General features: G+C 37.4%; 3 protein-coding genes across 7 annotated transcripts in view; all 3 read right to left on the bottom strand.

Moving 5' to 3' along the window:
- Nucleotides 1-18159: 18159 nt before the first annotated feature.
- Nucleotides 18160-35323, bottom strand: gpr87.L (G protein-coupled receptor 87 L homeolog). Of its 2 annotated transcripts, none has more exons than XM_041563373.1 (3): nt 35052-35323; nt 29859-29965; nt 18160-19243 (listed from the first exon to the last, which is right to left on the bottom strand). In XM_041563373.1, exons 2-3 carry the CDS (start codon nt 29887-29889, stop codon nt 18216-18218), a joined length of 1059 nt encoding a protein of 352 aa, XP_041419307.1. In that variant the 5' UTR covers nt 29890-29965; nt 35052-35323; the 3' UTR covers nt 18160-18215. The 2 variants fall into 2 exon arrangements, with proteins under 2 accessions (XP_041419307.1, XP_018117945.2); XM_018262456.2 differs by lacking the exon at nt 35052-35323 and adding an exon at nt 32469-33037.
- A 1909-nt stretch (nt 35324-37232) lies between these two features.
- Nucleotides 37233-47219, bottom strand: p2ry13.L (purinergic receptor P2Y, G-protein coupled, 13 L homeolog). Of its 2 annotated transcripts, none has more exon segments than NM_001093509.1 (2): nt 37233-38653; nt 42592-42866. In NM_001093509.1, coding segments are annotated over 2 exon segments (1083 nt in total). In that variant the 5' UTR covers nt 42661-42866; the 3' UTR covers nt 37233-37639.
- Nucleotides 47220-55331: 8112 nt separating this feature from the next.
- The window catches only part of p2ry12.L (purinergic receptor P2Y, G-protein coupled, 12 L homeolog), a 47820-nt gene continuing 31062 nt past the window's right edge, over nt 55332-72089 (bottom strand). For 2 of the 3 annotated variants that reach the window (XM_041562266.1, XM_018262032.2), the window contains 2 exons: nt 60220-60342; nt 55655-56883 (listed from right to left, as the gene is read on the bottom strand). In XM_041562266.1, coding sequence (XP_041418200.1) covers nt 55844-56883; nt 60220-60232 — 1053 coding nt within the window. In that variant the 5' untranslated portion in view covers nt 60233-60342 and the 3' untranslated portion in view covers nt 55655-55843. 3 annotated transcript variants of the gene reach the window in all.

Here is a 72089-nt window from a genome sequence, read left to right as displayed (position 1 = left end):
TGTCTGCCATACTTTATGGAGATTCTTTCTTTTTTGCATATGCGTGGGAAAACATAGCTGCATAGGAAAGGTAATCCTGTTTAAAAAAGAGCCTGGATCCACCTTACCTATCTAAATTTGTATGATTGGCAGTTTCCATGATCTTCCTCATCACTGTAATCAAGTTAAACCTCATATATATTTATATATGTTATCCATGTTATACAGTACATACTACAGGGATCCCTTAACTAAAAACCCATTATTCAGAAAGCTCTGAATTACAGAAAGGCCATCTCCTATAAAGTCCATTTTAAGCAAATCATTCTTAAAATTTTAAAATTATTTCATATTTCTCTGTTATAATAAACCAGCAGTTTACTGGTAACTAAGCTGTATGAATCCATATTGGTGGCAAAATCCTATTGGCATTATGCCCAAATAATTTTTAGAAAAGTATGGCGATCCAAAGTTCAGAAAGATCTGTTTTCCAGATAACCCCAGGTCCCAAGCATTCCAGATACTAGATCCCAAATCTGTATTATAACTGTACTAAAGTATTCTAGTGGAGATACTGTAGAGACTATTTAGAAGGAAGGCATCATCAGGATTCTGATAATTATAAAACAGCACTCTGTTCAAAAAGAAATCCCTGATGTGTTAGCAGATAGAGAGTATGGCAATGAAAAATAAAATAAATTGCAATGCCCATTTATTACAAGTGGACTATTTCCATTATGCAGTATATTTGTGTGTATTTGCCCTAGGTTTGCACTAGGTTGTATGAATTTATATGTTATGTTTCTCTGGAAACCACTTCCTGCTTAAAAGATCATCCATAAAATGTTTGCAGTGCGGTTATATTCATATATTTACTTACTAATAAACACTGGCCCCTCAAAAGCCAGTTCCTGTTCAACATCTGTTTCATTCTTTCTGTACCACTTAGTTTTCTTTTACCATTTCATGTACAGTAACTGATCTACATTATATAATGTATAGTGCCGAAACTGTATATGCTTTCATTTTAATCATTATACAACAAAGTAGTTTAGCCTGTATATCTTTAATCATGTGCTTTGTATTCTCTCTACTGTGTTTCCGCCCTGTTAATCCTTCATGCAAAACCACTGCACCCTACACCCTACATAGAATATCAAGGTTCAAGGAAGGAAGGAAGGATAAAATGACATATGTGTTTGTCGTACTGTTTTGAAGATTTTCGCCGGGGCCAAAACCCGGAAGTTCACGGGCAATCTGTAAATGGCAACATTTTTCACTTATCGCTAGTGACTAGACCTGTATCAAACTTTGCGCCTTTCATTAGATAGCCCAGTAAGAGATTGGAGATGACATTTCTGAATGGTGGGAACACTGTGCATAGTACAAGCTTCTTCAGCCAGAAATGAGACTCAAAGACTTAAAAAACACCAGTAGGATAAATAGTGAAGGTCTGCAAGGTCTTGCTAATGAACTTAGCAACAGTATTCCAATTAGTTCACAGTCCCTCTTATATTAAGATATCAATAAAGAATAACACAGGGATCACTTATCTTCTCCTGCTGGTCATCTTCCTGATACTCTCTCTTAGAACAGGCGGCTCTCATGGATCTAGGTTTCCAACACATAAGGACTCACCTAGCCCTAATCCCTTAGCACTGTATCCCTGACTGGCAAGGTGCCACAGTGGTGGAGCCTCTGCTGCCTAGCCAGCTGGTCTATTTCTATCTCTTACAAATTATAAAGAGCTCTGGCCTACCAATATCCTATCCTATTTATATAGGACTAAGACCTGGCTTACTTAAATACTTCTCTTATCAGCCAAAAGGGATATGGCACACTATTTACTCCCTTAAATTGACTTACCATGGCAATCCCCCTCCCTCTTGATTGATACTGAGGTACACTTGCTTCCAGAATCTTCTAAAGGGGATTCCTTGCCTCACACCATCATCTTGCAATATCAATTAAACAAAATATCTTTATATTAACCCCTTACACAGAGATCTCCTCATTTTGTGAATCTTGCTGTAAAACAAACAGACAAGCTGAACCTCACAACCAATGGCAAATTCACATAACATCCGGGTGGTAATCTTGGGCCCATAATTTCAGGGTTACAGCTGGTGGTCAAAGGAATACTTACTCTGCCCCTGCCCACAAACCACCTCTACATGGGACACCATCAAAAAAAGCCTGCCCTAAAGATACCAGGTTTGGTAGAAACAAAGGCTTGGCTTGGAGCATTCCACTTCAGATTTAGGAAATCTGTGTTCTACACTGGGGCTCATTTATAAACACTGGGCATATTTGCACCTGAGCAGTAACCCATGGCAACCAAATAAATATTTGCTATCATCGTTCAACCTGCAGCTGGCAGAAAAAAAGGCATTCACTGATTGGTTGCTATGGTTTACTGAACGTGGGCAAATTTGCCAAGTATTTATAAATGAGCCCCACTTTTGTTCCCTGAAAATCCACAGGTTAATTTGAACAGGTGCATTATATGCATTAGGGGTCGGTCACTGGGCTTACAATGCAGTGCTATGTCAATCTCTGGCTCTGCTTCAGAATGAGAAAGAAAAAGCTTTTATCACATGGTACAAAACCAGTATTTTTTTTTATTTTGCAAAAAACACACACAAAACAGCTAGCCGTAAATGATATATCACTGAAAGATTAAAAGGAAAGATTTTAAGGGCTAAGACTACATATAATAAAAATAATAATAACTGGCAAGCATGACAGATATAGGGGCAGATTCATTAAGGGTCGAATTTCGAAGTTAAAAATACTTCGAAATTCGACCCTCGAATTGAAATCCTTCGACTTCGAATATCGAAGTCGAAGGATTTAGCGCTAATCCTGCGATCGATCGATCGAAGGATTTTTCGTTCGATCGAACGATTAAATCCTTCGAATCGAACGATTCGAAGGATTTTAATCCAACGATCGAAGGAAAATCCTTCGATCAAAAAATCACAGGCAAGCCTATGGGGACCTTCCCCATAGGCTAACATTGACTTCGGTAGGTTTTACCTGCCGAAGTAGAGGGTCGAAGTTTTTTTTAAAGGGGAAGTACTTCGACTATCGAATGGTCGAATAGTCGAACGATTTTTCGTTCGATTCGTTCGATTTCGTTCGAATTCGAACGAATTTAACCAATTCGATGGTCGAAGTACCAAAAAAATACTTCGAAATTCGAATTTTTTTCATTCGAATCCTTCACTCGAGCTTCATGAATCGGCCCCATAATGTGTATATTGTGTACCCTGTATGTGGAAGTGAAAATTAGTTGGACAGTACATCTGAGCCAGCTCTTTACACTTACAAATAATCACATGACAGGCATGATGACAGCTCATGATATGTATTTTCAAGTACATCAACTGGAGTTTCATCATAAAGTGTTGATACCTTCAACACACTCACATACAGTATGTTGATACATGCACCCTCCAAATACAATGGGCCAGATTGAATTCAGTGAGAAAAAGTTTTCACGTGAAAAGTCATGGACAAGATTCAGTTTGAGGAGAAAAAACTTCTCTCCAAATTCAGTTTCAGTTTTTTCCCATTGACTTTAATAGAGTTTTCATGTGATAAACAGTGAGAAAAGTTTTTCTGAAATGAATTGCATCTCAAATTGAATCTTGTCCATGGTTTTTCTCGTGATAAACCTTTTTTCTCGCTGAATTGAATCTGGCCCCATATCTAATAATGCAAAATAGTGATGGGTGAATTTGGGGCGTTTTGCATCGCCGAAAAATTTGTGAATATACTGCGAAATTCGCGAAACAGTGGAAAATTTGCGAAACGGCGCCGGCTTCTCGTTTTTGATGCCGTCCTTTTTTGATGCCGGCATCCGTTTTTTTTACACCGGCGGAAATTCGATGGCGACACTGCACCTGCGTCCAAAAAAATGGACACTGGCACGTTTCGTGAATTTATTCGCTGGCGGCGAATCGCGGGAATTCACCCATCACTAATGCTAAATAATTTATTGTAAAGTATATAGTAAATAATGTACTGTACCGCCTATTGTAAAATATAAGGATATTATAAGTCACCGAGGAGTTCCATGAACATATAAAAACACAAGGCCGAATTCTGAGTGCTTTTATACAAGTCATGGAACTCCGAGATTACTTCTAATATCCTTATATTTTCCAACAAGGGTACTTTATTTATTATAATACACAAGTTTTAGTGAGTCATGTGACAAAAATGACATCACTACTCACCGTTTATAACTGATGACATCACTAGTCACCCTTTATGAGGATATAATTTACAAGATATCCATGGCTTTTGTGTATTATATAGTAACTAATGTACTGTACTGCCTATTGTAAAATATAAGGATATTATCACTGATTTACATGCTGAAGGCCGAATATTTTCATACAGGTTCTGGAACTCTGAGGTGACTTCTAATATCCTCATATTTTGAAAACTCATGGACCAGATTTGAGATGCAATTCAATTTAGTCTCATTTTCGTGTTTTTAGTTGATTTTGAAACCAAGACTAATGTCACAAACTGTAGAACTACAAATGTCATTTTTTTATAAAATCTGAAGAACAGAAAATTATGCTCAACTCTAAAAAAAAAAATCTTAATACCTCGAAAAACAATAAAAATTCAAGCTTTTTGGACAACTCCTAGTGAAAGAAAAATACAAAAACCTCTAAAAGTGGCCCAAAAAGATCAGCGTAGCTCCCATTGATGTCTATAGGACCTCGACAACTTTTACTAGATGAAGTTTTGTATTAGTGGTTTTTGTGGTTTTCACACTTCATAAATTTTAGAGTTTTTTTTAAAATAATGAGAAAACCACACATTTTTTGCGGAACTTTGTGGAAAAATTGAAGTCCAATTGTTAGTAAATAACCCCCTAATTACTGATAATGCTCCTTGATAAGTTATTTAGTACCTTTTATAAGGTACATGGCTCTTGTGTATTATTAGCATATAAACAATGCCTAGTGATTTTATGAGTTATATTCTTATATTTTCATTATTACATCTCTCGCTGTTTTACTTTAGATAGATATATTTCTTAGTACATGTTAAAGGGATACTGTCATGGGAAAAAATTTTTTTTTCAAAATGAATCAGTTAATAGTGCTACTCCAGCAGAATTCTGCACTAAAATCCATTTCTCAAAAGAGCAAACAGATTTTTTTATATTCAATTTTGAAATCTGACATGGGGCTAGACATTTTGTAAATTTCCCAGCTGCCCCAGGTCATGTGACTTGTGCTCTGATAAACTTCACTCACTCTTTACTGCTGTACTGCAAGTTGGAGTGATATCACCCTCTCCCCTTTTCCCCCCAGCAGCCAAACAAAAGAACAATGGGAAGGTCTCACCCATGTCCCACTGAGACACATTGAGTAACATTGAGAAGGAAAAACAGCAGCCTGCCAGAAAGCATTTCTCTCCTAAAGTGCAGGCACAAGTCACATGACTGGAGGCAGCTGGGAAATTGACAATATGTCTAGCCCCATGTCAGATTTCAAAATTGAATATAAAAAAATCTGTTTGCTCTTTTGAGAAATGGATTTTAGTGCAGAATTCTGCTGGAGCAGCACTATTAACTGATTCATTTTGAAAAATTTTTTTTTTCCCATGACAGTATCCCTTTAAGTACATGGTGACTATGATTATAAAAAGGCAAGTAGAAATACATAGGGTAGATCTGTCCCAATACAGGCTGGTTGGCATTTCCCATGGCATAAACACAAGAATGCACCGGCCAGTGCTTACAGTATAGGGTGTCCTTGGAGAGCACAAGGGTTATGTAGTGTCCAGGTCACTTTGGTATATGAATTATATTAACATGGGCACTTGTTATGTACAACACATGGGGGCAGATTTATCAAGGGTGGAATTTCGAAGTTAAAAATACTTCGAAATTCGACCATCGAATTGAAATACTTCGACTTTGAATATCGAGAAGTTTTTTTCATCGAATTTGGGTATCCTGCGGTTGAAGTAAAATTGTTCGATCGAACGATTAAATCCTTCGAAACGAACGATTTGAAGGATTTCAGCGTTCGATCGAACAATTTTACTTCGACTTCCAAAAACGTAGAAAAATGCTCTAGAAGGTCCCCATAGGCTAACATAGCACTTTGGCAGGTTTAATTTGGCGAAGTATTGAAGTTGAAGTTTTTTAAAAGACACAGTACTTCGATTATCGAATGGTCGAATATTCAAACAATTTTACTTTGAAGTCGTAGTATCCTATTCGATGGTCAAAGTATCCAAAAAAATTACTTCGAATTTCGAATTTTTTTACTTCGAAAATTTCCTCGAATTCACTTTGACCCTTGATAAACCTGCCCCATGATGTAAAGGTATGGGATCTGTTATCTGTAAATCCATTTTCCAGAAAACTTCAATTTACGGGAGGATTGTGACTTCATTTTAAATAAATTCAAAATTTTAAAACATATTTACCTTTTCTCTGTATATTTCCTTTTGACTGTGTATTCATAAAGTGGGAGTTTTGCAGAATGTTGTGTATTTGTATTAGAAGACTATTTATAGAATTATTTAGCTGTGCTACACATATAACTTTAAGGTGTGGTTCACCTTTCAGTTAACTTGTAGGATGTTATAGTATGGTAAGTTCTAAGCAACTTTTCAATGGACATTCATTTTTTATTTTTAGAGTTTTTGAATTATTTGCCTTTTTCTTCTGACTCTTTCCAGCTTTCAAATAGGGGTCACTGACCCCATCTCCATCTCTGTAAGGCTACACATTTATTGTTATTGCTTCTTTTTAGTACTCACATTTCTATTTAGGTCTTCTCCTATTCATATTCCATTCTCTTATTCAAATCGATGCATGCTTCATAGGGTAATTTGGACCCTAGCAACCAGGTTTCTGAAACTGGTGAGCTGCTAAGTAAAAAGCTAAAAAACTCAAAAACCATTAATAATAAAAATAAAAATCAATGGCAAATTGTCTCAGAATATCATGTTCTACATCATACTAAAACTCAAAGGTGAACAACCTCTTTCAGAGTTTGCTCTAGAAAATGTGGACAGATAAAATAAAACATTCTGGTCATAACTACTGGCTATGTAATAATGTATACGTTCCATAAAAATAAGAAGAGGTACCTGGATGTATATTGATAGGTACACAACCACCATAATTATGAAGATACAGTTGGGATGGCTGTCAAAATCGAGTATAGGCCAATACATTTGATACTCTTCTATCTCTGTTATTCCCCTCAGTTTCTCTTCTCCTCTCAATGTGTTATTCTCCTGTTCTTCTCTATCTGCACTTAAAGCTCTTCTTCCCAATGTCTGTCCTTTCCAATTTGTCTTATTGTTTGTCATCTCTTCTTCTCTTTATCTGACCTTTCCCATTCTGTATCTCCCCTTAGTCCTGTTTCATTTTAGGCTCTTCAACTTACTATCCCCTTCTTCTTCTGTAATCCTTTCTGTACCTTAGTTCAGTTTTGTTTCACCAATTACTTTTTTTTAAAGTTCTCCACTTTTCTTCGCCTCACGATTTTCCTGCTCCCAGTCCTTCTCCCTGTCCCCAGCCAGTATTTTACCAGCTTGGCTTGTAAAAATGATACCTGATTGCAATGTTATTATTAGAGAAGGCAACAGTAAAAGCAAGTGAGGAATTTCTTGTTTCAGATAGTGGCAACGCTACCTCTTAACTCTTTCCTTGTATAAGATTTTCTTAACCATTTCCACAAATAAGTTAGAAGAATTAGGCTTGTGACCCAGAAATAGGTTTAGAACCAGTTTGAGACCTTATTATAATTATAAATTTTAGGGAGATTTTTTTCTGTATTTCTGTGGTTATTAACAGACATTAGGAAGACTCTATATAGCAAGGGGACTTTTTGGAAAATAAACCATAGAATGTTTGCATTACATACTACTCAACCTCTTTCAGTTTCTTTTCTCCAATTAATTCAGTACAAACTTACCACTTACATAACAATACTGCCACACAACAGAACAATAATTTATGTGGGCTGGTAAGCTGGCAACTGCTTGAACTTCCAGTTTTTTTAGTTCCTGTGTAGCTCTTGTTATTACCTGTCATGTAAGCGTGCATGTGGTCTGAATTTGCTCCATAGAACCTCCAGCAAAAAGGAAATGCTATATGTGACATGGACTTACAGGCTGGATATTGCTTGATGTCCACCAGTTTCACAGCCTACCTCTGGGTCATTATGTTGTGTATATCAAGTTCTTTTATGTAGGTTATATTTGTGTACATGCTGTGTATATGCAGTTACTTTCCCAATGTATCTCTTGCCATTTAACTAACGTGCAATGAGCATTGTTCAAATAATTTCCCTTCCTAAAATTTGTATTACCTTCTATTCACTTACCCGAAATTCCCCGAAATCCAAAAAATTTGTGATTTTTTTTGTGTTATAATAGGCTTTTAAAAAAAAATCACGAATTTTTTGGAATTTATTAAACCCAGAGGGCTAAAAAGCCAGAATATAAAAACACGGCATCTCAAAGGTTGAGATGGTTGCATAAAAGTCAATAGGAACAGTCCCATTCATTTTTGGTTGTGTCTGGGGTTTCGGGCAATTTCACAATGTGAAATTGCCCGAAATTGTGTCTGAGCTTTCGGGTGAAAACTCCGGAAAATTCACGAAAAAATCTTGAAAATGTGAGCTTTTCCCACAAAGGTGATTTTCGGGAAAATGTAATAATAAATAAGCGTTAAAAACCCGATCGGCGTAGATCGTAGTTTGTAGCAGCCAATACTGAGATAAATTCGGACCTTAATAAATAACCCCCTAAGTGTCATATTGTAAAGAATTGTTCCCTCTTTCAGCACTGGAGTTGTGGGTTTGTTTTCAACCATGGAGCTGTATGTTTGGAGTTTGCATGCTGCCCTCTATGTTTGTGTTGGTTTCATTTTAATGCTCTGGATTCCTCCCACAACCCAAAAACATACTGTAACTAGCTTCTGATACAAGAGTCCCTATTATAGAGCTGCACACGCAATGATAAAGCTGTATAAATAAAGTATTCAAATTAACTAGGCTGTTTAATGTAAAATGTACACCACAAATGCCAGTGATCCTGATACACTGATACAGGACATCTCAAGGGTCACATATCCAGAATATTCTCCCATTTAAGGCAAGTAGTTCAGTGTACTGATAAAGATTGGGTTGTGCAAGAATAGGATCTGTTATCCAGAATGCTTGGGACATGGAGTTTTATGCATAAGGGATCTTTCTGTAATTTGGATTACCATACACCAAGTTTTCTAAAAATCATTTAAATGTTAAATAAACCCAACAGGATTGTTTTGCCACCAAAATGGATTCATACAGGTTAGTTACCATCAAGTACAAGGGACTGTTTTACAATTACAGAGAAGAAGGACATTTTTATTTTTTTTAAAATTTGAATTATTTGTTAAAATACAATCTGTGGGAGATGTCCTTCCTGTAATTCAGTTTCTAGATAATGGGATTTCAAATATGATCCCATACCTGTACCAATAAAAATTACCAATGGCCATCTTAGTGTAATGTAAAAGTACATAGACTGGAGATGGGAACTTTTGCTGTGGCTTCCTGAGACAAAATTCTCCCCTGATGTCTATTACCTATACATGGCTACAGGGTTACTTTCTGGTGTAACATTTTCCCATAACTATATACACTACAATGATATACAGAAATCTCAGCTCAAAACTACCATAATGTACTTGTGTTCACTGCTTCCAAAAGCCTCTCCAAGTAAACTCCACTGCAGCAGAAAAGAATTGGAGGCAATTCCAAAAATGACAGTGGAACACAAATCCCTCTTTTGTTGGCTGAACAAATGTTTTGTTACAACATAGCTGAGTGCAAGGAAAACTATACATTCTTTCCTGGAAGGCCCCTTCATGCTGGATGGGGTCCTCCCCATACTCTCTATCAACTGTAATCCCATTCTTTATTCAGTGCATTTACAGTTATTTATTTCTAGGATCATTTGATTCAATTTATCTTTGTAATTCCCGCAATAAAGTAATAAATAGCAGAGAAATTAGGAGAGCATCACCACAAGGTGGCAATATGGAATTTGTTTTAAAAACAGTTTCTGCTTTGAGGTGGTTTTCAATTTTCAGTGTTCTAATGATATTAATGTTTCTATTGTAGGGGACACTTTTTTCATATTAAGAAAAATGAATGGCTTATTATATAAAATTACATTTCAAAACAATCAAATCCTTACCTGTTCCAGAGCAAAACTCCAGTGTGTGATCCTGAATATGGTCGGTTTTCAAAGTGTTTCCCAGTCATTTGAGCAAATTGATGTGTGTTATTCAGTTCCTCTGCTAGATTGAGCCCTGGTTCCTCCCCTTTTTGCACCGATAACAATACAGGTTGCTTGGACATACTGTATAATGCACATAGTATCTGAAGCATGTAACACAGCACCATTGCCCTGTCTGAAAATTCACTATTAATTCAGTGTTATGATTTGTTGATGAGCTTGAAGCTAATTCTTGGGCATGTGGTGACTTACTTTTTCTTACTTACTTTGCTTATTCTTTGTTATATAGGGATGTTAGATATCAGCTGACCATGAACATCTCTATCACATGGCATTTGCTTAATCCGTTTTACCCAATCTAGTCATTGTCAGATCAGCTATGAATAAATGTAAATGTTTATTAGAACTTTTTGATCATTTTAAACATATTTGTAAATACTGGGCCAGGTTCAATTCAGTGAGAAAACGTTATCTCATGGTTTATCATGTGAAAAGTCGAAAAAATTGGACGAGATTCAATTCATGGAGGAAAAACTTTTCTCCAAATTCAATTCCAGTTTTTTCCCCCATAGATTTCAATAGAGTTTTCACTTAATAAACTGTGAGATAAGTTTTTCTGAATTGAATTGCAACTCAAATCGAATCTCGTCCATGAGTTTTCACATGATAAAGCTTTTTCCCACTGAATTCAATCTGGTTGATTATTGGAAAAGTTTCTATCTACTACAATGTCCTTGTCTTCTTCCCTAACTACTCAGACCACTGGAGCATTGCATTGGTAGTCCTGTCTCCTCCAACCAGGACTCCAATTCCCACAATGCCTAGCATGTTCAAAGAGCAAGAGACATGCAAAGAAGGAGAATAACCAAAGTGTGCAAGGCATTTTGGGAACGGGAGTCTTGGCCGGAGAAGCTGACTTCAGATTCTTATACTATTTGTGCCGTCTTGCAAACTGAAAAGGCAATAGCAAGGACAAACAGAAAATGCTTTACATTGTAATGTCATTTACAAATTTAAATCAGTGAAAATGTTTTATATATTTTGGAAACTGACCTAGAATTACATTTTCTTTCATTATGCAAAAAAACAACAACTATTTTTGGGTGCACATCCCCTTTAAGTCTTGTGTTTGTGATGTAATGGCCAGAAGTAATTTTCTCTTTCATACTGTCTATGGAATTTATCCTGTTAGCGTGCAGTTTTATATGTGTTCTAGGAAAATCCACATCATGCATCAGAAATAAGTATGGAACTCCAACGTGACTTCTAACATCATCATATTTTATCATAGAGGGTACATCATTTTTTAAATAATACACCAGCTTCAGTGATTTGTTTGACACAAATTACACCACTAGGCACCAATTATAACTGATGACATCATTAAGCACTGTAAAGATATATTTTACAGGATATTCATGGCTCTTGTGCATTGCATACCAATAAATATTTTTATGTTTGAAATCAGTGGAAAAAAATTATGGGAGTAAAATTTCATTGGTTGATGTAACCCAGTATGTTTGCCTGTGATTTATGTGTGAACACAGCAGCTCTTATATTTCTGTTTTTCATTTTGGAACAATCCAGTGGCAAAAAATTAGTTTGCAATGATCAGAGATCTGCAATTTTCAGAGATACAGTATAAACCACTTTCCAAAAAGTTTGCAGCTATCAGCATATACCCAGCAGCAGCCATAGATTTTACATCTTTTCAACTTTAGCTCAATAGTACAGTTTACTAGGCAAAAATAAGCTTAATTGCAGTTGATATTTATTTATAATTAGTGAGCCAGGGCTGAGTCTGCAGCAGTCGGGTTGGTTTCTGGGGTCATAAATGAAAATATATATAAGGAGGGCACTCACAATACTCACATACTTTTGCTCACAATAAATACAATTGAAGGTGCACATTTTTGGATGGATTTATTAGTACAACCTGAGAATTCTTGAGTACAGTAAGTCTTTTGATAGGAAAGAACATTTCACTCTTGTTGCTAAATGTGCAGTGTTTAGCACATGAGAATCCAGCAACCAGCATCTTGGTGATAAACTTGTGAATCATGTTTTCTCTAAACGTGTAAGAAAAAAACGGTGTCTGTAGACATTAAGGCATTTCTGTGTGTGGGCTAGCAGTGTGTATGGCACACACATTATACTCTTGCTCAAGGCCCCCAACCAATTTTAGCCAAAACAATCCCTGTTTTGTTTTAAGGGTAAGGCATTTTATAGTAACTTAATGTAACATAGTAACATAGTAACATAGTAACATAGTAAGTAAGGTTGAAAAAAGACACATGTCCATCGAGTTCAACCTTTTTTTGTTTTTTGTTTTTTTTTGTTTATTAACTACCTATCTGCCAGTTGATCCAGAGGAAGGCAAAAAAACCCATCTGAAGCCTCTCCAATTTGCCTTAGAGGGGGAAAAATTCCTTCCTGACTCCAAAATGGCAATCGGACTAGTCCCTGGATCAACTTGGACTATGAGCTATTTCCCATAACCCTGTATTCCCTTACTTGCTAAAAAGCCATCCAACCCCTTCTTAAAGCTATCTAATGTATCAGCCTGTACAACTGATTCAGGGAGAGAATTCCACATCTTCACAGCTCTCACTGTAAAAAACCCCTTCCGAATATTTAGGCGGAACCTCTTTTCTTCTAATCGTAATGGGTGACCTTGTGTCAGCTGGAAAGACCTACTGGTAAATAAAGCATTAGAGAGATTGTTATATGATCCCCTTATATATTTATACATAGTCATCATATCACCCCTTAAGCGCCTCTTCTCCAGCGTGAACATCCCCAATTTGGCCAGTCTTTCCTCATAGCTAAGATTTTCAATACCTTTTACCAGCTTAGTAGCCCTTCTCTGTACCCTCTCTAATACAATAATGTCCTGTTTGAGTGATGGAGACCAAAACTGTACGGCATATTCTAGATGGGGCCTTACAAGTGCTCTATACAGTGGAAGAATGACCCCCTCCTCCCGTGACTCTATGCCCCTTTTAATACAGCTCAAGACCTTATTTGCCCTTGATGCTGCTGACTGGCATTGCTTGCTACAGCCAAGTTTATCATCTACAAGGACTCCAAGGTCCTTTTCCATAATGGATTTGCCTAGTGCAGTCCCATTAAGGGTATAAGTGGCTTGGATATTTTTACATCCCAGGTGCATGACTTTACATTTATCAACATTGAATCTCATTTGCCACTTAGCTGCCCAGATTGCCAGTTTGTCAAGATCCTGTTGCAAGGATGCCACATCCTGGATGGAATTAATTGGGCTGGATAATTTTGTTTCATCTGCAAACACTGATACATTACTTACAACACCCTCCCCTAAGTCATTAATGTCCCATTAACAACCACCCTCTGTACCCGATCCTGTAGCCAGTTTCCTATCCATGTGCAAACGACTTCATTAAGCCCAACAGACCTTAGTTTAGAAAGCAGTCGTTTGTGGGGCACAGTATCAAACGCTTTGGCAAAATCCAAATAGATCACATCTACTGCCCCCCCCACTATCCAGAATCTTACTTACCACATCATAAAATGCAATCAAATTCGTCTGACTTGACCTATCCTTCATAAAGCCATGCTGATTGTTGCTCATAATGCCATTCATTAGGACAAAATTTTGAATGTGATCCCTTAACAAGCCTTCAAATAATTTGCCCACCACAGATGTCAAGCTTACTGGCCTATAATTGCCAGGCTGAGATCGTAATCCCTTTTTAAATATTGGAATAACATCAGCTTTTCTCCAATCCATAGGCACCATACCAGATGACAGTGAATCTGAGAAAATCAGAAATAAGGGCTGGTCTAAAACTGAACTAAGCTCTCTTAGAACCCGGGGGTGTATGCCATCAGGCCCTAGAGCCTTGTTTACATTAATTTGTATTAAAGCTTTTTGAATCATATCCTGAGTCAGCCACTGACTAGATTGAGCTGAACCATTCGTGCAGTTATTAAGTGAGCCTGTGAACCCAGACTCCTCTATTGTATACACTGAAGAAAAGAACTGATTTAACACATTTGCCTTATCTGTATCTGTTACAACCATACTGGTACCATTATTTAATGGAGCAACACTCTCAACCTGCATCTTTTTACTATTAATATATTTAAAAAACTTTTTAGGGTTAGTTTTCACCTCCACCGCAATTAACTCTTCATTTCTTTTCTTAGCCTTCCGGATTGCTGATTTACAACATTTATTACAGTGTTTATATTCATTAAATGCAGCTTCTGTCCCTACAGATTTGTAGCTTTTAAATGCCTTTCTCTTCTTTCCCATTAACATCTTTACCTCTGTATTAAGCCACACAGGATGATTCTTAGAGCTTCTACGTTTAGTCCTTAAGGGAATAAATTGAGAACAGTAATGATTTAATATCATTTTAAAGGACAACCATTTCTGTTCTGTGTTTTTAGCTGAAAACCTAATGCCCCAATCAATGCTCTGTAGGGCAGCCCTCAAGGCACTAAAATTAGCTTTGGCAAAATTCATGGTTTTTGTTGCCCCAGTATATTTTTGTTTTTTGCACCAGACATTAAGAGATATAACATTATGGTCACTATTACCCAGGGGTTCAATGACTTGCACATTTGCTATAAGTTCTGGGTCATTTGAGATCACTAAATCAAGAATAGCATTTTTTCTGGTAGGCTCCTCAACAACCTGTGCTAAAAAATTGTCGTGCAATAAGTTTATAAACTTGTTCCCATTAACTGATCTAGCAGTACCGTTGCTCCAGTCAATATCTGGGTAATTAAAATCCCCCATTATCATTACTTTACCTAAACTAGCAGCCTTTTCTATTTGCATTAGGAGCTTTGTCTCTTCCTCCTCACTTACATTAGGGGGTCTATAGCATACTCCTACAATTAATTTGCTGGATTCTTTACAATTGGTGAAGAACTCCACCCATACGACTTCTGGAACCTCATTTTCTAACATAACCTCCTCCTTTATATGAGCTTTTAAATCCTGCCTAACATACAGACATACCCCTCCTCCTTTTCTATTGCCTCTGTCCCTCCGAAACAAAGTATAGCCACTGATATTTACTGCCCAGTCATGCGACTCATTCAGCCATGTTTCGGCCACACCAATCACATCATATTTTCCTTCCATCACCAGCAGCTCCAGCTCTCCCATTTTACCAGTCAGACTTCTTGCATTTGTAAACATACATTTAATACTGGCACCATATTGAACATATGACATGTGGTCCTCCCTATCCTTAACAGTATCCCTAGCCAAATCTCCTCCCCCATTTTCCCTTTCTTTGCCCACTATCTCATCTAACCTGTCTACCACTGAATCTTTTACTGAACCCTCCCCCCCCACACCTAGTTTAAAATGTATGTAAAATGTATTATGGGTGAGTGCAGAGAACCTCTTGTATTTGTCCACATTGATATTTGCTCCAAGACATTTAAAAATAGCAGAGGATTTTTTCATAAATTGTGTAGATTTACATGGTATCCATAATAATCAGCATTGCTCAATTTCCAGCTTTTGCTGAAATACAACTTGACAGCTAAAGCAGACCCAGGAGTTGTACTGATGTATCAGGTATTTACTAGATGACTGAAGACATATTGTTAGATCATACAGGTCTACTATATCTCCATCCTCAACAGTCTTGTTTGCCAAATGTATGGGATTATGGCTAAATAACAACATCCATTAAACTATCCAAAACTTGTTGTTCCTTGGGTCCATCGGGCATTATTTAATGCGACTGGCTAAATGCCACACATACATTATGCTCATGCAGATTTCAACCATTTGGAATTTTTTGAAAATTCATTTTAATTCCAGTAAGATCTTAATTTGACAAAGTGATCATATTGGGGCCCATAAAGCAGCCAAATCTTTTCCTGTGTGATTAACATATGATGGTGAATGTAAAGCATTTTATTGCAGCAAGAGCTGGTAGACTTAGAGTTGACTGGTTTATGCAATACAGATGGGACAATATTGGTTCTTTAAGTATAGAGCAGTGGTTCCTACACTGTGGGGCTTTCTCCCCTGGTGGGCTTTGGAGTAGTGGCAGGGAGGTTCAGCCTGAGGACCAGTCAGGCCTAGAACTGGGGAGTATCTAAAGGTCTCTGTGTTACAAAAGTGGAGTTCAGAAATCTGAGTCAATTCTACATTGAAGGGCAGTGGCATAACTGCTGGGGGAGCAGTGGGTGTGGCTGCACCAATGGCCCATCCCCTCCAATAGGACCTGCTGGAGTCGCTGCACGCTCAAGAAAATTTAAATGTAAGAGCTTGTGTTTTTGCGCCCTAGTTACGACACTGTTAAACTTAACACTGTCTGTCTTAAAGTAAACAACCCTGATGTGCATTTAATATATGATCAGTGATAGAACTACCTGAGGTGCAGGGGTGTGACTGCACCAGGGTCCGCACCCCCCGGGGCTGGCCACTGTTCCTGCGCAAGCGAATCTGCTGTGAAAATTGATTTTGGAAAGGGATGGGGGGCCCGCTGCATATCCTGCACCTGTGCCCCACGTGGGTTAGTTACGTTACTGTATATGATTTTATTATATATATAATATATACTATAGTATATAACTTTGGTCATGTTTTTATTGCCAGTGGCCATGAGGCATTTCCTACATTTTCTGATTGGACCAATAATTGCTAAACATTTCTTACTGTGGTCTTATTTGCAGCACAGAGCATGACTGATTGTACAGCTAACCTTAACTGTAGGGAAATGAGGCATCCTTGCAATTTAACCTAAATGTATCATATTGAGCCAGATTCAACTCAAGTGAGAAAAAGGTTTATCAGGTGAAAACTCATGGACGAGATTCAATTCCGAAAAACATATCTCATGATTTATCATGTCAAAACTCTATTATGGGAAAAAAAACAGAAACTGAATTTGGACAAATTCAGGGAGGAAAAAGTTATCTCATGACATAAAACGCCATTGACGCAATTCCATTTCAGGAGAAAAACCTTTCTCCAAATTCAGTTCTACATTTTTCCCACGGACTTCAATAGAGTTTTCACATGACTTCTTCATATTTGTGATAAGTTTTTCTGATCTGAATTGCAGTCATCCTGACTATTCATTTTCACATTGAATTGAATCTGGCCCACTATTGAAACCATTACTTTTGAATGTGCTTAGATATGTCTGGAGAATTGTCTGGAGCATAGCCAAGCCCATTATTAAAATAGTCATGGAAATGTTTATAGTGTGTTACATTTTTTTTCCACATAGGGATTGGAATTCTGATATATGTTGTCATACAAATAAATAAATCTAGGCCATGGACAAACTGTAGGCCTTAATATTATCTTTGGCAGCCATATTTGGGCTGCTGGAGATCCCTTATATAAAGAAAGCATTATTTCAGATTGTTTGGTGTTAACGACATTGAATACTTTGCAATGGATATTTTCTGTATGATCAGCAGGTGCAGTATAATAACAGGCTAGGATTTCTTTTTTTTCTATGCATCCTACTGATATCTCCTGATACAGGCATGGGATACATTATTCAGAAAGCTCAGCATTATGAAAAGGCTGTCTCCCAAAGACTCCATTTTATCTAAATAATCCAAATGTTTAAAAATGATATTTATTTTTCTCTGTAATAATAAAACAGTACCTTGTACTTGGTCCAGCTAAGATGAAATTAATCCTGGTTAGGTTTGTTTAATTTTTAGATGATTTTTAGCAGATTTAAGGGATGAAGTTCCAAATTATGGAAAGATCCGTTATCTAGAACACCCCAGGTCTCGAACATTCTGGATAACAGGTTCCCATACCTGTACACAGATTAGAGACTAGAGATGGTCAGATATCTAACTGAGTGTTAGAGGGAAAGTGAATCCTTCTTATAGATCAAGTATAAGAACAAAAAATGAAAATAGAATTCCTTTATTGAAACATATTTACATGTGATATTGACCTGCCTTATTTACACTTCTGTATATTCACAGTATATACGCACTTCAGATTTTCTGACACTCTGCAGAGATCTGATGCTCTCACTTCTCGACCTCATACCGGACTGGTTAAACAGCCTCTGTGAGAAGGATCGGCACATAAAGAAATATATTATAGGATCCAGACATACATTGCAGGCTGAGAGAAAGAGCGTGGCTTCCTTGCAGTAAAGTAAAATGGTATACACTCGTTTATCCAGAATTTTGTCCAAGCCACTGAAGACAAAGGGGATTCCACACAAGTGATAGGGCAGAAAGCAAATAAAAAACACGGCCACTACTACGCGGATGCTTTGGTTGTGCCTACGTGTCCGGCTTGAGCAACTGACAAAGGGTTTGCTGGATTTTTGGATGTGTCTGGATATTGAAATGTAACAAACAATTAAGACTACCATCACAGAAAAAAATATGCAGGTATCAATATAAACCACTGCTTCATGCCACTTGGCCCCAAAAGAACTCTTTAGGTACATGCAGTCATTTATGTTGTCTGTGGTTGGCTGTACATTTGTGAATATGACATTGGGCATGGCCATAAAGGACATGGCTAACCAAACCATCAAAGATACGACCTTTGTAAACTTAATGTTGTACATTTTGGAACTCCCGAATGGTTTTACCACTTTGAGGTATCTGTCAGTACTGATAAGTCCGAGGAAGATAATGCAGATGTACATGCTTGTGTAGAACAAAATGCTGCTGTATCGGCAATGGTAGACATTGAAATTCCACGGTCCGATTCCAGAGGTTTCTATAATCTTAAATGGAAATGATACTGTCATTAAAAGATCTGCAACCATAATATTCTTTAGATAGACGATAAAACTGGTTTTGTTTCTGATGTGGAAAAAAATCCATACAGCAAGGCCGTTGAGCATGACGCTTGCCAGAAATATCACAAGGTAAAACACAGGTAAGATGATTGTCGCAAGTTCACTGAAAACCGTTGAGTTTCCTTTTGGACTGCTCATGTTCATGTGATGTTCATCTGTCTTTTGCTCTGGAAAAAATGTGAATAATAATTGATCACATTTTACTGCTGAGAATATTTAATATGGAACATTTGGCCCTTCTACTGAACTGCACTGAAATAATACATTGAACGTCCCACCCTGCTTTATTGAGTTTCACACCTAATAGATACTGATGGTTGCGATACACGCCCAAATACATTTTAGTTTATTAGTTTAATAGTCTCCTACATATGTGTCTTTTAGTGTTCAGTTTACTGTATTATCTTCATAAATGTCATGCCAATAAAGCCTGTTTACACGCTTGAACTGGTAACATGATAGTAAAAAGAGCTTTCTGGAACTGAGCTGACTCCAAATCAGTAATATCTGACTGACTTTCAGAGGGATTGTTCACGCTTAAGTTAAAGCTTCGTATGCTATAGAATGGCCTATTCGAAACAACTTTCCACTTGGTCTTCATTTTTTTTGCATTATTTTTATTGCTACTTTTTATTACTCATCTTTCAGTTCAGACCCTCTCATATTCATCTTCCAGTCTCTTATTAAAACCATTTCCTGGTGGCTAGGGTAAACTGGGACAGATTGCATATGGATAACTGCTGAAATTCCAGTCTGGAGAGGTGCTAAACAAAAAGCTAAATTCATCAAAAACCACACAAAACTAATTGCAATTTGTCTCAGAATATCACTGCCTACATAATAAAAGTTAATTCTACTGACATCCTGAGTATGTTGTTGTCATTTGTCCTAAAGGACATTTCTGAAAGGTAGAGCTGGTATGTTCCATTGCTGTTGTACCAGCTCTGGATACAGGCCATGAGCTGCTGTCCAAGGGGCCAGAACATGTTCCCCAGTCTTAAGAAATCTAGCAATTATATCAACAATGGAGGTGGTGCCTGGACTCACATGCTGCAATGGTGCTGCCTTGTTAGTCCACATCCCAGTAAGGAGTGCTGGAATTGGGGATGGATGCCGTGCCTCCATGTCTTTAGGGAGGGTGCAAGAGTTTTAAAAAGAGGAACTTATGCGCACAAAGCATCCCTCCACTTTTTTATAACTCCAGTTCAAACACTGCCAGTAAATACAGCACCACATTTGTTGGACAGAGAAAAACCCCAAGAAGCAGTGCACACAGGACTAGAGACAACTACATTTCAAGTGAAAAATGCAACTTATAGTCAATATTCATATTGATAACATATTCTTTATATAGTTATAGACTGTAGACTAAGTAAATCTACACCTAAAGAGTTTTATCATAAGGTACAAATAGCTTCTGTAAAATGAGCCTAAGTAGGCCCTGCTGATTCTATGTTCTTGGCTTGCTTGGACTCCAGTTGCTCCATCCTTACTACAATAGAGCATCTTTTATTTTCACCTGAATGCAAATAAAGTAGTACAGGTATGGGATCCAATATCCGGAAACCAGGAAATCTAGAAAGCGCAGAGTTACGGATTGGCTGTCTCCCATAGACTCCATTTTATCCAAATTTTCCAAATTTTTAAAAATAATTTCCGTTTCCTCTGTAGTAATAAAACAGTACATTGTACTTGATCCAAAGTAAGATATAATTAATCCTTATTGAAAGCAAAACCAGTCTATTGGGTTTATTTAATGTTTACATGATTTTCTCGTAGACTTTAGGTATGAAGATCCAAATTACGGAAAGATCTGTTATCTGAAAAACCCCGGGTCCTGAGCATTCGGGATAACAGGTCCTATACCTGCAGTTATTCAGAGAAGGCTACTGTATATAACTCCCCTGAATATTAATATCAGGAGCCTGGTTAGAAAGTTTTTGAATAATTGCAAAATAATATTTTAGTATTTTTTTAAAAAAAGGAATCAAATTAATATCCAGACTCAATCAACCATAAATCAGTATCACAAATGTCCAACAGAACTAACCCTGCAAGAAATTCTTTTTTTTTACTAAGGGATAAGGGATATACAGTAGGTCCAGATTCAATTCAGTATGAGAAAGGTTTATCACGTGAAAACTCATGGACGAGATTCAATTTGAGATGCAATTCAGAAAAACTTATCTCACTCTTTATCATGTGAAAACTCACTGAATTTGGTGAAAAGCTTTTTCTCATCCATGAGTTTTCACATGATAAACCATGAAATAACTTTCTCTCACTAAATTGAATCTGGCCCTTAGTCTCCAATGAAGGTAAATGAAAACAGTTTAAACGAGAAGGAAATTCCCTGTGCGCAAAAACCCTCCCCTGTGTTGCCCCCCTCCCTCCTCCCCCCCGGTCTATCAGTCCCGCTGGGCAAATGCCCCTAACTTGTTACTCACCTCTCTGCGCAGGTCCTGTCCACGGAGCTCACAGGCGCCATCTTCTCCCAAGCGGTCTTCTTCCTGCTTTGACCGGCATTTTTGGCGCATGCGCAGTAGGAGCATTTATAGGTACGGATCTACTGCGCATGCGCCGAATGTCACGAAGTTTTCCGACTTCACTTTGTAACATTCAGCGCATGCGCAGTAGATCCGTACCCGGTAAATGCTCCTACTGCGCATGCTCCAGAAGACGCCGGTCAAAGCAGGAAGAAGACGGCTTGGGAGAAGATGGCGCCTGTGAACTCCGTGGACAGGACCTGCGCAGAGAGGTGAGTAACAAGTTAGGGGCATTTGCCCGGGGGGACAGGTAGGCCATGGTGGAGGAGGGGGGGAACACAGGGGAGGGATTGTTGCGCCCAGGGGGTTTCCTTCTCCTTTAATAGTATGTCTAGTAGTTACCATCACTAGGTAATACATAGGTAAGTCCATTTTGATCCATCACTATAACAGTTTCAGTAGAGAAATTCATGCAAGTACAGGCAAGGCACTGTTTACACATCACATTCCTGGAAGACTGGTCTTCTTGGCAGTCACAGAGCTTAGACGGGGCTTACCCAATTGCTTGTTAAGACATTTTATAATGATCATTTCATAATGATCTTCCCTTGGGGGATGGGAACTAGTTGGCTGCAAACCATTATATCATTTATATATCATTGTTATCCTTATACTATGCAATGTGCTAATCTCAGTTAGAAGTTAGTCAAAAATAGTTAGAAATAGTGATAATAAACAGCATATCAGACTTTGCTCTTTGCTCTTTGTCTAAGGGAAAGACAATAACACTCTAATGATTCTGGGTTAAGAACTAACAAACATTGAGCATTAGATGATGCACCAGATAGGGCATGGCTCTGTTCAAGACTCTGTGCTAATAACAATCAAAGCTACAGCAGTAACAGGCTTTCTAGTTCAAAAGCCAAATTTACACTATATTGACTTTAATATGTTGTCCATGCCACAGGAATATTTGTGGTGGGGTTTGATATCTCCCTGCTAGACGTGTGGCAGGAAATATTGCAGCATTTGTCTAGCTATGGTTTGCCTTACAGTTATTTCAATTCAAAAGGCAGCTTCTATAATATCTGGTCATGATGATGAAATAACTCCTAAAATCAGCATTTAGCAAATGTCCAGTAATGTGGTTATACTGTGTCTATAAAGGTTTTCAGTTATCCAGGTTATAATACAAAGTACGTACTAGTAAACTCTTGATAAACGGTTAAGGAGCACTCCTAAAATCTTCACTATACATTTAAAGTGATGGAGGTATGACTCAAATGCCTGGCTGTGTAACTACATCATAATTGTAGAAAGAATGGCGAAGCTTTTTGGTGTTTGCTGGGAGCCCTTTTTTCTACAATTTTTATGTTGTTTTGATTCAAAAGCAAGTAGACTTTTACCATACCTCCCAACTGTCCCTCTTTTCACAGCTCAACCCGCAGTCCCTCGTTTGTACTGGAAAGTCACGATTTTCTCTGCACTGAACAGGCAGAAAAAGAAACAATGTTTCTAACTTAATTGACTTTTGGCAGAGAGCCCAGAACAGCCACAGCTTCAGAAAAGATACTTTTGTAACAATATTGAGATAAGCAAATAGTAATTGTAACAATATAAGATAACAGGTCCCTTGGGAAAAGTTAGACTCACAGCTTAAAGGGCAATTCACCTTCATTAGCATAAACACAGAAATATGTTCAAACTTTCATAAACTGCCAAATTTTGTAAAATGAACATGGTAATTAGGGGGTTTGGCCACAAAAATTGCGCATGGCCAAAAAATGTTGTCCCTCTTTTTATTTCCAAAATGTTGGGAGGTATGTTTTACCACTCATCCTAGTAAATACTTTAGTATTAAGTGACATTATAAATACATAAAGACTGATTTATTAACATACATGATCACATTTTGTGATGGCAAAAAAAGTTCATGATTTTATCTCGATAATTGTATAAACTGTATAAATCTCAGTAGCTTTTTAGATGGTCAGAGTTGTATTTTAAAAAAACACAATAGCAGGTAAAAAGCAAATTAAAAACCTTGACAAGGCAATTCAGAATACTTTGCCACCTGAGCAACTTCTAACCAATAATCTTAACTATCATACAGTCACCATGAGACAAGGCAAGGTGTATGATTGTAGGAGGGAATAAAATTAACATAATTCAATCACCATGATGCCATACAACCAGATGATACTGGTTTTAATTGCACCGCCAATTCCAGAGCTTTACTGTCCACTAATAGACATAGCTCTATATGACAATTGCCAGTCATTTTAAGTTAAACTGTAGTGTGATCATGAAAGAACGGCCAATAAATGTGTGCTTTAAAGAAGCCACGTGACTTTGGGGCTCACATCTTGCATCTTCCATCTGTGTTCCATAGTAAAAAGTCATAGGACCAAGAAGTTCTTGCAGAATACCCAAAAACAATTAATAAAGGAACATGTGAGGCAGATCCACTTCACCTTTGATATGGTAACATTGAAAGACATCTATGCAATACAGAATTTGACATCATTATTTTTCAGATGTAGAATGGCTGAATTAACAGAGAATGCACAGCTAAATCAACACAGCAAGCAGTGTTGGACTGGGATGCCAGGGACCCCACCAGAAATCCTTAGAATGTGGGCCCACTTTTCAAACTATTATTCCTCCTCTACCCACTTAACCTCTTTATTGTCCAAATCTTTTATATCTACTTACTATACTCTATTGTTCCATTATTAAGCCTCTTTTTTCCTAAAAAGAAATAGGGAATGACCACATTATATGCCAAATGGTTAGAAGCAAGAGGGCCCACTGACACCTGGGCCCGCCGGGAGTTTTCCTGATTTCCCAGTGGGCCAGTCGGACACTGACAGCAAGGAAAAGGAGAGTCAAATGAACACGTTCACCAATTTACTCTCTTGAACCAGCATGGTCAAAAGAACAGACAAACTAACCAGAAAGATGATAACAAGACACTCCAGAAAAAAAAACAAGTAGGCAAACTCTTAGCCAAGGAACAACTTTGTTGTTTGTCAGTCTTCAAACATGTCTTTATTCCTTTAGATGTCTGTCCTGCTTTTTTTGTGTTTCTTCTTCTCCTAGTTTTAACAAAGGCCCAATCTGGATACCCGCAAGTTTTGAGGGGCCCTCTGAGATGTTCCACCTTAGCCTCTGTGCTAGTGGAGATCTTGTCTGCTCTGTGATGTAGGGTTCTGATAACTCCCAGTTTGTGATCTAGAGGCTGGTGGGATTCATATAGCAAATAATGTAAATTAACTAAACATCGCAGCTACAAACTACATGCACTGTAGAAGACGTATTGTGTGGCATTCACATCCGACAGACAGATGCATGTGGTTTGTAGCTGCAATGTTTTGTTTACTTACATTATATTCTGTCCCTCCCTCCCAACTTGACCCAGCACACCGCATCAGATCGTGGAGTTCTGCCCTAACAAAGACCTTTGTTTGGGTAAAAATTATCCACGAAACACGGTTAATTAGGAAAGTTACTCTGGGTTTCCTTAAAGATTAAATGTACATACATGTGTTTAGCCTTACTTTTCTGTTTCTCGTTGCAAATCATTTAATCTGCTATGGTGCCTGTGCTGTTGGGCCCTGCCAGATATATATTTTCAGTCATATTTTCAGTCATTGTTTCTATTCCTTGTTTGTTTATCTTTGGGATCAGCCAAGGAAAAAAGGCACAGTGTGGCTCGCTAACAAAAATATATGTTACTACTACTACTTTGTATCTCATTTGTTTCTATCATGAGTTTTTTTTAAAGTATTACACTTTTTATTTACTGGTTTGTTCTTATACATACTGTATGATGGTCTTTATTCTTCCCCCGACCACTCTCCTGTTTCCTGTTTTTTTCTCAGTCCTTACATTCTACTTTTTTTTCTTTTTTCCTCCTGTCTTTCACCATATTTTTCCCTGACTCTTTCTCCTTTAAAGGAACAGTAACCCCCAACTCTCTTCTCAATATCAATACTACCCTTTTCATTTTTCCTACTTTCTGTTTTTCTTCCTGTTTGTGCATTTGTTGAGAAGGCACTCCTAACCTAAAAGGCCACACTGTACGTTCAACTAACTATAGCAAACAGGGTTTCAGCTGGTAATGGAAGAGCTGGGTCAGCAGCCTGTATGACTCAGTCATGACTGAGGCTCTGAATTATGCGACAGCCTAGCAGATTCTTTGTGAATTGGCTCTGGCCTTTTCCATCCTCATTTAGTCTCTCATAGACTCCATTTTATATAAATAATCAAGATTTTTAAAAATGATTTCCTTTTCCCCGGTAATAATAAAACAGTACCTTGTACTTAATCCAAACTAAGATATAACTAATCCTTATTTGAAGCAAAACCAGTCTGTTGGGTTTATTTTATGTTTAAATTAATTTTTAGTGGACTTAAAGGAGCAGTTCAGTGTGAAAATAAAAACTGTGTAAATAGACAGGCTGTGCAAAATAAAAAAATGTTTCTATTATAGTTAGTTAGCCAAATATGTAATGTATAAAGGCTGGAGTGACTGGATGTGTAACATAATAGCCAGAACACTACTTCCTGCTTTTCAGCTCTATAACTCTGAGCTTGTCTCTGTTCAGTGAGTTTGTAATTGATCCTCAGCATTCAGCTCAGATTCAAAAGCAACAGATATGACCCATGTGCCCCTCCTCAAGTCTATTTTGTTAGACATCCAGTCACTCCAGCCTTTATACATTACATTTTTGGCTAACTAACTATATTAGAAACATTTTTTATTTTGCACAGCCTATCTATTTATCCAGTTTTTATTTTTACACTGAACAATTCCTTTAAAGGAGAATTCAACCCTAATGTTAAAAAACCCTACCCCCCTACGCTACATAGACCCCCTCCCTCCTCCCCCCAGCCTAAGTGTTACCCCGGGCAAATGCCCCTAACATTACTTATCCCTGGTGCAGATTCAGGCATCGGAGTTCATGGGTGCCATCTTCAGCCGATTCGGTAATCTTTGGACCGGCTCTTTGGCAATTTTCGGGAGTTTCGGCGCATAGACAGCTTTTGCAAAACAGAAAATTGCTCCAACTGCACATGCGCCGACACTCCAGACTCATTCTGAAGGTTTCGAAGAGAAGAAGATGCCGTCTATGAACTCCGCTGGACAGAATCTGCACGGAGGGGTAAGTAAAGAGTTAGGGGCGTTTGGCCGGGGTAACACTTAGGCTGGGGTAGGAGGGAGGGGGGCCTATGTAGGGTAGGGGGGTAGGCATTTAGTTTTCATTTAAGGTATGAAGATCCAAATTATGGAAATATCGGTTATATGGAAAAACCCAGGTCGCGAGCATTATGGATAACAAGTCCCATACATGTTGCATATGCATTCACTGGTCAGACATAGTCATTCAGATACACAGACTGTTGCTGAAATGAATGGCGAGCAGTTCTAAAAATTTTGCTTCATTCCATCTTGGAAATCACTCGGATCACACTGGGGCTCATTTATAAACACTGGGCAAATTTGCACCTGGGCAGCTACTCATAGCGACCAATCAAAGGTTTGCTTTCACTGTTCAACCTGCAGGTGGCTGGAAAAAAGACAGTTACTGATTGGTTGCTATGGGTTACTGCCCAGGTGGAAATGTGCCCAGTGTTTTTAAATAAGTTCCACTGTGTCTTTGCCCTAAAGGGAAAATAAGTGATGCGAGTTTTCAGCATACGAGTGACTGCACACAGGGCACTTTGTCCCTCACAAGAAATCGCACTCCCCTTCAATGACAAACCCCAAAATACCTTTTCATTTTGGTGAATTGTGTGAAAGTGCCTATGTCTGCATGAATGTGTTATTACGTAAGTGAAATATTTTACCCATGCTGATTTTCATTAGCCCCAATGAAAAGGTATTTTTGGCTTTCCCACTGATGACAGCGCAAGGTTGTTTGTTGTTGTTTTGATAGTTTTTGAATTATTTGCCTTCTTTTACATCTTTCCTGCTTTCAAATGAGGGTCACTGACCCCATTTTGTTTTCAGTCTCACTCCTATTCATTTTTCAGTGTCTTATTCAAATCAATGCATGGTTGCTAAGGTAATTTGGATCCTAGCAACCAGACTGATGACATTGCAGACTGGAGAGCTGCTGAATAAAAAGCTAAATAACCCAAAAAGGGCAAATAATAAAAAATGAAATCCAAGTGCAAAATGTCTCAGAATATCACTCTCTACATCAGGGGTCCCCAACCTTTTTTACCCGTGAGCCACAGTCAAATGTAAAAAGAGTTTGGGAGCAACACAAACATAAAAAAAATCCATGGGGATGCCAAATAAGGGCTGTGAATGGCTAATTGGTAGCCCTATGTAGACTAGCCGCCTTCAGGAGGCTCTACCCGGCTGTGCACCTGGTTTTTATGAAGTTAGAACTTGACTCCAAGTTTGGAATTCAAAAGTAAGAACTTACTTTGAGGCCATTGAAAGCTATATCGAAGGAGTTGGTGAGCAACACGTTGGATTGTGCCCATTTTTTTTCTACTGTATATACAGGTATGGGATCTTTTATCCAGAAACCCATTATTCAGAAAGCTCTGAATTACAGAAAGGCCATCTCCCATAGACTCCACTTTATACAGATAATCCAAATTTTTAAAGATAATGTCCTTTTTCTCTGTAATAATAAAACAGTACCTTGTACTGGATCCAAACTATAATTATTCCTTATTGGAAGCAAAACCAGCCTATTGGGTTTGTTTAAGGTTTACATGATTTCCTAGTAGACTTAAGGTATGATGCTCCAAATTATGGAAAGATCCCTTATCCAGAAAACCCCAGGTCCCAAGCAATCTGTATAACAGGTCCCCTACCTGTATATGTAATGTCGGCTGTCTGGTTCTGCTCTTGCCTCTCCGTATAGTGGCTCTGGCCTAAAGTATTTATCTTCTTTCACTCTTTGAACCTGAATGATGAAGTGGCCAAACCTATTTGAACTTGAGATACATTTACTGCCTGGACTGATCTCTGCAAGCCTTTACATGGAGTTAATCTTAGTGTGCTTATGTGGGTGGTGTTCAAATAGCTGGCATTTAATCTATGGCTGCAAATGGCATTCATTGAGTTATAGTATATCTCACACTCACATCTGCAGATAATATCTTTTAAGAAATTAAAGGAATCATCTGTAGATGGACAACTGTGAGACATATTACACTTTATTTAGACTATTTCTACCCCATTTCATACAGTGGTGCTGTATGTAGTTTAAGGAGAGGGAAAACATTTAAAAATGTTCTACTTTAGAAGCCCTGCGTGGGCTGCTCCTTATTCTGGTTGTAAAAATAATGGCTAAAAAAAAGGTAGGTAGGACTTGGAGAGTAGCAAAATGGGTAGTGTCTGCTACAAATGCCATTCTGAACCCAACTGATAGCATTCATACAGCAAATTGGACTTGAAACAAGGCAAATGCATTATTGTTTGTAAAGTAATGCTCTCAGTTTTATGACCAAATACAAACTGAAATACTATCTGGAAGCAGGAAGTGTTTAAGTGCTAGGGGATTAACGAACCCTTTGCTAAATGTTTGAGTTACGACAGTGAGTACACAGAAGGAACAGCTACATTTCAAGTCATTCAGGCTGTCTTAATCTTTCCTTCAGATGAAATAGTTCTGGTCATGTTACAACCCATATGGGTGCTTCTGTGTTAGACTAATAGGAAGTGTATGCGGCATATTTGCAAGTTAGCAAATTAAATGTGAGAGTGGTAGTATTATATGATATGAAATCAAATACAGGTATGGGACCTGTTATCCATAGTGCTCGGAATCGGGGGTTTTCTGGATAAGGGGTCTTTATGTAATTTGGATCTTTATATCTTAAGTCTACTAAAATATAATTCAAACAAAAATAAAACCCATCAGGATTGTTCTGCCTTCAATAAGGCTTAATTATATCTTAGCTGGGATCAAGTACAAGGTACTGTTTTATTATTAGAGGAAAAAATGTAAATGATTTTTAAACATTTGAATTATTTGATTAAAATGCAGTCTATGGGAGATGGCCTTCCTGTTATTCAGAGCTTTCTGGAATAACGGGTTTCTGGATAATGGAGCCCATACCTGTATAGTGATACATAACATCACAATTCCACTGATTAGTCTATGTTAGATTAAAGGTTAAAGTTCAAAATTAGCAGGTAGCTTTTAGTCAAATATTATGGTGAACATAATAAAAGGAAATAGTTATTTCCAGACCATCAATGTCAGCCTATAATCTCTTCCCAGCTCTATTAACACAGAAATGTGTACTATATTGTACAGCTTACCTGGGGATTTCACTTGCAGAACTATCTCCATGTCTTTTTTCTGTAGTTCCTAGTTGGGCATGCAGAACTAAGAGGCCTTACTTGAACTCTGCCTACACCTTTCAGCCCTGGAAAAAATATAAGACCATCAGGGGAATGTAATTAAAGTCGCAAAGAGCAAAACAATTCGCCCAATAAGACTAAAAACCCACATCTCGCAATGCAATATTGTTCCTTAAACTGGTATTGCATTGCGAATTTTAATTGCGCGCTCTTAAGAAGTGCTTGAAGGTGTCGTAATCTTTTGGAGCAACTTTTTCAGTAAGAAGTTTTATTACATTCACTTCGCACTGGCGCTAACTATAAAATTCGCAAACCTTCTTCCACTGTTGGAAGTGGTCGCTAAACAGTTTCCGGGTTTGCAAAAGCTATATTAAATTCGCACAAAGCTAAATTTGTTCGCACAGAGGCATAACTTTTCGCATTGCGAATATTTTTTCCCTTACCGACTTTTATTACATTCCCCCAATGACTTTTTCAGTAAGAAGTTTTATTACATTAATTGCGCATTGGTGCAAACTATAAAATTCGCGAACGGTCTTCCACTGTCGGAAGTGGTCGCTTAACAGTTTCCGTGTTCGCAAAAGCTATGTTAAATTTGCACAAAGCAAAATTTGTTCTTGCAAAGGCATAACTTTTCGCATTGCGAATATTTTTCCAGTTTCTGACTTTTATTACATTCCCCCAAACGACTTTTTCGGTAAGAAGTTTTATTACATTTACTGCGCATTGGCGCAAACTATAAAATTCGCTGTTGGAAGTGGTCACTAAACAGTTTCTGGGTTCGCAAAAGCTATGTTAAATCTGCACAAAGCAAAATTTGCTTGTGCAAAGGCATAAGTTTTTCCGTTACCGACTTTTATTACATTCCCCCGAATGATTTTTTCAGTAAGAAGTTTTATTACATTTACTGCGCATAGGGGCAAACGGCCTTCCACTGTCGGAAGTGGTCGCTAAACAGTTTTCCCGTTAGCGACTTTTATTACATTCCCCCCGCATTACTATAAAGCAAGTCTTTACATGCTAAATGCTAAAAAGATAGAAGCTGGTAACTTTTAGCCACCCTCACTCATCCCATATTATTTATTTTGCCCATTGACAGTGATTGTGGACCCAAGAGCTGTTGCAAATCTTGTTAATGATAATAAAAGAATATCATTCAGCTGTAATGGTATTGTTTTGTTTCAGCTAAACATCGTTTGTGTCAGTTTGGTGGTTATGTCCCTCTTTCTGCTTTTTCATTATAGCTTTAGTAGTTAAGTTTTGTCTTGACCACACAAAAAAACTCAAAAATATCAATTAGATTCCATAAGCAGTTGACATAGTGAAAAATGAAAAATATACAGCAATTTAAATTAGCTAGGTTTTCTACAACCGTAGTGTTTTTTTTAATGGCTTTGGATGAAATTTTGGAAACTTTTTTCTGTCTTTTCTGAAACTAGTGATACAAGGGGGTTTTCTTAAGCTGGCCATGTAGACCAAGGGTTTTTACCAGCTCTAAGGTGTACACACATATATGGTTGGCTAAAAATCGCATTGTTCCAACCACAGGGAAATGGTGTGCCTGCGCATTTCTGGGTCAGCTGATGGTGTTACGAATTCTGTTTCAGTTTCTTTATTTTGATGTGATCATACCACCGGGAGACCTATGAGGATGGGGGGCTGTAAACACAATATACCATCACCCTGGATTAATGTTGATCATATTTTATGAAACTGGTGCATGTGTAGCAATGACTAGTAGTAAACACTAGTAGTAAAGTAAATCTACAAAATAGAGCAGGCAATGCAATTAAATGTCATTCTAGGACAAACAGGAATGACAAGGAAGCAGCTCTAAAGCAGTTGAAAAGAGCAATTAGCCAAGTAACTGGGTGGTGTTGGGGTGTTATATAATATCTTGATCAACTATACTCCTCATTGTGACACATGTTAAAAATGTAGTGGCTGAAGTACCTTGGCCAAACAGAAACTTGTGGTTTGCAAGAGGTCCATGCGATGGGATATTTTGTGTCGCCTTATGACCTGTAGTGATGCCTGGTATTTCTCTGGCACTGTCATCTAGTAACTACAATCATAACAGCTCTTGTACTATAGTACCTGTACTAAAAGATCATCCTATGCACCCAAATGTTCTCTTCAAAATAACATTATCTTAATAATAATAACATGTTTGCATTCATGTTTCTTTTAATTACTGGGCACAATAGACTTTAACCCTTCAACTTAACCCTTAACGTCACAGTCAATGGTTTTATCTCCAGTTCTTTGTAAGGATCATTTGCCTTGAAAAACTGTCTTGAGTCTTGTTGCAACTTGGTATTTTATGGTTGCGGTGACTATAAAATTGCAGACTAAAAGGAACCAGAGAGACAAGGTGCTCTGATTTCTTCTATTATACAGAAATGTATTCAATGAAATATGTGTAAGCATGCATGAGAGTATACAGGGGACATTGTCAGCATTCTGCATGGGAATAGGGCAGGGGTAGCAGTGGAGCAGAGTTAGCACAACCTCTAAGAGTCTAAGACATTTACAGAATCTTGGTCGAGTTTTAAAAGAAAGACTTACCTTCGCCTTCTGCATGGAATCAGCTTGCAAACTCTCAGTGGTGCTGTACCAATCGTACAAATAACCTTATGTCCATGTTCGTTTTAAAACGGCATTGCATAGAGGTGCACTGGAGCGAAGCACATGTCTTACCTCTGCTGTTGGCAAGTAACGTGCCATTTGTGATTTCAGCAGGTTTTAAGCGACAGGTTTCAACATGAAGTCGGCAGGATATGTTTAAATTAAGTACTTGCCTACAAGACTTGTCTCATGTGTTTTTACATATCCAAGCTGAAAAAGCTGTAAATTAAAAGCTGTTTAAAACTACCACTATGGGATAATTAAAGTGTTGTTAGAGACATCTAGTCTCTGCTGAAGATTAAATCAAGTGTTATAAACAGCTCTACAGTTTGGCAGCAACTTGCAGCAGAGTGCTGGTAATATGGGCATTTTTTGAAATACTATCCTCTGCTACATGGTGTTTGTGCTAGTATTGAAGCTAGTAGCAGTGCATTATTTCTGGGAGAACATAGGAGAACTAAAGCTTAACTAAAGCAGTAGGCTAGAAATGTTGTACATTATGTTTTGGGCTTCTGTACCAGCCCAAGGCAACCACAGCCCTTTAGCAGTAAAGATCTGTGTCTCCAAAGATGCCCCGGTAGCTTCCCATCTTTTCTGCTGATTCGCTGCACATGCTCTGTGCTGCTGTCACTTACTGAGCTTATGGACCACTCACAATATACAGTACATATAGAATATAAATGTCACAATATAAGGCTGATTAGTAATTAATACAGATAATTACTACATGGCAGTACAGAAACCAGTGCAATTGTCATCATAATTTAATAATCAGCCTTGTAGCATCGGCTTACATTACAGACAAACCTATTTTTTACTTGTAAATTTGCAACAAGCCCTAAGCTTAGCTTCTCAACAGCTGCTCAGAGCCCGCTGAGCATGTGAGTGTCACAGACACTTTCCAAGATGGTGACCCCCTGTGACAAGTTTGAAGTCCTGGATCATTGCTGCTATTGACAAGCTGAAACTTTAGGCTGGAACCAAAAGTTTAGTATGTAAAATATGGCATTTTACAGTTTAGTTCTCCTTTAAGAGGCAGAAAAGAATTAGTTACAGTGCAATTCATTTGCAGACCTCAGTGCACACTTGTTGTTCACCCTGAATGAACTTTTAGAATAACACAGAGAGTAATATTCTGAGATGATTTGCAATTAGTTTTCTTTTTTTTTTTCTTATTTGTTATTTTGCAGCTCTCCAGTTTGCAATTTGTTTGCTATGTTAGATATTACCCTAGCAACCATGCATTGATTTGAATAATAGACTGGAATATGAATATGAATAGAAAAATTAGTAATAAAAGTCACAATAACAATAAATTTGTAGCCTTACAGAACATTTGTTTTTACACAGGGTCAGCAACCCTCATTTCAAAGCTGGAGAGAGTCAGAAGAAGAAGGCAAATAATTCAAAAACTATAAAAAATAAAACATGAAGGCCAACTGAAAAGTTGCTTAGAAGTGGCCATCTATAACATACTAAAAGTTAACTTAAAGGTGAACTACACCTTTATTTGTGATCCTACACACATGAGTGATTTGTGCACAGTTCTAGCTGGTCAGTCCATTCTGCTACAAAACAGCTCACTCTCAAGGCATCAGAATATTTCACGAAGAGCTGTAGATGATATGTAATATATAAAAGGCCAGATTCATTTATTAAATGAGAACTCATGGATGAGATTCAATTCGAGTTGCAATTCAATTCAGAAAAACTTAGCTCGCTGTTTAGCACATGAAAACTGGAGTTGAATTTGGAGATGTTTTTCCTTTCCATTTTTTCACATGATAAATCATAAGATAACTGTCACGGCCGGCACCCAATACCAGAACAGGTGCCAAGTACCCTGGTCTCGGCTTCACCAGTAGTGTGACCACCGTTGGGCTTCGGGAGGAGCCCTCAGCTTACTTGGGTGCCACCTGGACTTAACGAGGGGTACAAGGCGAGATGTTCTGGCTAGCAGAGGGGCACGGCAGGTAGATAGTCTTTTAGGCCGAAGGTCACGGTACAAATGGAGCAGGCAAGAGAATTGTCAGACAGGCAGGGTCGAGGCAGGCAGATATCAAGAATCGTCAGGCAGGCAAGGGTCAAACCGGGTAATCAAACAGATGGGGTCAGGCAGAAAGAGTAGTCGAGATGCAGGCAAAGGTCAGGATTTGGATATCAGAATAGTCAGGAACAGGCAGGGATAAAAACTGGAATAGCAGATACAAAATACACAGGAACAGACAGCACAAGGCTTCAGGAACCACCAGAATCAAGATTCTATCACGGGCACTGGCTGGGGGTCAGAATGGGCTTTATATACATTCGAAATTGGCGCCAAAATGAGCGTCAATACGCGCTGGCGCAATCACGCCAGCGCGCCTGTACCTTTAAGAGGCGCGCAGGCGCCGCACACAAGGTAATTTTATTACAATAACTTTTTCTCACTGAATTGAATCTGGCCTATAGTACTTTACTGACACTATAAGCAATATGTTGCTATACAGTCACCATATGGTATAGAAATATATTTTACCATACCTTTAATGGAGTTCCCATGGTTCATTTCTTACAATTCCAGGATAGATCACACTGAAATCAAACAGCTCCTTAACTTCTTTAGTTTGCCATCTTTAGCACGTTGCTTTTAGACTCCGATGCCTTAAAAAAAATCAAATACTGTATATTTGCTGTTGTTGCTATGTGAGAAGATGTAGGTTTAAACCACTCTGGGCACCTTCTGGGTGAGTTTCAACTATTTCATCCGTAAAGAATCTAGATCTCCTATTAATGACAGTGACTCACTGGGAACTGTAAAGGAGACCTGCAGATTATTATTCACATCAAGTCTGAACATCTCCCATTGAATTAAACACTAATAGGTAAGCGGAACAGCTTTATGGCTGAAAGATGGGTGGATATGAGCATGATAGTGTGCTTGGAATTGAAAGTGGAAAATCCTTGTTACAATTCTTTTATTCTTTAACAATACCATTTATTTCATTTTAGAGACATCAGTATAAATGACTGTTGTTTTAATGGTCGGTGGCAGTTTTGAAAACTCAGCTGAAGTTTCAGTCCATTGTAGATTTAACTTTTTTTCTAAAGAGAAACAAGAAGAAAACAATTTGGAATACACAAAATTTATTACACAAAACATTGTGTAAATACAGTACCCCTTATTGACTACCTGACCTTTAGACGACCACAAACCTGAATAATATCCCTCCTGTGATTGAACAATTTTTTGTGAGTACATATGGGCAAACATTTATTTATCTACAACTTAAACAGCCCAGGCAAAGTAATTTCTAGAGATGTTGAACTGAGAGCTGAGAAGTTAGACATAAAAGGCACATAGTTGTGAAAGAGTTCACTGTGCACATTTGTACCTGGGCAGAGACCCATAGCAACCAATCAGCAATTGGCTTTTTGCAGCCAGCTGCAGGTAGAACAATGCAGGCAAACATCTGATTGGCTGCCATGGGTTTCTGTCCAGCTGCATATTTGCCTAGGGGTTATAATGACCACAAATTGTGTCTGTAAAAAGGGCAAGAGTTTTGTGTATATTGATGAGTGCATGCCTAAAGGACCCTGAAATATGTCTAGAGCAAATAAATACAACATAACATTAGGGCAGAAATAAGTGTTTGGTAACTTTAGTAGTAGTAACTACTATTTCATAACAGTGTCCCGATTTTTTTCTGAAGAACCCATAAATGTTTCTTTAATCCCTGGCTTTGCCATTAATTTATCTCCTTCTCCTCAAACCTCTTGTATTTGTAGTTTATATTACACCCCCTCCTTTGGTGCTTCACTAATTCCATCAGAAACCTTTTGTCTACTTCTTTCTTGCATGCCTTGCACACCAAGTCATTGGTCTGTTTCCTGTCTCTACAGTCACTGATAAAGCTAACCGCATGACACAGGGCCCTTCTGCAAGTACATTTGGTTTTACTCTACAGCACATGTGTATAATAAAGAATCGAAAACACTGGATTCCAAATTCTTTTAAAGGGTACAACCCCTTTGTTACATTGTTCTCTTAAGCTGGCCATACATGGACTGATATCAGATAGAATATGTGGGGCCAAAAAACCCTTTCAAATATCAGGCTTAAGGTGGCCATAGATGTAACAATTACGATCTTTCTTGGAAAAGATCTTTAGAGCTGAATTGTCAGATATACAGGTAGATATACGGGAAGAAACAATAGAATTCTACCTGTTTCTGACCATTCAGCACTAACAATGGCCGATGTTTGGGTCCCTTCAAAGGCCCCGATCAAAATTTTCCGTCCAGCCCGATCGACGAGCCGACCGATATCCAAGTCTTCTGCCGATATCTGTCGGCTCTTTTTCCACCATACACACAACTGATATTGGACGAAAACGATATTATCTGTGCGTCTATGGCCACTTTTAGGCCTCTGTTGTGTTCCAATCCTTAGTTCATGGACCAAATTACATACCAAATTATATTTAGTACACACCCACTAGTTTAGCAACCTCAGCAAAGAGTGGATATTTCAGTGGATTGCGGGTATTGATTATAATATTACTATTTCATTTCTCCATGAAGCCTGCCTTTAAAGGGGTAATGAATGGGTACTCCCCTTTCAGTCTAAGCAGATTGCTTGATTTTCTGAATAAACCACAAACCATAGTGTTAATAACTTGTACCACAACTGCCATACAGGAAAGGTCAAATGACTTCAACATATAATCTTTAAATGTCAGCCATTTATTCAAGATACAATCACATTCCTTTTAATTAAAAACATATGAAAACTATAAGCATAGTTGCATATAAATACACAATATTCACAAAGTCATGTGAATTTATCAACATTTTATTTACTGAGCGTACCATTCAGAGGTAGAATTTTGCTGCTTTGCTTCTCTCTCCAAGAATACAATTTTAAATTCAAATTTGCCCCTGAAACTTGTGTCCTGTGCTCACATGTGCAACTCTTTTTTCTTCTAGAATGTGAACGCTTTGTGAACACTAATGAGTTTCAACCACAATAAAGCATTAAACTCTTTCTTTATGTGTCAAAATGTAATACAATCCATAATGTTGAAATGAAAATGCATGATAAAATCAAACACAGTTTGTTATTAGCTATGCTACACTCTTGAATCTTGGAAGGTCTGGGCTTCCATACTTGTAGTTGCAGAACGGGATCCCTTCGTTAGCAGTTGTCGAAATGGCTTGCACAACACTATGTATATCAGAGGATCCATGCACACATTTGTAGCAGCCAGCCAAAGCGTGATCTCTTTAGCAATATACAGTTTGTTTTGCACACTGCAGTCTTTTATGGCACCCATTTGGCTAATTGTATAGGGAACCCTTGCAAAATGGAAAGGAGCAAAGCAAAGAAAAAACACTGCAACTATAATGAAAACCTTTGCTTTTGTCTTCTTTGTTGTACTGCTGTCTTTGCTTCTAGATTTTGTGTATGATTCATAAACCTTTTTTGAAATAATTGTGTAGAATATTACCATGAGGGTAAAAGTAGTCCAAAATAGAAATTGACAAAAATGAATTACTGCTTCATGCCACTTCATACCAAGTTTGCTTTTTAGAGAAGCACATTTCTTAACATTAAGCGGTGTTGCCTTTTCATTAGAAAGTATCATATTTGGTATAGATATTCCAAACATTAGCAGCCATGCTGCTATGGAAAGTGCTCTTGCAATGTGCACATTATCCACCCACTTCTTCCCAAATGGCCGTGCAATTTTTAGGACACGATTAAGTCCAATGAGTCCAAGAAGTATTATATTAATGTACATGGATATGTAAAATACCACTGATGAAAAGCGGCAAACAAATGCTTTCATTTGCCATGACCCAATTCCAGAATCTGTAAGAATCTTGAAAGGTAACATGAAAATCATCAGGAAATCAGCAGCCAATGTGTTTTTTAGGTAGACTATGAAAACAGTGTGGCTGGGAACTTTGTAGAAAATCCAGACGGAGAAGCTATTCAGCAACAATCCAAGAAAGAACACAATGGTGTAGAGGACTGGAAACACAACTTTGGAGATTTGTGTGTCACGGACACATTGTATGGGGAGCAATGAGGAGCCATTGGAGTTGTTGAATACTTCTGAGATTGTGATTGGAGACAAAGACTAAACAAAAAAAACAAAACAAACTGTAAATTAGTTGTTCCCTTGAGCAATTCAGACCTTAAAGTGTACTGGAGTACCAATCTCACATAGAAATACATAAAAATAAAGAACATTGTTTTCAGTGTTGCTTACAGATACATCTACTTACAGGAGAGGACCAGACTGTTACAAGCTCTGTCCTACTACCCGACCCCCATAGAAGGGTGTAAGGATATTGCTATACTGTTATCTAACACCTTCTATAAAACCAGAAGTGATGTTATTATAAATTAGGAGTGATGCCATCTAAGGGGATGAAGAGAAGAAGGAAGGATGGAGAAACCGGTCTTGCACATGCCAAACTACACTCTCTGCCTATCTGCATATATTGCTGTGGTTACCTGAGCCACTGCATGGATTTAACCAAAGTATCACATAATTGCAGAACTAAAATTCCTTTTCCTTGGGGACAACTTCATTTCAAGCACCAGTTGTGCAGGTGTATCATACCCTATTCAGTTCTTGTTTTCTATACTTGTTTGGTATAATTTTTTCTGTCCTATGTATTGCTTTTACATTTCTAGGAGCATTACAATTAGTGATACATTGCTAAAAAATCTCATGGCAAAATTTGAGCAAAATATTTAGCAATAGTGGCATGCTAGCTGAGACCTTGCTTATAAAGTACAGGAAGGAAAAGCCACTTATCTCATAACATGGCAATCCATTGACCAAACTTTAAATATTTAGAATAAAGAATATTGTCTGCTCTAGATGTTTCTTAATTAGTATATATCTACATGGATAGCAGAGTGGCACAATGGTTTACATATCTGCTTTTGCGGCACTGGGGTGCACGGGCTGTTGGTGGCTAATTGTTGGCTGATTGTTGGCTGATTGTTTTGTTCTCCATTTCCTTCCACATGCCACAAACATACAGGCAGGTTAATTGGCTGTTAAAAATGACCCTACTGTGTGTAAATGTGATAGGGACCTTAGACTGTATTGTCTCTGGAGCAGGGACTAAAGTGAATGATATACAATCTCTGTAAACCACCGCGGAATATGTTGGCACTATATGAATACAAATAAATGTATATTTAATCCTCTTACTGCTACCCTAATCACAAAGTTTGCTTGATCAGTTTAGCAGGACATCAAATGCCAGTCTGCCTCTGAGAACTGTATAGTACATTTCTTTTAGTGCTCATCTAACAAGCACTTGTGCCCCAGAGAATGCTGCGCTTTGCCCCTTGCTCTAAATTTTTAGCCTGTTACACCAGCTGCTTCCAATTGTGATTACATATGATGAATGTATAATTATTGTATAAAGGACAGTTGCCTAGAGTTCTTTCATTATGCAAGAACAGTGTGTGGGAGGAGATTTCCTTAATGGGCAATGGATTCTTAACAGATATTGCTACAAGACGTGTTTTATCATATTTTGGTTAATTTCTTATGCTGCAATTTCCCCCAATCTGTTCCTAGCAGATTGGGTAGTAAAAACAAGAATCATCTTTACAGTCAAGGTATGTCCTTCTCCCCACTGCTGCATGGCACTGGGATATAGTCAGTATTTCAAAAAACTTCACTTTACCCTGATCATTTCCATTTCTCCTGGTGGATAGAGGTAATGGCTTTCAGAGAGACACCGACATATTAATGATAATGTAAAGGGGGTTGTGACTATACCAACAGGGCTATAAATGGTCCTGTCCATAGCAGTGTGATACCATATTTCTCTAATACCATAAGCAATCCCTGGCAATAAGCACAATTCTTCATGAAATTTTCAGGTATAGTGGAGGTTATTTGGTGTTCTAGCACTGAGCAGTTGGATCTTATTTGTACAGAATCTAGAAATGTTGTGCATGTGTTACACATCCCATTTTAGCAATTTGGTGTTCGATCTGAAAATAATCAATAAAATCTCCCAGGAAAAGTATTTTTGCCTTTGTTTTTAACAAACATATGTTGAAACCTCAATATACAATATTAAAAGAGCATCGTGAAACATTGTGTGCTCTGCTAATAATACGTGCAACTGTTCACTTATTAACTGTGGACATTAATTATAGGACAAAAAACAGTAATTGCCACCAAAACCAATGACATCAGGTAATCAGATGCATGGTTGCTAGGGTAACTTAGACCCTAGCTACCAGATTGTTTAAAATGCAAATTGAAAAGCTTCCGAATAAAAAGCTAAATAACTCAAAAACCTTAAATAATAAAAAAATGAAAACTAATTGTAAATTGTCTCAGAATATCCCTCTCTACATCATACTTAAAGTTAACTGAAAGTTGAACAACCTCTTTAATATCTGAATTGACCTGCAGCTGGAACCTGATCTTCTACCCAATGGTCACCATAAAGTGTCATCTTAGGGCAGCAGAAGGTGGCAAATGAAACACAGAAGCCAACTTTAAGAGACATGCTGATCTACACATTCAAATATATCTGTAATCCCTAACCAAATTCGAAAAGATACCTCAATTTTTGTGGGATAATCCATGACTTTCTCATATGCTGTAAGAATTATAGGAAGAGTTAATGTGAGAGCACTGTGTTAGGCACATGTATGGGACCTGTTATCCAGAATGCTGAGGACCTGGGGTTTTCTGTATAAGGGATCTTTACCTAAATTGGATCTCCATACCGTAAGTCTACTAAAATATTATTTAGACATTAATAAAAACCATTATGATTGTTTTATCTCCATTAAGGCTTAATTATATCTTAGTTTAGATCAAGTACAAGATGCAGCTTAATTATTACAGAGAAAAAGGAAATCATATTTAAAATTTGGAATTATTTGATTAATATGGTGTCTATGGGAGATGGCCTTTCCATAATTCATATCTTTCTGGATAACGGGTTTCTGGCTCAGCTCCCATTCTTGTAATTATTTATTTGGTGTGTTGCTCTGCATAATAATGATATATTTACAAATAGCTCTTTACTCAGAGAGCTTACAAATAATGTGATACACTTGCACAGTGTGCAGTTTGTATGTAACTATGTGGCACAGCATGGGAATTCATTATGCAGCAGTTTCCAAGACATCATATGTTAAGAAGCATTTCCTGATAAAACATGAATGCCTTTGAGGCTGGAAATCCACAAATACTTTTAAGTCAGTAATACATATTAAAAATAAAATCCTTTGATAATTAAGCCAATTTATTTTGATATAAAATTTCACAATACAACTCCATGCTCCCAACAAAATATATATATTTGGGTCAGTAACTACCTGAAAGAATTGGGTAAAGAATGTCACATGCCAACATGCCAGGTCTTGTGAAGACTCTCATGTGTATTATAGGCAAAGGTGCTATTTGCTGCCAGGTCCATTCATCATGAGTTATGAATCATATCTGAATAAGTGCGTAGACTTGAATAAACAGAAATATAAAAAATGTAACAGATTGTGCTATTAGTGTATTAGTGTATTTAACCCTCTTGAAACATACTGCAGATGAACAGGAATAGAAAATACTTAGGTTTGTGCTACTGCCACATGACAGCAAATATCTATGGTACCACTCAACAAATAAGTATTAAATGAAAATACAAAAATATGATAGAAATAATAAAGGAGAATACACTCACAGTTCACCACAGTCCCAAGGTGCAAATACCAAAAACACTGTATCCAAAAGGATGTGAGGATCTCCAAAAATAAAGAAACAATTGTAAAAAGTAGAAAAATTTATTAGGACATGAAGACCTAACGCGTTTCGTGCCTGTTGGGGGCACTTACTCATAGGCTGATGAGTAAGTGCCCCAACAGGCACGAAACGTGTTAGGTCTTCATGTCCTAATACATTTTTCTACTTTTTACATTTGTTTCTTTATTTTTGGAGATCCTCACATCCTTTTGGATACAGTGTTTTTGATGAACAGGAATAGTCTAGAAAATGTAAACACACACATACACATACATTATACCCACCTGGAATCTGGTTACAGGCAGCGCAGCTGTGAAATCAATGGACATTTTGCTGTGTGAATTAATATCCATTGCTACTTTACGTCTTATGCTTCCTTTTTGCTGGATCCAGTTCCTTTTTTTGTATTTTTATTTCATATTTACTTTTGTCCACTTTATTTGTTCCCCATTTCTGAAAAAGTAGCTGCAATTCTGTGTACCGCGTCGTAAAGCCACAAGACAAGTTAGCTGTCGTCTGTCTTCCTCTGGGTTCAATGCTTAACTTCTTGGCATTCCACTGACAGCTTGTTTTTAAATAACTGGTAAACCATGTCCTTCCTTTTAAAGGAAACAACTACGCAGAAAAGCTTCCTTAATGCAAGAGTCCTGTAAACTATTCTCATAGGATAATGTCCATCATTTCTGAACAAGGTTATACGTAGTGTCACAGAAGCTGTTTGTATTAGAGTACATATACTGTGCAGTTATTTCATAGCAATTGTCTATATTAGAATCAGTTTTTAGCCTCAGCTCAGGTCATATTAAGACATTTTCATTTTAAATGTTTTTTCACTTCTTTTAAGGTGTCTGGTATCTTCCTATAGATCCAGGCTATAGTTACTATAGTGAATGGATGGATCTATGGGGTACTTTACTATAAAGTGCAGGGCATGGGCAAAGTGCAAAAACCCATCCAAGCAGCCCTGCAGTTTTCTGAAAACAACTAAACTGCAGTAAATGCTTAATAAGCCTTTTTTTCCCATTTTTGTAATAGTTTTGGGATGCAAATGGTTTATTAGCATCCATTTTATCAGCCTACCACCCCTCACCCCCCATACTAGAAATATCAACCAAACTGTTTGTACATTGCAAATTGCTTAAAATGTTGGAGTTGGCCAGAAAGAGACGATGAAACCTGTCAGTAAACCCACGGTATGAGAGGTTGGAGCCAGGTAAAAAAAATTTATAATACATGCTGTATATAAACGACAATAATGCTATAACAATTAAACATCAGTGTCTGTTTGTTAGTGTGATATTTCCTGCTTAAGATTAAAGGTTTTATTTACTGGGAAATGAATTACAGGCACCCCCAAGAATAAACCAGTTAAATCAATTTTGAAAAAAAAAAAAAAGATTTACTTTTCTTGACATAAACACTTCCTAGTTAAAATAATCCAGAAGCAATCCTCCCCCAATAATTTATATTTTGTATCAAGAAGAAAAATATCAAGCAGAGGATGCAATTGTGTGTACACCTAACATTAAGGGGTTTATCAAAGCAACGTGAGCTTTTTTAGACCTCGAATGAACTTGAATGAACTCACAACTCGAATGGTTTCTAAAACTCGAATGGAAAAAACTTAAATGGAGAAAACTCGAATCAGCGAGTTTGGGGTTAACAACCTGAAAATTCGAATCGATCGAGTTTTCGAAGAAAAAACCCCTCAAATAGCTCGAATTGATTGCGTTTTCTAGTGAAACCCTTCAAACAAAAACTTGAACATCATGGAGGCTATAAAAACTTTAAATGGTTCATGGAACCTCTGCCAGGACAGGTTTCAGATGGTTAATTTTCAGATTCCAGCAAAAAGGGAGAATATTGGGCAGTCAGTTGGTCCATTCTGATACCAAAGAAACCCCAGATTTGACACAAACACACATTGGCACAAGGCAACAGGATATGTTCCCTTGCTTGTCATGCACCCAATGTTGTTGTGTACATAAGAGGGTGACATTTGAACATCCTACTACTGGACGTAAATATCCACTTAAGGGATACTATACTTGTCTGTCAAAATTTGCAGTTTAAGTATTGATTTGTCCCTGTGGTCTCCTTTATGTTGGGGAGACTCGGATAGTTCAGCATAGATCCTCAATTAGAAAAGGCAATGTAAAATGACCAGTTTCAAGACATTTTGTTGAAATGGGCCATTCTTATATGGATCTTAAATATATGGTCCTAGAATTTGTACCTACCCCTAGGCGTGGAGGGAACTATTATTGAGAAAACGAGAGGAGTAGTGGATACATCAGTTAAACACATTGGCTCCTAATGGCCTCAATAAAGATTACATAGTTACATAGTTTACATTAAATTGGGTTGAAAAAAGACAAAGTCCATCAAGTTCAACCCCTCCAAATGAAAACCCAGCATCCATACACACACCCCTCCCTACTTTCACATAAATTCTATACACCCATACCTATACTAACTATAGAGCTTAGTATCACAATAGCCTTTGATGTTATGTCTGTCCAAAAAAATCATCCAAGCCATTCTTAAAGGAATTAACTGAATCAGCATCACAACATCACCCAGCAGTGCATTCCACAACCTCACTGTCCTGACGTTGCCTCAAATGAAAGTTCTTTTCTTCTAGTCTAAAGGGGTGGCCTCTGGTACGGTGATCCACTTTATGGGTAAAAATATCCCCTGCTATTTGTAAATTACGATTTACAGTATATGTGTTTTTATGATGAGATTATTTTGTTTCACTGTTCTCTATTTTTGTTGTTTCTCTTTTAGCTGAATTGGGTGTACGGCGGATTAACGTTGCATGGGGATAGTAGATACGGATCTATGGACATTGTTGAGTAACTAAGGGGTTAACTGGAGAGATTAACCATTGGCGATGTCATTTTCTATATGCAGTTTCATGTGCTACTATGTATAAGCCCATGTGTGTTAATGTTTGTAATTGCTGCTTGTGCCCTTGGTTTGAAAAAGGGGTCTGAGAACCCCGAAACGTTGCCCTATAGGCTGTGGTATGGTATTTTTTGTGATCCAATCTAAAAAAACTAATCAGCTCAACCCAATTGGACCCACATTCACCAACCAATCAGATGAATGGATCATTTCCCAGAATTCCAATTCTGACACTTAATCAGGGAAGACAGGAAAAAAATGTTAATAGACTTACAATTGGTTTCAGCAAAAAAGGGACCCTGATATATATCGGCGCCTGCGTATTAATGAGGGTGGTGTAAAGCAGTGTTCTATTTAATCAGAATTAAATTACGTTGCATTCAAGCTATTCAACATGGATACCCTTGTTCAAAAGTGTTTGAAAATCTTGATTATTTTACTTTTTTTTCATTTATTCATAAAGCATGCCCTTAAAGAGGTAATGAATGGCTACTCCCCTTCCAGTCTGACTAGATTGCTTGATTTTCTGGATAAACAAGAAAGCAAACTGTTAATAACTTGTACCACTGCTGTCACACAAGGTAAAGAATATACGAAAAGTAATTGCACAAATTACTACAACAGAAAATCTTGACGTCAGCCATTTGTTCACGATACATTCACATTTCTTTTAATTAAAAATATATGAAAACTATAATCATTTTTGCAGATAAATAGGTGTAAATATGTGTTTTTAACAAATGAATGCGAATTCATCAACATTTTCCATTCTACTCTATTATTAAGTGTACCATACAGAGGTAGAGTTATATTACTACCTTTTAAGTTTTCTTGAAAGTGTTTCACCACTCATGCGAGCGGCTTTTCCAGTTCAGTTTTAAGTCAGCATTAAAGGGATAGTGACACTTCTCAGGTTTTAGCATAATTGAATTCTTCATCAAAATATGCCTATATGTCCTTTAGACCATTTTCCTCAATGTGACCTCTTTCTATGTAAATTGGACATAGTCCACCTAACTCCCATCCACAAATGTGCCTAATTTATCAAAAAATCAGTTTGAAAAAGTCGGTGTAACAAACCGACAAAATCTGGGGTCAGTTCGAATCGTAAGACTCGTTCCATTTGACGCTCATGCAACTTTTTTCCATTTTGACACCCGAAAAACTTTTCTACTTTTTCAGATAATCAGACGAAAACCAACCTGAAATCCTTGTAGATCACGAAGACAAGAAACACCTTTAAATTGTAAAAGGGACATCTTCCATTGACTTTTACATGACTTCGACAGGTATAGCTGGAGTATTTTTCGTATTTGGATTTCTGGCAGCTTTGGAGAATAAAAAAATCTCCCCTAAAAAACTTTATCAGAAAAAATTGAGGCTTCATAAATAGACCCCTATGTATATCAGAGGATCCATACATTGGTGGCAGCCAGCCATAGCGTGGTTTGTTTTGCACACAGTAGTCTTTTATGGCACCCGTTTGGCTAATTGTATAGGGAAAAGAACAAAGCAAAGAAAAAACACTGCAACAATAACAAAAACCTTTACTTTTGTCTTCTTTGTTGTACTGCTGCCTTTGCTTCTAGATTTTCTGAATGATTCATAAATGGTAAAAATAGTCAAAAAACACACTGGTAAAAATAATTCACTGCTTCATACCACTTGATACCCAGTTTGCTTTTTAGAGAAGCATATTTTTTAAAGGAGAAAGAGAGGTGAAATGTATTCACTACCGCCACCTAAAGTTCTCATACAGATGCCCTTAATCGCTGTATTTTTGGCTTAGCTATGTGTATAGAAAACCAGAAAATCATGCATCGAGCTCTGTAAAATACGGCCGCCATATTGGTAAAGGATTACATGCTTCCTTTTCCTCTTCCTCCGTATTGGGCATGCGTGAAAAGTTCCCCTTATCCTCTGAAGCATGAAGCACCTCTCAAGTATGCACAATAGTAAGTAATATGGCCCAACGCGACTCAAGGCTGCCTCGAGCAACAGGGAGGAAGCTGCCTGAAAAATCAGTGACGTCATTGGTGTCCTACGCTGCATTCTCAGATGAGCGAGGTTCCTACTGCTATACACCAGGAACACAGAATTTACTACACTCTGTAAGTGATTAGTCTAACAAACTTCTCATTCAGCTTTATTTATGTTTTAGCTTTCATTGTCCTTTAACATTAAGCAGTGTTGCCTTTTTATTAGAAAGTATCATATTTGGTATGGTTATTCCAAACATTAGCAGCCCTACTGCTATGGAAAATTTTCTTGCAATGCACACATCATCCACTCACTTCTTCCCAAATGGCCATACAGATTTTAGGACAAGATTCAAGGGGTTGTTCACCTTTGAGATAACTTTTAGTACGATGTAGAGAGTGATATTCTAAGACAATTTGCAATTTGTTTTCATTTTTTGTTATTGAATGTTTTTGAGTTATTAAGCTTTTTATTCAGCAGCTCTTCAATTTGCATCTTAACCAATCTGGTAACTAGGGTCCAAATGACCCTAGCAACCATGCATTGATTTGAATAAGAGACTGGAATATGAATAGGAGAGGCCTGACTAGAAGGATCAGTAATAAAAAGTAACAATAAAGAGTCAGAAGAAAAAGGCAAATAACTATAAAACTATAAAAAATAAATCATGAAAACCAATTGAAAAGTTGCTTAGAATTGGCCGTTCTATAACATTACAAAATATATTTTAAAGGTGAATCACCCCTTTAAGTCCCAAATGGCTGTGCAATTTTAGGACAAGATTAAGTACAATGGGGCAAATTTACTAAAGCATGAATCGGCTAACGCTAGCGCAAAATGCGCCATTTCGTTACTTCACCGATTTACTAACGGGTGCTGGCGAAAATTCACTAGCGAGGTGGACCTACTCTTTCACTACTTCACACCATTAAGCCAGGCGAAGTTGCGATATGGCGAAGGGACGTAACTACGCTAATTCACTCACTTGCACATTTTACTGAATGTTACCTCTTGTGCCAGACTTTACATCTTACCTATCCCTAAACACAATCCAAGTAGATGGGTAAAGAAACCAATCAGCGCAGGTGTACTGCTGCAAGGTGCTTTTATTGAATACACGACATGTTTCGAGCTTAAAAGCTCTTTATCAAGATAAATAAAGAGCTTTTAAGCTCGAAACATGTAGTGTATTCAATAAAAGCACCTTGCAGCAGTACACCTGCGCTGATTGGTTTCTTTACCCATCTACTTGGATTGATTGAATACGTTGTTTTGGATGGAAACAAGGGTTCGGAGACCAGAAATATACAACAAGGGTAAATATACCAGTTTATGTGACTTTTGCTATTATCCCTAAACACATTAGGCATTACTCTCCCCAGTCATTACCTCTTTGCTTCTATATTGGATAAAGTTACTTATATTACTAGACAATGTAGTACCCACTGTGCATCTAATCAATGCCCATTTGTTTTGTTTCTAGATCCATCTCCCTTAAAATAATCAGTTATTAGCAGTAGTATAGGGATTTAGGAGGAGAAACAGATGATTATAGAAATTAGAAAAATTGATCTCTAGATTAAGGACTAATCTATATTGAGGTTAGTAACAACTTTACTATACCATTGCAACAGAAATATCACTATATATACATACCTTATTTCTATTCACATTTCTCTTTACATTTCCATTGCTCAAGAAGAATGGCCTATCTTCCTAGCTTCTTTAATGTGAGTATAGGCCAGGCATTGTACATGTTATCCCAAATAATTGTGGAATTTTAGTGCAGCTGTGCTACCATGTTGTCCATAAGTACACATCAATCTATGTTTGTTTCTAAGGAAGTGATCTGTGTTGCAGATGTACTTGGAGGAGAGATGAGCACATTCTAAAAGAAAGTCAACAAGTTGTAAATAGTGTCTGAAACACTTAAGACCTATCTAGCAAAGCAGATAACAGCATGTAGTAAAAAATGGTTTTCAGTACTGAATTGCTGATTAACACATTATTCATGACTCTCTACTCACCACCTTAAAGGGGTGGTTCATCTTTAAGTTAACTGTTTTTCAGCTGGTCTTCATTAGTTATAGTTTTTTTCACTATTTTCCTTTTTTCTGACTCTTTCCAACTTTCAAATGGGAGTCACCCCATCTAAAAAAACAAATGCTCTGTAAGGCTACACATTTATTGTTATTGCTACTTTTTATTACTCATTTTTCTATTCAGGCCTCTCCTATTCACATCCCAGTCTCTTATCCAAATCAATGTATTGCTGCTTTTGGAACCTGCAATTATTTAACAGAGTGTACTGTTCTATTTTCTTGTTGACTATGCCTTATTGCAGCAAAATCAAATTTAAATGATCACTTTATGCAAATAGTTTAAGGCTGCACTGGGGGTTTCATAGGTTGGACACTTGCCTCTGTTGTGTGCATTATACTTAAGGTGTAAATGCAGCACTGTAGTTTTGAATTGCTCCAAACAGAAGGTAATAACGGGACTTCCTCTAGTATCTTGTCTGCTTGTTGCTTAATTGGGCCATTGGGCATAGCAAGAATCCCAGGATCTTTTACCAAAGAGGTTTTGTGTTTTTCCTCATTCCCAGATTTGTATTATATGGTTCATATTCTCCTTTATAATGCATTCAACATAGGATTACCCAAACGTATTGGGATATCTGAAAAGTGGCAATGTGTCTGTTTAGAAAAGCTGGGCCCCTACAAAGAGGGGGAAATCCTCATGCAAATCTAAAATGTAAGCCATATATTTCTTATCTATGAGCCCCATCCCCTCTGATGCTATATTTCTGTTGCAGATGGGAATGGGGGTGGTTGGTAGTGATGGGCAAATAAATTCAGCAGACATGAATTCACAGTGAATTCCCACGTTTTACCACCGTCGAATAAATTCGCAAAACTGCAGTGAACAATCCGCCATGACAAAAAAAATAGTCGCGCATCAGAACAGTCGCCCATAAAATAGCCGCAAGTCAAAATTATTCAGACGCCCATTGATTTTAATGTTGCTCGCGTCAAAAGTGTCGTGCGTCAAAATGATTTTGACATCCATTGACTTCAATGCGTTTTGCGAATTTATAGCCGTTTCACAAATTTTCCGGCGAATCTAAACCGTACCGATTCACCCATCACTAGTGGTTGGACTTTGTTAAAAATATAATAGTTTTAACAAAATGTAATATGCAATATGTTATTTTCTACTGATTGTCCAAGCAGCTTGCTCTGAGACTTGGGGAGCTTTGATCTCTGCCTCACTATAAAAACAAAACTCATGGAGCTCTCCCAGTTGGGACTATGCAAGAGATGAAGCAATCATTTCAATACAGTGACCCTTAGTGGATCAGAGCTGCAACTGGAGGATAACAGGTTAGATGCAGCCCTCCGTGGAATATTTATGGTCTCTAGCTGCCTCAGGTGATCAGTAGGCTTTATCATTATATAAGAATCCACCAAAAACCTTTAATTACTTAAAGGGGTTGTTCACCTTTAAGATAACTTTTAGGGGCAAATGCACTAAAGTGCGAAGCGCCTAACGTTAGCGCAAATTCGCCAGCATCATGTAATTTTGTTACTTCGCGGATTTACTAACGGGCGCTGGCATAAATTCACTAGCGAAGTGGGCCTACTCTAGCGCTACTTTGCACCCTTACGCCAGACGAAGTTGCGCTTCGGCGAAGGGTCAATGTAACTACACTAATTCACAATTTACTGAACGTTACCTCTTGCGCCAGACTTGCCTTCGCCACCTCAGACCAGGCGAAGTGCAATAGAGTAGATAGGGCTTGCTTCAAAAATATTTGAAATTTTTTCTAAGTCCCAGAAAATGCTGGCGTCTTTTCCTTTTTTAAGGGTGATAGGCTGAAAAAGATCATACATTTTTTTGGGAGTACCCTCCTTCCCCCCTACATTTCCTAACATATGGCACCTAAACTATACAGTGGGCACATGTATAGGGCAAAATAACAACTCTATTTTATTTTATGAAGCTTTCCCAGGCTTGTGTAGTGTAATGTATTTGATGCTACATATACGTCCATTGTACTTTAACTTGGCACCGTATGCAAATTAGGCATCGCTAACGTAACTTCGCTTTGCTTGATGAATTAACTCTAACGCAAATTCGCTACTGTGCGCCTCCCTGAGCGAAGTGCGGCGAAGGTCGCTAGCGCATTTTCGCTGCTTAGTGAATTTGCCCCTAAGTATAATGTAGAGAGTGATATTCTGAGATATTTTGCCATTTGTTTTTATTTTTTATTATGGAAGGTTTTTGAGTTATTTAGCTTTTTATTCAGCATCTCTTCAATTTGCATTTTAAGCAATTTGGTAACTAGTATCCAAACTACCCTAGCAACCATGCATTGCATTGAAAAGTGGGCTGGAATATGAACAGGAGAGGGGCTGAATATAAAAATGAGTGATAAAAAGTAGCAATAACAATACATTTGTAGTCTTATAGAGCATTTGCTTTTTAGAAGGGGTCAGCGACGCCCTTTTGAAAGCTGCAAAGAGTCCGAAGAAAAAGGCAAATAACTATAAAACTATAAAAAATAAATGATGAAAACCAATTGAAAAGTTGCTTAGAATTGGCCGTTCTATAACATAATAAAAGTTACCTTAAGATGAACCACCCCTTTAAAGGCCATAAATAATAGGCATATTCTCTTTTAAGAACATTTAGATGGATTCTCATACATTTTTTACTGCAGATGTAATATTTGATATCTATGTCTTGGCAGTATTATGAGTACAAAAATACAAAAGTCTATTTTGTTATGGTTCTGTTCAGTCGGAGAATGTATCATTTAAATGTGATTATTCCCAAGGTGGTGATTGTCTTGTGTATCTGGGCTAGGAGTCAGTTTGGAACTATGGGATATGGTATGATCCTGTAAAGACATTTTGCAGATAACAGTTTTAATTGAACTTCTGATTTAGTTGCTTTTGTTTCTGGAAGAGAATTCCATCCAAGCACACTGGCCACCTTGGTGTCTGGTACTGCCTTTAATATCTATCATGCTAAATGGCATTTGCAAAATTCTGTAGATACAGTGTTAATGTCGTTATAGCAGATTCCCAACCAGTATGATAAAGCGGCTGGTGAATGGTATGAAGGAATTGCTTCAGGCTAATGTGTCTTTTCCTAAAGAGCCACTCATGGGCCCCAGTCTAAAAATACTTTAATGGTGGAATTATAAAGTGTATTTAGTACTTGCTGTTTATTTGGAAATGAAACTTCCTTTCTCACTTCATATTATGCAGAACAGGAAGCAGCTACTGACTGAACAAAAAAATTGATTAGCCGTGGAAAAGTATGCTAAGTCTGCTTAGCCAGTAACTATCAACATATATTTCAAATATCTTAAAGGCAAGACAATATGGGGCAAATTCACTAAAGGCGCATTTTCACCAGTGAACGATCCAATACATTTTGTGCCAGTTTGCTAGGTATATATTCGTTACCAGTGCTCTAGTTCACTAAAATGCGAAGTTGCGTCTCAGCAGCCAAACGCTGGTGAAGTGTCATTAGCGTTAATTCATCAAGACAACCATTTCATAGTGAACTTTCACTAGCGTTCAATTCTGCCAAGCTAAACTTTGTTAGTACTCTTACGTTTAAGTCATTTTGAATAGGGCAGGTACATATAAGTCGTATGGACGTCTTTATTTGAGTTGTTGGGGCAAATGGTTTTGAAGGCAATCCCACTTTAAAATATGAAAAATATGAAAAAACGTATTTATGACTTTCCAGCATACAGGATATGATGTCACTGACATACGATTGAGGAGGATGTAGCTTCATCTTATCAGTGCGCCTGGTCTAAGGTGGTGAAGGAAACTCTGGTGAAAGAGGCAACGTTCTGTCAATTTCGCACATTAGTGAATTTGCTGAGTAACGATCGTTTGCCTGAGTGAAAATTTGTCTGGCGATAGATAACTGCGCTAGCGACTGTCACTTTCACTAGCGAATTGTTGTCTATGCCTCTTAGTAAATTGACAATGTCCCTGCGGATGAGATTTCTGGTGAATTTTTGCTAGCGACGGCCACTTCACCCTTTAGTAAATCTGCCCTTATGTGTCAATAGTATCTGTTCAACCCCCTGCGTGCATAATAAGTATAATAAAGTATTTACTGTAAAAGGATAGTAGAATACAGTAAAATAAATAATCTACTCTCCCTAATTTATAATAATAATAATAATAAAAAGCTTGGCTGGATTCTCTCTCATCCTACCTATATTGTGACTGGATTTTTTTTCGATCTTTTTCAGCCTATAACCCAGTAAAAAGTAAAAAACACCAGCGTTTTTTGGGACTTAACAAACACTTTCAACTATTTTTGAAGAACCTCCTATCTACTCTATTGCACATCGCCTGGTCTGAGCTGGCGAAGTCAAGTCTGGCGCAAGAGGTAACGTTCAGTAAAATCCGCAAGTTAGTGAATTAGCGTAGTTATGTCCCTTTGCCAGGACTCAACTTTGCCTGGCGTTAGGGTGCAAAGAAGCGCTAGAGTATGTGTACTTCGCTAGTGAATTTACGACCCGTTAAATCGGCGAAGTAAATTTGCCCCAGTGTCACCAATGGTTATCTTAATGGCGTTGGTATACAAACTTTGTTAAAGATGTTTCTGATAGGCAGTCCTATTAAAATCTGCATTAAAATCTTGTGTGAATGTCTAGTGTACAACAGAATATATCAGTAAATCATGTCTTTGTAAATAGCTTTAAACTGAATTAATCTTAAATATATTTTCTGTTATACATGTGTCCATTAAATACTCTGTTTTTCCTCTGTTTTCTATGTTGATTCATTTTGTGTCCACAAAAAGGTTGCTAATTTCCTGAAAATATACTTGTCTTCCTATGTTACCTTTCTTCCCTTTTAATAAAATTGGTATCAAGAATCATTTCATGGTTATAAGCCAGATGGAAAACCTAGGGGCACATTTACTTAGGGTCGAATATCGAGGGTTAATTAACCCTCGATATTCGACTGTCAAAGTTAAATCGAATTTACCGCAATTCATTCGATCTAGCGATCGAAGGAAAAATCATTTGAACGAATCGAATGAAATTCCTTCGATCAAAAAAAGCTTAGAAAGCCTATGGGTACCTTCCCCATAGGCTAACATTGAGGTTCGGTAGGTTTTACTTGGGGAAGTAGGGGGTCGAAGTTTTTTTTAAAAAGACAGTACTTCGAGTATCGAATGGTCGAATAGTCGAACGATTTTTAGTTCGAATCGTTCGATTCGAAGTCGTAGTCGAAGGTCAAAGTAGCCTATTCGATGGTCGAAATAGCCCAAAAAAACGTTCGAAATTCGAAGTATTTTTTCTTCTAATCCTTCACTCGAGCTTAGTAAATGTGTCGATTTTAATTTTATTATTAATTTTTTTAATGCTCTACATTGCTTAAAGGAAAACTATACCCCCAAACAATGTAGGTCTCTATTAAAAGATACTGAGTAAAATAGCTCACGTGTAAAACCCAGCTTCAGGTAAATGAACCATTATCATAATAATATACTTATTTAGTAGTATGTGCCATTGGGTAATCATAAATAGAAAATTGCCATTTTAAAAAATAAGGGCCGCCCCCTGAGATCGTAAGATTCACTGTGCACACATACAAACCACATGTAAGGTCACATGAGCCAATTAACAGACAAAGTTCTGCCTTTTGCTTCCTCACTTCTTCCTGTTACAGTTAGTGTTGTAGTATTTCTGGTCAGGTGATCTCTGAGGCAGCACAGATAGAGTCATGAAATGGTGGTTCAAGGCAAGAGATGTAAAAGGGCAATATTTATGTAAATATATATTCCAGTTTGGTAAGATTCTTTAATATGTCATTCAATTTGATATAAACTATCTGTTGCCTAAGTATTCATTTTGGGGGTATAGTTTTTCTTTAATGATGCTTATAAGACTGTACTTAGTCATATATAACTAAAACCAAGTAATGATGGGTGAATTTGGGACGCCAGTGTCCTTTTTTTTTTGACGACGGCAAATTTTCGCAGCAGATTCGGAAATGTATTCGCCGGCGGCGAAATGCGTGAATTCGCTGCAAATTTGCACCTGGCAAATAAATTCGCCCATCAATAAAACCAAGTTAAAAAACAGTCATGGAAAAGTCATTTATTCTGTTATATAGAGACTGTCCAATTGGACATTAATAACATGTGACATTAATTACAGGAGCCTTACCCAACTGCTACTCAGATCATTTGGCTAATATCTATGAAAAATAAGTTTGCATTATCAGGTTTTCACAATTTGCACCACAAAGCAATTTTTAAATGGGACGTAACAGGTGGAATGCATCAACCAACCCCTTGAGTGCAAAAGTCAAATTCACTGTGACTGTCTTGACCAGTTTACTCTTAACAGCAGCTTGAGCTTAATTGTTAAACAAAGTGACAGACATAAGAATACGCAGTAAAACAAACCATGCAAATTTTTATTCACACCGGGACAAGGTTTAAAGAGCTTACATGTCATTATTAATTGATACATTGAGATTAAATGACTATTTAATAGTAGACAAATGTTAATAAATAAATTGACCTGAGATAGTAAGTGTGGTTTATAATGCAACTCCACTATAAAGTAGCAGAAAGGACACCTTATTTTTTCTAAATATTTGTCTCCTCTCTCCTTATTTTGAATCGTTTCTCATTTCTTGGTCTGGCATAAGACAAGACACAGGCCGGCCTTTTTCTCCACATAGTGACCAGCGAGTTTCTAAATGATCGACAGAGGAAGAAGTAGATGAAAGGATCGAGGCATGCATTTAGAGAAGATAACCACAAGGTGCTCTCCTTGACATAGAAAAGAGTCATCTTTGCTGAACACTTAAAAACATCTCTTGTCTGGCTTAAGGTGTACGGTATCCTAGCAAAGTGGAATGGAACAAAACAAACAAAGAACACAGCAATAATGATAAACACTTTGATGTTGACTTTTCTTCTAGATGTTGTTCTTTCACTTCTAGTTTTCTTGTATGACTGTAAGAGTTTTCTAGTTATAAGAAGGTAACATACCACTATAATCACAAATACAACCCAGAAAATGAATTGACATATAAAGTTCACAATTTCATGCCACACTAATCCAAAATCAGACTTAAGCAGGTAACATTTTTTTACACTTTGTGGCGTTTGAGTCTTGCTAGTGAAAATCATATTGGGCAGGGAAATTGAAAACATAATAATCCATATTAAAGTCGACATAATCTTGACTCGACGCAGGTTTGTTGCGTGAGAGTTGTGAAATGGCCTGACTGTTTTTAGATAGCGATCAATTGTAATAAGACCAAGGAATATAATACTGATGTACATTGTAAAATAAAATATCACAGATGTGACTTGGCACACAAAGCCCTTTAATTTCCACAGCCCAAGTCTTGAATCGCTCAGGATCTTAAATGGAAAAGTCATGATCATAAGACAATCAGAAATGACTGAATTCTTCAAGAATATAACAAAATTTGAATTACTTGGTATTTGGAAAAACACACGCACTGCCAACCCATTCATTGTTACTCCAACAATGAACAGAACAGTGTAGAGCACCGAAAAAATAACTGTGTTGGTATGGAAATCCCGAGAGCATGTGCTGTTAGAGTTGTTGGTAAGGTTGGACATTGTGATGCCAGTGGGGATCTCTCCATATCCTAAAGAAAAGGAAAAAGAAGGGTAGAATTTTTAATAGACTGTTTTGTTTGTATTATAATTTGACGCTATTGTGTCTGTGATGGTGTTGCAATGAACAAATATAGAACAGAGTTTTGCATGTATTATCAATATTACTGTCATGTTGGTGAACTGCGTATTTTATGTTAAGTCAGCGGATAGCTGCCACAAAAGCACCTGCCACAAAAATGTGGTTCATTTCCAAAGTGTGTTATACTAGTGTGTGCATAGTCATTTGTCCATGAATGTTTTCATGGATTGGTTCACTTTTGAGTTTGAATTTTTGCCTGTTTAGGAGAATTGTACTGACTTGACCTCTGATTATTATTTCTAAAACATCTACATTTAAAATATATTTTATATATATATATATATATGTATATGTATATATATATATATATATATATATATATATATATATATATATATATATATATATATAATACAGAAGAGAGGAACAGCACTCACAGGACTTAAAAAATAATAAATTTATTATGAAAATATGGACTAAGTCCGTATTTTCATAATAAATTTATTATTTTTTAAGTCCTGTGAGTGCTGATCCTCTCTTCTGTATCGTATGCTGAATTTATTGATCGCACACCCAGGCATCTAAACAGTTTTTTCGTGAGTGCTGGCATCTCTCTGGACATATATATATATATATATATATATATATATATATATATATAATATCAAAACAGGGGGGTTGTGGGAGCACTCTAAAGGCTTTAAAGTATATATATATATAAGTATAATAAATGCTATTGCATATGTACCCAAAACAGGGGTTATTTTGTTACAAAGTTATGATCATAAAATTGATAAGCCACCATACCACGTCAAGGTAAACCCCTTAAACTTTGTAACAAAATAACCCCTATTTGGGTACATATGCAATAGCATTTATTATACTTATATATATACTTTAAAGCCTTTAGAGTGCTCCCACAACCCCCCTGTTTTGATATTGTATATTTAGCCGGAAGCTGTGGCATAGCTTCAGTGGTTGTAGCACCCCATACCCCCCATTTAAATTAGTGGTGTTCCTATGCTTTTAAAATTGGGCGTTTGTTTTGGGAATATCTCTCCTTTAAAAGCCTGATTGCTGGCTGGGGAGGATTTAGCCCTCAGTGAAAAAACAGCGTTCAATGGACATTGATTACAGGTAATGCTAAAATGCACATAAAAAATAAAACAAGTTAGGGACCGCCATTCGGGGTTTACCTTGACGTGGTATGGTGGCTTATCAATTTTATGATCATAACTTTGTAACAAAATAACCCCTATTTGGGTACATATGCAATAGCATTTATTATACTTATATATATACTTTAAAGCCTTTAGAGTGCTCCCACAACCCCCCTGTTTTGATATTATATATATATATATATATATATATATATATATATATATATATATATATATATATATTTATATTTAAGTACATATTTGTAAGACAGTCTAGAAGCCATCTAAAAACATTTGATTAAAACAATAAAAAAATGTATTATTGGTATTGATGAGCAAAATTTTTCGGCAAGTTTCACCATGAAAATTATACCCATAGACTCCGCCCAATGGGTGGAGAAATGTGTCAAAAATTTGTTGCGCAATCTGTCACTCAATGTTCAACTCTAGGGTTTCTCCTACTGTGGGATAGATAATGTTCCATCAGGAAAGCTTATCTTCTAATTCATTCCCAGATTCCCAGTTAAACTTTATAGTCAAGTTTTAAGGATGGGAAGTTCTTCTTACAGAATTATATCAGACTCATAATGTGAATGTAGGGATCCATAGGTTAATGGTCCCTATGGATTAATGCCCCTACCTCTGCCTTATTTATTTGTTGCTGGTATAAAACCCATGTAACCATTTGTACTTATTTACATACCAAGTTCATTGGCCCATAGGTTAATGACCATATCATATATCACTGTAACATAGTGTTTTGCAGGGGGAAGTTCTTTCTCTTTGGCCTGCTGCAGTTGATCTGGGTGAATGTCCCCTTTAGTGAAGTCAGGGAACAGGCACCCCGTGAACAAGGTTAGCTTGTGTGCAGGATATAACACTCTTTAGGAGAGTGAGTCAGTGAGCATCAGCTAGTAAGAGCAGCTTTGAGCTCCACCAAGGAGGACAGACTGGGAGTAGTTCTCCTCCAGGCACTGTTTGTCTGTAGTTAAGGGACCACAGTACTGACAAGGGAAACAAGTTATTGTTCTATCCCTGTTCCATGTCTATTGTAGGGATCCGGACCACGTGAGGTACTGACAACCTGGAAGGTGTATACTTTCAAATCCCCCTGATATTCCTTCAGTGGTGCTAGGCTGTCTGTATCTGCTACACCTGTGATTGTACCTGGCATTATTCTGAATACCACATTTGTTGTTGTGAGTATTCTTACCCTGTGGTGCTTTATATTGAATAAAGCCTGTTCTGTTATTGTTTTTCTAAGAACACCTGGCATCCATTGTCCTTTATTGTATACATTTGGCCATGTAGAGGTGTAGTTCAGCACCCTCATGTGCTCCATCCCCTCAGCAAAGGCCCATCCTGCTGAAAGAGGGTCCAAAGTAGTCCATGCTCTACGCTACTAGTTGGTAATACATATTAAGGTAATATGTCTGCCTGGATGAGTTGCGCTATTCCTACATCTGCAATAGGTGTGCTCTAGGTGTTCTTTAAATAAAACAAACAAGCTGGTATCTAAATTAAAGTTTCAAATAATAAAAAAATAATGCTGTTAGTAGGGAGGTAGCTTTAAGCTCACCAGGGACAGGAAATACTATGCATTACACAAAAAAGGCTCATTTATTAACATATAATAGATGCCAATTTGCATTTGTGAAGCTACCTCTACTGCTAGTTACACTATGAAAGCAAAGATCTAATTGGTTGCTATGTGCGACTGCATTGGTGCAGTTTAGTTTGTACAGTAAATCAGTTCCTTTAAGCATTATTCATTTACAAATCTGTTTTTGCTTCCACTTTACCCACAACCCTGCTCTTCTTTCTGCAACTTAATTTCCCCTATTATCATCTTGCCTTGTTGGCTGCTTACTTTATCTCAAGTGTTATCCATAAATTTGGTGCCCTGACCTTATGCTAAATTAGGCCTTCTACCCATCTGCTCTTCTTATTGCAGGAAAGTTTGTAACATAAAGCATAATTTAATAAAAGACAGACTTAATCAGAATAGCTGTTATTTATTGCACAATAATATTGAACTTTTACTTGATAGAACAGGAAAAAATACTATTAACTGTTGGCAGTCAGAAAATCAAAGTATAAGCCATTATTAAGAGAACTAATATTACCTGAATATTCCATTGTAGAATCCTTCCAAGTTCTTTTTGTTACAGGATGGGGCGTTTGTTCATGTACTTAGTGTTATATTTTCCTTTCCATTCAGAGCAGTAAAGTACTGGCCGCTCTTTTTTCTGGAAAATCCAAATATTAAGAGTTGAAGATAATGTTCAAGTTTATTGTTTGGCTACTTATAAATGTTCCTGACTACTTTCACAGTTTCTGTTTTCGATGGTGACATGAATACTTCTGCTTTATTTTCCAGCTGGAGATAAAAATATGTATTTTAAGATACCCTATCACAAGCTTTGTCAGCATCTGCAAAACATTTCTGATTCTCCATGGCCTTGAGCATTTTGTCAAAATCGTTCCTTTGCCTTTAATGTTAAAAACATATAGTGACACAATGGAGTATTTATTATTCTCATTAAGCCAAGCTATGGAAATCCTTACTAAAGTTAAAATCATTTTTGCACATCATTTTGTAATATTCATACATACGTATTTTAAAAAATACCCTTTTATATATGTTATACATTTTATTACCTTCAAGATATTTGTTTCCGTTGGGTTGCGATATTCAGCTTGTTAAAATGTGTACAGCCTAACGGGGTTACAGATACAAAAATCCTGCTTCAGATTTTATACAGGAATTGTCTACCTCCAAATCCTTTAAAATGGAAAATAGTGTGATAATGAAATATGAAGGAAACAGCTGTCAACCTCCCAGCAATGGAATTTGGCAGGTATTTGGCTACACTTACATCATACAAATCCTGCTGTATCCGGGCCACACCCTGGGTGCTCTGTAGAATGGCAAAATGATGTCCCTGCATTAACTACATAAAGACATTGTATGTGTTCCTCTGCTTAAGAAAAATTTGACAAAGGTTTTTAATTTTTTTCCTAAGCAGAAGAACATCAGAGCAACCTCATTCTTTCTCCTGACAACTTCCTTGACTGGTCAGACTGGTGGGAAAATGACCAGCATGTGGCGCTGTTATAGCAACATTCATTCATATTAAAGGACCAGTAACATCAAATTTTTATACTAATACAAATACTAACTAACTAAAAAATTTTTTGATGTTACTGGTCCTTTTAAAAGTACATGTATCCTTTAATATCTTGGCATTAAAAATCAATAAATAATGAATGTACATTGCTAATGTTCGTAGAATAGAACTCTCATCAGTTTTACATTCATTTTAAGGATTATTTATCCTTTAAGACCAGTGCAATATTTTTCCAGCATCTACAATGTGCCAGGCCTTAGATTATAAATATAGGCATTGCATTTGGCATGTGTTCAAGAAGCACTGAATTCAGGTTACATGTGAATACGCATGATCTCCCTGTGTGAAAATATCTTAAGGCCCCATTTTCTCTTGTAAGAGTTTTTGTATATTTTATAGCTTATACATTTTAGGTGTAAGAGGTTTACCTGAAGTTCTTTGTATTTATTTAACTGTCTACATTAATGATATCTGGTATATATATATATATATATATATATATATATATATATATATATATACCTATAAACTACTTACAGTGTGTACAGTACTCTGCCATATTCTACTGCACTGACTGAAACTAAGCAGAGTCGCTGGGATTTAAAGCCATCTGACCATTTTGAACTAAAACATTAACTGGGTAATTAGTTTGCTATAAAATCAGTGGAACCATTTATTATTGACTTAAGTGCCACCTAATACAGTAATTAATGCATTCTAGACAAACAGCATTTCTCATTGTTGGGGTCGGTAATAGGTTTGCTGATCAAAGAGCTGTTTGAAAGGACCAAAGGAACCAGTTTGTGCTGTCACTGAAAAGCCCATTACACTGATCAAATAATCTGCTGTATTTTTCCCATTATCATATATGTTTGTTGTTAGAGTTCATGAAAGTATTCTGTACCTTATTAGAGTCTTTTTCTTTGAAATAATAAAGTAAGACTACATATCTCCTCCTGGCACTATTCTTTTGGAAAAATAGATGTTACTGTATGTCTCTCTCTCTCTCTCTCTCTCTGTCTCTCTCTCTATTCTATACATTATTTTTTTATTTATAAATAGGTTAGCAGACTGGCAGGCTAAGAGCTCTTTTTTGGTCTTTTTTTTCCTTCCTGATAACGAATGACTCACAGACCCAGATTAGGCACACATGGAGTGCTCACTAATGATTTAAATAGAAAACAATGACTTTAGCACTTATAAATCCAGTTTTTAAGATTTGTTTATGTTGCAGAATTACATGGATGCCTTTTGTGGTAAATGTCCACATCAAAGCTGTAATGAATATCACTGTTTTCAAGGGGTTCAAATACTGACAGATCATAAATATTTTTTGTTGCCCTGTTTAAGTTTTACATATAATTTATTTAATAGGCATTGCTTTGGCAAAAATTTTTCAAAGAACAACAAAATACACCACAACAGAGAGAGTTGTAAGGGTATCATGAGTAACAATATCCATAAATGTTATAATGAACCCCTATTTCAGTCTCTATCTCAAAATGTTAAAGGTAAACTGTCAAGGAAAAACATGTTTTTTCCAAAACACACCAGTTAATAGTGCTGTTTCAGCAGAATTCTGCACTGAAATCCATTTCTCAAAGGAGCAAACAGATTTTTTTATATTCAATTTTGAAATCTGACATGGGGCTAGACATTTTGTCAGTTTCCCAGCTGCCCCAGTCATGTGACTTGTGCCTGCACTTTAGGATGGAACTACTTTCTGGCAGGCTGTCCTAATGCTTGACAAAGGGGACATCCCCGAAATGTTGCACTTTTCTGCCAATAATGTGCAGGGGTATATCCCTGCGTTTATCTGCCTTTGAGTGCAATTGAAATTCTTGGTTCTCAATAAGTCACAAATGTCACACACTAACACATATTTATGCATTTATCCACAGCAAACAATCAGATTTGCGAGGAAGACGCAAAAAGGAAGCAAACAATGAAAATCTTGGTCGCTAACAATCGCAATGGTCTTTGCAAACATTTTTTTCCCACTACTGTAAGCAATATCTTTGGAAATCACTGTATAGTGAAGCCTTGAAAGTAAGTTGTATTACAATGCCCCAAAGGGGTCATTTTGTGCGTTGCCATGTTTTTTAATTGCAGTAAAGCATTTTTCCCCCATAATTGTGGTTGTGTGGGGGAGATTCACGTGATGCAATTGCAGCCAATGCAATAAAACAAGTGCAGCTGTGCTTACACTTCAAAGTGAATTGGCTCCAGTTGCACGAAAAAACTTTGATCTCAGGATGTCATAATTTATAGTGTTTGCTATCAAAATGACACCCGTGAACAATTCTTTAGGTGTAGGAACCCTGGACCAACCACCACCGTCTGAGTTAGCTCGAGGGCTCTCCTGTGTCAGTAGAGGTACTTGTTAACAGGATGTTGGATTAAAGCAGCAACATAGTAAAATGCAAGGAGTGGCCTTGGACACAAGAATGTTTTTTTTTATTTTTACACAATGACAGCAGCAAACATTGCATTGTGGCAAACTGAGGATTTCCCTGTAATGACCCTTATTCATTCACTTAGGAATGACACTTCTTACACAAGTAAGGCCTATAATTTGATATAAAAAGAGAATATTGAAGTCTCATCAGACTGAATGTCGGACTCCAAAATCATTATATTATAAACGCTACCATACGTGATAGTGATACTATTAGGCAACAAGTACAATAGGCAACACTTAGGCATATTAATATGCAAATATGTAGGGCATTAACCCTGTTTGTTGTGTAGTTGATGGAAAAAGGCATTTGAGGCTTCTGATCTCTTTTCTGAGCAGTGCAACATCAGAACACTTCTCTGTTTTCCTTCTGAAGGTATATCTCTTTGACTGTAAAGTTACAAAAACTGGTCAGCAGGTGACACTGTTGTTACAAAAGTTACTATATGAGCAATTATTAAAAACTTAAATGTTAACTCAAAGGTGCTTAGAAAAGCACCCTGAGCAATTTTATAATACACTTTTTAAAGGTTTATTTATCCTTTAATTGCCTGCCCCTTATTATATAGACCATTCAATGTCCACATGAAGTGTGCTTAGCTACATACTCGGTCAGTTCTTTGTACTCTAGATGTAAGGCTATAAACCATTTTAATCAAACTACAGTATGGGATTTGTTGTTTCTGATGACACCATGCAGCTCTGTAACTGTTCTGCTTTTGGAATTTTGATTTCTTCATAAAAAGCAGAAGCGAGAATTAATTTAATTTTGTAATAATTACATTATGAAATGTATGTACTGATGAGGGTTCACTAAATTAAAAGAGGAAGAGGTGACTTTTTTGAAAATCCTAAAGTTACCGTATGCATTTGTAGGCAAAAAATGGCTTTCCTGCACTCCCAGCAATAAAGACATTTAAGAAAAACATGAAACCTGTTTATCAAATTACCTTTGCCAGTACAGTGAACTACTGCTATAGAGGATGAAGGGGCTTGTTTATACTGAGCTCTTATGAGCTGCTTACTCCTGGAAAAACAATAGGGGGTGGTAAAGGTACAAATGAAACCATAATGACCAGGTCTCTATGCCAAACAAAATCAAGACAATTTATTTTTCCAAGCAACCGGGGGGAAAAAAATCAATACACCAAAATGATTTTAGCTATGTTTGTGTTATAATGTGGAGCACAGAGATTAGAGGTTGAAATGGACTGGCACATGAATAGAACAATCATTTCAGGAAGCAATTAGCAATCTGCTAATGTACACTGTATAATACATTTATGGCTACTACAAAGAGCCATGTCACTATGCAGAGCTCTACAATCTTTCACTCTCTAGACACATGGGGAGCGGTGTTATTAAGGTTCACTTTTCTTTAACTCCATCATTACAAGTACATAGTGTAGATCAGACACATTGCTGTATTTGTGGTTCTCTAGCTTAACTACAGAAATCGCAGCACATTGCAGCCTTAGATGTATAGAAAAGGTAAGTGTAAAGGCAGTACCTGGTCCTAGATTACTTTTCATGGTCTCCTGGTCCGCATGTTCAGCACCAATGTCTTATAGTGTATCCCCTCATTTAATTAGTTAAGGTTTCTCCTGCAAGTTTCTTTGTGTTTGTGTCTTTCTCCGCATAGAGCAATTGCTCACACTTTATTGATTCCTTGGTGAATTCAGTTACTGTAGTAGATCACACCCTCGTCACTGAGAAGTAAAATAGCTGCATGCTAAAACACATCATAAAACTATACAGCATCAAGTTGAGAAATGGTCAGTCTATTATTGATACTGCATGAATTCATTCACGAAACGCTGTGAAAATTTGTCGGTGTCCAAAAACAGACGCCGGCATCAAAAACTAGACGATGGCGGCGCAAATTCACCCATCACTATACGTATCCTGTATCTGGTTTCCACCAATACAACCAACTATGGCCACCCACCTTAGGGGTTAAACTATTGCCTAAACCTTCTCGTGGCAGCCACTCACACTCCTGGCAGACTGACAAGGGCACAGCTAAGAGTTGTGACAAAAAACATTTTGGAAACTGATTCCTTTACCTCCCCATTCCTTCCCTATAATTACTACTATCCAACTAACTAATAACAGGTGCGCCCACAACCCTCCAAGTCCACGTAAGTGACAACTAGTAAAGCAACAAACTTAAAATACCAAAACCTCCCCCAATCCTAGGGAGGATGGGAGTGGACTTTACTTTATGCTGACCAACCTAAAATGGTGGCCAGTTCCCCCTATCCTAATGCAAAATGGCACCCCAACTCCACGCCAAACCTAAACCTACCATCATAAAATGAAGCAAAACCCTGAATGGAGTTTTTTCCCAAATCATATGTTTTTTTCATCATTTTTCCTGAAAAGCCAGAATTTTTAACATTTTTGCCCTAAAAGCCCCAAATAGTCAGATTTTCAGATAATTCCAGTTCAGACCACAGAAACTTCCAAATAGGAAATTCGGCAGGTCTGAAATGGCAGATTTTTAGATTCTGACTTTAATAAATCATGAAAAAGTTTGAATTTAAAAAAAATGAAAAATTCACATTTTGGAGCAAAAAAAGCCCACTGGACTTTTGTAAATAACGCCCTAACCATATCATTTGCTTTGTACTGTACAATTGTGAGTTAGTGATAGTACATACAGTAGTTTACTGAATAATTTAGACATAATACTGCTGTTTAATAGATAATGATACATGAATGCATTTAAATTAGCTTATTAAATATTTTTTTTCACTTTGAAAAATAGATGTTTCCTGAGCTTTATTGATTAATATTATATTTAAATCTTTGTGAGTATATCAGAATAAATACCTGTCAGACTGTTCAGGGAAATATATCTATTAATAGTGGATCATATTCATATTTTTTCTCTTGGAACACAAACAGGAAGTATGGCAGATTTTTCTCAGGGAATACACGATCAACGATGTCCAAGTTGCCCTCTTGGGAATAGGGTGAGAGAACATATTCACTCCCCGTCCTTTTGCTATATGCTTCAGGACTTTTTACACTGTCTGTGTAATAAGTGGGGAATACAAATACACTAAATATGAACCTTTTGGAAACATATGCTGACATTTCTCATCAGTTAGAGCCATACCTGGACCCCTCTTGCAGTCTCAGGGTCTGCTATTATGATAACAATATTTAAGAAAATAGCTAAATCTTCTCTATATTGTAGCCATAATGTCATGGGGTCCGGGAAGCCAGCACGTGCCTCACGGTGTGCTGGCTCGTGGACCCATCTGCACCACTCTGCTTCAGTATGTGTCCTTCTGCTGTATGAGTCCAGGCACGCACATGCACTGTGACTTTGCGCCGTGGCGTCAGCAGATGCTCTGATGTCACTTTTGTTGCAAAATTTTAAAATAAAAGGGGTTTTTAAATTGTTTTGTATTGCGGAAGCTGGCTTTGTGTTCCTGATCTTTGCACAAGCCCTTCTAAGTATTTTTTAAACTCTGGGTTTGACTTTTGCCTGATACTGACTTTGAATCTTCGCTGCCTGCCCAAGACCCTTTGCCTGACCTTGACTTCATTTTGCCTGAACCCTATCTGTACCGTGAATTTTTGGAACAACCTCAGTAGTAGGATCTCCATCAGTCCTGCAGGAGAAAGTTCCTGGGCCCCAAAAGGGTGTCAATAAAAAAAGGAGGTTGGGGCGCTCTCCTGCTTGTTAATAGCAGTTTGTGGGCTTCCTCATTACACAGTCTGTCACATTTAAGGGGCTATTTACTAAAATAATTAAAAAACTGCAAATGATAAAAAATTAATACCCAATGTACATTGTCTCAGAATATTACTCACTACAAGATGCTAAAAGTTAACTCAAAGGTGAACAACCCCCTTAAATAATGCACATTATTTATTTTGCATCATAAAGCCGAGTCCCAAACTTAACTTTAAAAGCCCAGATATAAATATTAAGAAGCTTTTTTTCCCTTTCTTGACTCTAAGAGCCAAATTAGAGATATAGGGGCAGATTTATCACATGAACACTCATGAACAAGATTCAATTAGAGGAGAAAAATCTTTTCTCCAAATTCAGTTCCAGTTTTTTCCCATAGATTTCCACAGAGTTTTCAAATGATAAACAGTGAGATAAGTTTTTCTGAATTGAATTGCATCTCAAATTGAGTCTCGTCCATGAGTTTTCACGTGATAAATCTTTATCTCAATGAATTAAATCTGGGCCTATTTCTCTAACTTTACCTCTTGTTTATTTAAATGTGTCCATTCAAGGTGTACAGAACATGATATGCTACTGATCCACTCAACCTATGTAACAAAATAATGTGCTAAGTTAATTTATTTTTTGCTCACTGGATGGTGAAGAGGCCAGCTCCTAGCAGTCATATATTATAGCAAGCAATTGGAATCTCTGAATGAACAAAGAAATATTGCCCTGCTGCCAATAATATTTTGTATTAAATAGTTTCATGTACATTTCTGGAGTATGTGAAAGCAATCTAATCCCCAATATTATGTTAGAGTCAGAGAAAACCTGGTGCTGCTCAGTGGACACCATTAACATGATTTATTTAGGATGTCAGATATCAATTTATTTCAGGAAAAGCTTACTCAGCATAGCATGGAGCAATGTATGCCTATGAGTAGAAACTTCCGTAGAGACATTTTTTTACAAACATCAACAAAAGAGTTTAAATCTATTCCTATTCTTATGCTTCAATTGAACATTTGCAGAATATTAGTTCTCATTAACCAGAAATCCAATGAGATATAGCTGAAAAATCAACAGACGGGGGCAGATTTATTTATGGGTCGAATTTCGAAGTTAAAAGTACTTTGAAATTCGACCATCGAATTGAAATACTTCGACTTCGAATATCGAAGTCGACGTTTTTTTCATCAAATTTGGGTATCCTGCAGTCGAAGTAAAATCATTCGATCGAACAATTGAATCCTTCTAATCGAACGATTCGAAGGATTTCAGCGATCGATTGAAAGATTTTACTTTGACTTCAAAAAACTTTTGGCGAAGTATCGAAGTCAAAGTTTTTTTTAAAGAGACAGTACTCAGATGGTGGTCTAGCGGCAGGGGGGTCCTTGCCGCGTCCTCGGCGTGGACGCCCGTCGCTTTGCTCCCTGCTCCATGTCAGTTCCTGTCCTCTAGGGCGCGCGTGCCGCGTGCGTGCATTATTTAAAGGCACAGTCACGCTGGCGTGATGACGCCAGCGTGCAATTGGCACGAAATCCAAACAGTTTAAAAGGGGAATTTGGTTTTCAGCAAATTGCTGTTGTTAGGTTCAATTAGCTTGTTCCTGGGTGTTTGTTCTGTGTGATTCCTGTTTGATCTACTGTGTTTGACCCTTGCCTGCCTGCTTACTACTCTGACCTCTCCAATCCTGACCTTGCCTGCCTGAAACTACGTTGTTCTCTCCAATCCTGACCTTGCCTGCTCTCCGACTATTCTAAAATCTCTAATCCTGATTCTGGCCTGTCTGACTATTTTAACTGCTTGTGCTGGCCCGGCCTGCCTGTTCCTGGTGGCTTGCTATCTTCCAGCATCCTTGTAAACAGTTGTGCCCCATTGCCTGCCAGAACTTACACCTTGCACCTCTCGTTAAGTCCAGGTGGCATCTGAGTAAGCCAAGGGCTCCTCCTCCCTTCACTTAACTAGTGAAGTACGAGCCGAGACCAGGGTGCTTGGCATCTGTTCTGGTGTTGGGTGCCGACCGTGACAGTACAACGGGCCCATGAGACGGAAGAAAATGGAAGAAGCTCCCACTATTCCGCAAACCACTGAACTGTTGTATTCGACCCTCCTCCAGCGCCTTGATGAACAAGAGGGGAGGCAGAACTTTATTATTCAAGGTCTAAACGCTGGTTGCATCTTGAAGGGAGAAATCGATATAAAAACACATGAACAGTCTTTGTATGTAAGTGTCTTCTACAGCTGATTGTTTTCAATGAAGCTTTTGAGTTGTCTCCCAGTCCTATGCGTGCAACTGCTGATTTGAGTGCCTGACTCTTAATTGCCCCTTTGTCCATAAACCTTTCATGTGTTCATTATAGTTTAAGAAGCTGAAATGCAAAACTAAATGGATAGACTGTGAATTCTGCCATTGCTGTATATTTACTTTAGAAGGGGCAAAGCCAGTGACCCAAGCAGAGAGATATGACTGGTATTTGTTTAGTAGAATAGCAAACTCAGAAATATGATTAATGCGTGGCTTAATTTACTTTACTCCATTATTTTTCTCATTTTATAATGTTGTACCTCTCATAAACCCGGAGGTCATTACAAGGAGTAGATTTGTTTTGCCAGCATTTAAAGGGAAATTGATCAGCTCCTTTAGGCATGAAACTTTACCTTTTTATGCCTCAGAAATTGTAAATTACCAGTTGATACATTCTACATATTGCTCTGTTATATTCAATCACCAGAAACACATGATGGAAGTGCTTATCTCACCCTAAACGTGTTAGATGTGGATTGTATTGTATTTACAGTGTTAATGGCTGCTTAGACCAAGACTTGCCATCATAGCTCTGTGTTAATGTTGCATGCATTGATTTAGTATCCCTCTCCCTATTCTTGTTAAAAATGACTGTACTTTCTTATATTTATTAATATTATTACAAAATGCTGCATAATGTTTGCCTAAATTTAATGCAGACAAGACATGGGAAACTACACCTACAGGTATGCAAATTGAATTATTTATTTTATACATTTATTTACAGATGAAGCAGACTTCACTAAACAGTTGATGCACACATCCACACTAATTATTCCCGTGATCCAAAAAACCAATGGCTCACGAGCAACATGTTGCTCACCAACCCCTTGGCTGTTGCTCCCAGTGGCCTCAAACCAGGTGCTAATTTTTGAATTCCTGATTTGAAGATGCACTTTGGTTGCATAAAAAACAGGTGTACTGCCAAATAAAGCCTCTTGTAGGCTTCCAGTCCACATGTGGGCTACCAACTAGCCAATCAAAGCCCTTATTTGGTTTTGGGTTGCTCTCCAGTTCTTTTAACATCTGATCTTGCTCATAGTTAAAAAAGCTTGGGGACTCCTGGATTATTCCATAGAAGTGAATGGTGTGCCATGTGTACGGTATGTGTAAAATAAAGTGCAAAAATTATGCCTTACCAACACTTGAGAGCATGTTTAGCAGGTTCCATCAACATTTTGTTACCTCCCAGATACTCTCAGTTCTTATTTGTTATACGTATCTCAGCTTTGTCTTGTACTTAAGCTTTCATAGTAGTCTTAGTAGTGTTACCACCCACAGGGCCGCCATTAGAAATCACGGGGCCCCGTACAGCAAAATTTTCTGGGCCCCCGCCCACCCCAGCCCCCACCCCAAATCCCGCCCATACCACAGTAAAAAGTCCATACAGACATCAGCAATGGTCAGGGCCCCTCTATAAGTTAAAAAAATACACATTGGCATCAGGGCCCCACATAAAAGTGTTCAAAAAAACATTTGCAGCCAGGGTAACCCATAAAAGATTATTTTAAAAAAATTAGTGATCAGGGCCCCCCTATAACTTAGAAAAAAAATCATTGGTGGTCCGAGCCCCCTATAAATTAAAAAAAAAAACATTGGCGCCAGGCCCCCTCATAATTTTTTTTAGAAAAAACATTGATGGTCAGGGCCCCCGACAAGTTAAAACAAAATAATTGAACGGCACAGTTGTACCCCCGTGCCCCACTGATGGCGGCCATGACTGGTCACAATGTATACTGTATATGTATATGAGTGGTAGACCATTCTGTCAGGCATCGCCTAGTATCTCTTGAGAGTCCAAGCAGCTTGGCAGTCCCAAAGATTTTAGTAACTCTCAGTTAGGCACCTACCTTGCTATGGCCTCAGCCTAGATAACTTGTAGTACAATCAGCCTGCCTGTGACTGATAATTTATAAGGGGTTATTCACCTTTAAATTAACTGTTAGTATGATGTAGAGAGTGATAGTCTGAGACAATTTGTTATTTGTGGATTTTGAGTTATTCAGCAGCTCTCCAATTTGCAAATGATTTGACTAAAATATGAATAGGAGAGGCTTGAATAGAAAGAGTAATAATTAATATCAGTAACAATACATTTGTAGCCTTACAGAGCATTTGTTTTTAGATGGGGTCAGTGACCTCTATTCGAAAGCTGGAATCAGATCAAAAAGACAAATAAATTATAAAAACTACACAATGAAGACCAATTGAAACGTTGCTTAGAATTGGCCATTCTGTAAAATGCTAGAAGTTAACTTAAAGATGAAGCACCCCTTTAATGCACCTACTAATAGGGTTAACTCATATACTGAGCAGCTCAGTGAGCATTACAAACACATCTGCAGTCTGCAATTTGCACTGATTGGATTCAATGATCTTATGAGCAGAGATGGATTCTCAGTGCC

The sequence above is a fragment of the Xenopus laevis genome, chromosome 5L (assembly GCF_017654675.1).
Source record: "Xenopus laevis strain J_2021 chromosome 5L, Xenopus_laevis_v10.1, whole genome shotgun sequence".
Taxonomy (NCBI): Eukaryota; Metazoa; Chordata; class Amphibia; order Anura; family Pipidae; genus Xenopus; species Xenopus laevis.
The sequence above is the reverse complement of the archived record's forward strand: the minus strand, read 5'-3'. Positions and strand labels throughout refer to the sequence as shown.

Bases quoted from the DNA above. Each gene is read 5' to 3' on its own strand.
- gpr87.L (XM_041563373.1), bottom strand. From the start codon at position 29,889: ATGGAGATAGTTCTGCAAGTGAAATCCCCAG. The intron at 19,244-29,858 runs GTAAGCTGTACA...CATTTTTTCCAG, and splicing joins TCTGCAAGTGAAATCCCCAG to AGCAAAAGACAGATGAACAT.
- p2ry13.L (XM_018261970.2), bottom strand. From the start codon at position 46,476: ATGTCCCTTTTACAATTTAAAGGTGTTTCTTGTCTTCGTGATCTACAA. The intron at 38,654-46,419 runs GTTGGTTTTCGT...TTTTTTGTTTAG, and splicing joins GTGATCTACAAGGATTTCAG to TCTTTGTCTCCAATCACAAT.